Consider the following 72,089-nt stretch of genomic DNA (forward strand, 5'->3'; position numbering starts at 1 on the left):
TTTTTTTTCACATATACATAAACCAACAGCTATCGAAAAAGAAGCAGGGAGATAAAACATTAATTACACAGAAAATTATTTGATTTCCCAAAAGCTTAATAGTACTGAAAACCTAATGCAAAACCAAAGCTTTCTCTATCCACCAAGCCTTTTCATCAGGAAACAGACAATTTTTTAAGTATGATGAACAACTAAAAACTGTGAAACAAATATTTCCTGCACACCTCAGCAAGTTTTCAAAATGCTTGAACTCAAGAAAAGAAATCCTACACAAATTAAGCAATCTTACTTGAATCCCCAATTTCAAGGTCAGACAAATCATTGCCAACTGAAGATGACGAGCCATACAAACTTCTTCTCTCAGCTGCCCGATCTCTGTAGGTTGTTGTTTGAGATTGTTCCTTATGAGTTGAAGTAGAGAGTGGCATTTCTGAAAACCTTCTTCGTCCACTTCCAACAGACACTGATGGTGTATATGAACCCAGGGAAGATACATCTGTTTTAAAAGGAGTGGTCTGGGCATCAACATTTGCTGAAGAAGCGGACATAGATGGTGTGGCAGACGTAGAGCCAGAATAAGTATCTGATCTAACAACCCCTCGTCCTGAGCCCCTTATAACCCCCATCAGAGTGCCCCCGAGGCTATTACTGAAGGGCCGTGGCTGTGGTTGAGAGTCAATAGCAGCAACCTGTGCAGTTGTGTGACCACCCAGATTAGACACGTTAATTTCCCTTGGTGCTGTCTCAGTTTTTAATTTATTCTTTGCAGAATGTGCAGAAGAATATGACTTATCCTCAACAGAACCAGGTAACTGATTGTCCTCCAGTGCTACTCGAGTAGCCTGTCCCTCATGACTCCTCTGCTTCCACATTGTCAGGACATTGTTCATTTTTTTCTTGTTTGCTAGAATACTGCTTTTTGAAGCAAGTTTTATCTCCTTCGATTTTTCTTTCTCTTTCTTCTCTGCAGCTAAAGCAGCTGCTGCTGCAGCCTGAACAGCATCTGCCAGTGAAGCTGGCTTCTCATTTGAAGTAACAGTAGTAGCAGGTGCAGAAATCACTACTTTTTTAGTGCTTGAACCATCAGGAGCCTTTGAAGGTTCAGACTCGTTATTAGATGATTTATTCTGATTTTGATCAGTGCAAGGGATATACTGCTGAGTATGGTGGTCGTATGAATACCAGATCCCATTATTACCATCATAGTAAAGACCTAGGTCACAAAGAATGTAGAAAATGAAAAAATAATAAGAGAAAGAGAGAACAAAATAACATTTTAACAAGTATATCAGTGTTTCAAGTATGCAGGTAAAACAATTTGGCCCAATATGCAAACTTTTCCAGAGAACTGCACATACAGGGAGTTCTGCAAAATTTTGCAGGCTCGTGCTTTCTAACAGAACCCAATTATATGAGATAATAAAAAGGAGTGAATGAAGAAAAAAAAGAAACATGAAAAGTACTGGCACTCCTAGACCAACTATAAGTGAAGAATCAACATGAATGTTTTGGGTACCCTACAACTTGTTTTAGAGCTTTGGCTCATTCCAAAAAAAATATCTAAATAAAGAAAGAAGTCTTAAATATCTAAAATTAAATGGAACAACTTCAGAAATACAGGTCCTAAATGTGTTTTAGGAAAGTTTTAACAAGTTCCTCAATATAAGCTTTTTTTATCAATTCAACCAAGAAACATACCAGTATTCCCATCATAATAAAACCCAGAAGTGGCGTCATAGTAATAGCCAGATGCTTCATCCCAAACAAAGCCTGATTGCGGTGCACCAGCATCAGTACCAGTCTGCTCAGGACCATTAGATTGTTTGTCATCTGGATTGTATTCTTTGGGAGCCCATCCGACAGAATCATACTGAAGATAAGAGAAAAGCACAAGACATCTATTATCACATGTATGACAACTTAATGATCTATCAGAACTACAATTAAGAACTCCGCCTCATTAATAAATACATAATGATGTGGCATATTTAATTAGGATAGAAACAACCCTAGTGGGAATTTCAATATCGATTGTAAAAGTACAAATATGAAGAAACTCCAAGACAAGAAAAATAAATCACCTAGAGGCTGTATGTCATATTAGAAAACTATCTACGAATTATTTAGGGTAAATATATTTCCATTCACTTCTATTGATTAAAAAAGGTTTGCAATTATGCTAAGATTTTAGAAGATTATATTTTAACTAGTTTAATACTATATTGTTTCAGATATCACCTTTTTCCTCCCTCAAACAAAATAGCAAAAGAAAATAACAAAAGCATTGTTTTGCTTATAAACAGGAATTAATATTTTAGTCTTTTGTATAAACTTACTATCAAACTATTATCAATAATATTCAAGCTTTTATTATTTCTCTCATCTTTATATCTCAAATCCCATAACTGCAACAATTCGAAAAAAGAATAAAACACCTGTTGGGAAAATGTTGCAGCCTCAATAGCTGCAGCTGCAAGACTGCTTGACTGTGAAGTTCCTGACGCTCCTGATCCAGGGCCCAGTATGCTTTTTGCATATGCTACTCTTAGAATCTGTCCATTCTTCTCAAGGGCGGTTCCATTTGTTGAGTCAAGAGCTTTGGTAGCATCCTCTACCTACACATAAGTACATAGCACGTAAATAGTGATGAAACAGACAGCGTCACCCCCAAATGACTTTGTCTGGCAACAGAAAGATATTTGAAATGAATAGATATAGAGAAATATAACTATCAAAGTATTATCTAAGCAGCAAAATTGGAAGAATTTCTTTAAATACGGGTCATGTTAGATTTTCCATCAAATAGATAAATAATATCTACAAAAACTGAGTATGCATTCACCCTTCAAACCCTTTCTCAAGTACAAATACACTAGATAATATTAGAAACAAGATATCGCCAAATGATTTATCGCATGCCCTTCCGTTAATTAAACAATGAAGTAAGATAGGAAAAACACGGACGTTATAATTATGTACATAAGACCAAAAAACCAAAAGGAGAACAAATGTATGCAATATGCCAATAACAACTGCTCAAACATTAGAATAAGATGTACCTACCGAATAAAAATGTACAAATGCGAATCCCCTCGAGACATGAGTAAACTTGTCTCTCACAAGCCGAAGATCCTGAAATTGATAAGACAACATTTTTAAGCACATAAATGGAAAAACAATTGAGAATAACCCCCACTCCAAGAAAAAAGATAAATTAGTTTGCAAAAATATTTTATTAAACCTTGATTGGAGCATGTTTGGAAAACTCATAGCGGAGCATTTCCTCATCCGCATTTTCATCCAATCCACGGACAACCAATACATGAGTTGGACCTAATTACAAACAAACTTATTAACTGTAGAACATAAACATACAATCTGTCAGATAAAGCAGTTATACTAACCTGCCTCCAAACCTTTCTTTCCTAAGGCTGAGGAATTTGATAAAGAAATGTCTGCTGCAGGAGCATCATCAGTGCGTGGTTCATTACACTGCACGAGTGAGAACAAAATTGGAACCAGTTCATATACACTTGTAAATGGATAGAGTTAACTAGATTGAAAAATGCATACTGCCCCAACTAATGTAGACATGATAATTCATAAAAATAGGCATAGTTCATATACACTTGCAAATGGATAGTTAACTCAATTGAAAAATGCATACTGCCCCAACTAATGTAGACATGAGAATTCATAAAAATAGGCATAATGAAAGACTGGTACAACAATAGCAACACCGATGCAAAATTGCTGAAAGACTGATTCAACAATAGCAACACAGAAGCAAAATCGATGCAAGAATATGAACCTGATAGCAAGAAGTCCGGCGTGCAAAATTGATGTAGCTACATATAGTGCACATCCAATCAGATGGTATTGTAATGCTCTTATGACTATGACCTGATTTCATAGTTCCGTCTGGACCTGCACTTCCGGTTGGTTTGCTACTGCAACAATATATAGCACAGAAATGTAATCTAAAACTTGAAAGAACGGGTCTTAAAAGCATCGGAATATAACTAACCTAAAAATATTTAGTTAACAAAGCCCTAAAAATTAAAACTACCTATATTCGAAGAAAAGCTTCCTGCCATCCACAACAAGACCTTCATCTCCTAGCTTGTCCATCATTCCTTGTGCAGCTCCCTAATGCATAATATCAATCTTAGTATAACATTCTTGAAACCAAAATATACAATATTGGAAAATCAAAAGGGTTACTACCACAGAAGGAAAATCAATAAATGCAAATCCACGGGAGATGCCAGAATGTCTCTCCTTTATAACACGGACATGACGAAGGGGACCCCATTCCGCCTAAACATATATAAATGATTATGTCATAAGACAATTTAAATATGAAGGAGTAATTGAGATGCTTAACAAAAGAATTTATGTAGAGAACGTACAAGGATTTGGTATAGATCTTCTTCAGTCGTCTTCTGTGAAAGACCTTTCACAACAATAGTTGCAGATGGTGCCTGGAAAATAGCTTTCACGTCAAATTATCCAGCAGTGGTGAGGTAATTACCTAAAAAAGAAAAGCACCATCCAACACATACCACAGAATAATGTTCCCGCTGACGTTTATCATCACGGTCCCTGCGTCTTTCACTTCTATCATATCGGTTATCAACATAGCTGTCTTCCCGATAACTCCGACCATGGCTTCGACCTCGAGGAGACCTAGATTTTGGATTATCATCATAACCACGAGATTGGGAACGGGAGCGAGAGTGAGAATGAGAACGGGAGTGTGATCGGGACCGAGAATGGGATCGTGAACGCGATCGAGAACGCTCATGTTTCCTTTGGGGACTTGGATCTTTTTCCTTACTGAGACATCTCTTGTCTCGTTCTCGATCGTGTGATTCACGTCGCCTCCTATTACTATCTTTTTTTCCATCTCTTTCATAATCAGAATCATAACTATGCCGACCATGATCATAATTCCTCTCATGGCTATCCTCCCTTCGATGATGCGAAACACGGGACTTGTGGCCATAATCATCATACGCATAATCATCACGGTCATGCCCTGCAAGTCTAGCAGGTTTGTCATATCCTCGATCACCATAGTTGGTATAACCATCTCGAAACTTATCATACTCCGGGTAAATGTCAATCTCACGATCCCTGAAACCTTCCATTTGATTGTATGGTTCGTGGTAAGGTCTCTGAAAACGTCTAGATTCCCTTTCAAGGGGATAATCTTCATCATAACCCCTTCGCTTGGATTGACTCCATTGACCAACAGCAGGTCCTGGTGGCAAGTAGGCCTCCCGATCCAAAACATCTCGATGGAAATTATTTCTCTGGTATACAGCATCCCTGGGATATCTTTCATCTATAAACCTTCTTTCGTCATAAGAGTCGCCGACCCTGCCAAAAAATGGGTAAAGTGGGAAGAAAGAAAAACAAACACTGTGCATCAAAATGAATATCCTGTCCTCATAATTCTTAAACAAACATCATGGAAAAAGAAAGGTTTATCTTAATAGTCCAATCATGCACGAGTCAAGACATCCACAATACACTACCATCTAACTACAAACGTTTTTTATTAGAAAATGAAACATAAATACTTGAGAAAACAGTTTTTTACCCATGGTTTATTATTACCATAGGAATGATGATAAGTAAGCAACACAAGCAGCAGTTGCACTCACCGAAAATTTGGCTCATGGACCGCACCATAACCCTCCAGAGCCTGTGGATTCAAGACAATAAGTTATGTCAGCAACAAATAATGAATGATGAGACGAGGTTAGGCAAATGGAGTCCTTATCCTCACTGCCCCCACAGCTAGCTTTCTTTCATAATTCTCTAAGGATGGGCCCTAATAGTTTTCATCATCCCCACATCACATAGGTGAATTTATTTACTAAGTAGGAAACCACAATTACGCTGTTATTATCCCAGCCTTGATGCAGTGCATAGCGACCAGGATCCATTTCTTTGCCCAGCAATGTCCCAGCTCTAGATTCAGAATTCTGAAGCAAAATTGGTCTCAAAACCTTTCTCCCCTGTAATATATGCACAAACAGATAGAGTTATCTACCATAAACCAACAACCAATAACTCCCATGATTTTTGGACCTTCTTGGCCTCCCAATTCGAATGTAATCCTCAAATACAACATACATACCGTCTTCCAAATCCTCCCTTTACACACACAACAAATCCATTCGCAAATTAATGTAAAATTCCCAAATCAAGCGATTAATCAAAAACGATTTTAACCAGAAAATTATAATCCTAATAGGAAAATCAAATTTTCAATCAGCATGCAAAAGAGCGGTGAAAAACAAAGGACAAATACAACAGTTAGGGTTTTTACCGATGATTATGGAGATTGTGCTGTGTTGAATGTCGCGATTGAGAGATCTAGGGTTGTTGTTGTCGCTCTCAGAGAGAAGACACGAAGAGCGCGCCGCGTGAAAGAGAAAGGAATTGGAACAATTGAGGCAGAAAGAATGCAGTCTTTGAAGTTTATTTGGAACAACTTTTGACTCGAGATGAAATGTGTTTTATAGTTTAATTTTTAGAAAAGAGTTTAATTATGATGTACAGTAAGTTAATTTTAGGCTAAATTGTCTCACAATCCTTTAAGATATTTAATTATAACAATCTAGTTTATAAGTTTTTTTTTTTGTTTACATGTAAATTAACGTCTATACCGTTGACTTTTTTTCCCAATTTCTTTTTAAAATATTGAAGTGACACTAATGATACTGATATGTCACTTAACATAGATTAGAGACAATCGTTGAATCATACTCCCTTCGGCCTGAATTATAAACCAATATTCTCTTTTTAGCTTCATTGAGTAATGAATGTATCTGGTCTACATAGAAGACCAAATACATTTATTATTCAATGAACCTAAAAAGAGAATATTTGTTTATAATAATAGTCAGAGGGAGTATGATAAAATTTTCAAAATTTTTAATGCATAAAAGTATTTTTAAACTAATTAAAATGCACGCAAGAGAAAAAATTAAAGAAAATTAGTAAAACAGAAAATAAAATTCTCATAAAATTATACGAAGTGGATAATAAGAAAAAAAATTAAATTATTTTTTCATATTTTTTGGAAAAAACGGATTTAATATGAATTTTAGAAGTTAAAATAAAATTAATAAAATAAAATAAAGCAAAAAAAAATCAACGGTGCAGACGTTAGTTAACATAAAAGACTCACACGTAGCAAAAAAAAATATAAGAACTGATTTGTTACAATTAAATAACTCATAGGACCTCGGAGGTAATTTAGCCTTAATTTTACATCAAAGTCCAATTAAAACTTATTAAATTGCCAAATAAATTTTCTTCTATTTTTTAATTAAAAAATAAAAATTAAATAATGTGGTATTTACCATGAAGTTTATGGGCTAGGTAGTTCCATTGATTCATATTTTATTAGGGAGAGTTTCTTTATATATATATATATATATATATATATATATATATATATATATATATATATATATATATATATATATATATATATATATATATATATATATATATATATATATATATATATATATATATAGTATTTACCATGAATTTTATGGGCTAGGTAGTTTCATTGATTCATATTTTATTAGGGAGAGTTTCTTTATATATATATATATATATATATATATATATATATATATATATATATATATATATATATATATATATATATATATATATATATATATATGGTGAAAAACACTACTAAAAACTCATTACTAAAAACTCTAAAATGGTCTTCGGATATACATATTTGAACACATCATTTTCACATTTTTAAGTTGTTTCGAATATGCATATCCGAAATGACATTTTTTTTCAAATTATATTATTTAAACGTTTGAATTATAATATCAGAGATTTTCTCGCATATGCATCTCTGGAAGCACCTAAAAACACATTTCGAAGATGCACGTGCGAAATATGCTTTGAGTTTGTCATTTTTGAAAAAAACTCCATAATTACATTGTTAAAATCGGAGAAACGTACTAACTAAATTTGATATCTTTAATCTGATAAAATGATTAGGAAATAAAAAGTACGTAAAATAAAATAACATATTAAAGTACAATAGTTCTTATGGAAGTGCAAAACGTACAAATATTACAACACCAAATAAAAGTGATAAAACATAGGCTACTGTTACTACTGAGTATGCTTAATCCTAATCCCATACGACCTCCTCTGCCTCCTATCACTCGCCGCACAGGACGTCTCACTGACAATCCTCTCCATTATGGCAACTGCCTTTGCACCACGCTCCTGCATGATCCCTCTGTCCAATGCCTCATGCCCAATCAACTGTATCTGCTGGCGTATAGACAAGAGATCAATGGCATGGTCATCCGTGGCCTACTGATTCTCCAACAGCTCGTCATGGCCTGGCCTAGGTGGACACCCAGAAGCTTTGGGTGTCATGATAGGATGTGACACTTTAAAAAACTATGTCAAGTATCCATCTACACAATACCAGCTCTGGGTGGCCCGCGTACTCCGATACTCCTCTGGCACCAAATGATGCTCCTAATCCTAAAAGATAGCAGTGAGATCTCGGCGGGTAATGGTGTCGAGAGCAGACGCAAATGGAGACCTAGGTATCATCTACACGCGTCCAAACTCTTTGATGCACCATTGTGGCAGATACTTGACCATGGTGCTTGTCCCACATGCTAACCATCTAGAATATAGTGAGATGCGGTTGAAGGGGACAACATTCTGGTAATCGCTGAAGGGTGTCCAGTTGATTTAACATCCATTGAATGAAACAAATTTGAAAAAAAAATCAACTTAGGGAAGATTTCACAAGTCCATATCTGAAACTGGTTGAGGGGAATTTCATATTTGTTCCACCTCTTGCCCTAACTCATCCAAAATCCATTTTTTAACATCCAAACACCGACATTGAACTACAATAACATCAACCTACACATTATCCTAAATTCTAACAACACTAATAACAACTTTGAGCTTGAGGTAATGTGTTGTGAAAACTTACAAATTTTTTGAGCTTTGAGTTGAAGTTAAAATAAGCTTTGAGAATGCTTGAATGGAACTTTTAGAGTGTGAATATTCAATGCAACTTTTGGTAAAAATGTGTTTTTTTATTTATTTGGGGAGTATTTGGTGTTTGAAGAGAATGCAAAGAGTGGGGTGTCTGTTTGCGTTTTCTGAAATAACTCAAATTATTTCGGATATGCATATGCGGAAGCGTTTTTTTATAAAAAAGGTGTCTTCGCAAATGCATGTCCGAAATATAGGGCTATTTTGAGTTTTTCACCAGAGGTCCGTGAGAAGCAGCATGGGTGCATAGAGAAATTCTCTTTATTAGGGGATTGCTTATTGCATTCTTAATGATGCTCACACACTTCCGTGAAAAATCATAAATGTCTCTCAAATACGGAGATCCACTTCTGGATGCACCAAAATTCATATAACAATTCGTGAGTGAGTCACCCTCATTTTTCTATAAATTGGTATGGAAGTGTATTTTAGTAAAAGCTACGAAAATATACGTTCGGACAAATTTTTAGTGATATTATCGCATCATACCTTCCTTCTTCTTCAGAAACCTCATTTCCACTTATTGAAATATGAGAAGCTAAGAGACATTTGATAACCCATATGACTGAATAGCATTACGGGAATCGCATTATCTAGGGAACTATACAACTTATTGCATTAATTACAAAGGAAATATCTTATTAAATTCTATAACATATTAAGGAATATTCTATAGAATATTCTTTTTCTATATTTTTATATATACAAATATCAACACTTCCCCTCAAGCTTAAGCACATAAGTTAAATGCACCAAGCTTGCCACATAGATAATTAGTTCAGGGATTTTGTAAACACATGTATCAATTGATCATTATAGTTGATAAACTTTATGACAAAGTCGCATGATTCAATCTTCTCTCTGACAAAGTGACAGTCTATCTTAATATGTTTGGTCCTCTCATGGAAGACTGGATTTGAAGAAATGTGCAATGCATCTTAATTATCACACATCAGTGTCGTTGGTCTTGCTTCTTTAATCGGAAGTTCCTTGAGTAACAGTTTTAACCAAATAAGTTCATATGTTGAAATTGCCATGGCCCTATACTCTGCCTCGATGCTTGATCTTGCAACTACGCTTTGTTTCTTACTTTTTCAGGATATAAGGTTTCTTCCAACAAGTACACAATATTGATAAGTGCAATTTTGTTGTGTTTTGTATATATAGTTTTGTGACACTTATCGTGTTTTTGTGTAAATTTCGTTGAATAATTTCCCGTTTAGTGTATAAATATGTTTAGTTTGTTTATACTCATGTTTTGATTCATTTATGTATCGTTTGATAGTTTTCTATTCATTTTGTAGGTATTGATGCGCATCTGGAGCATGAGTAATAAAGTGTCGAAGACACCGCCTCAAACACGCGATTTTAAGCAATTCATCAACTAATAAGGCTAAAAAAATGATAAAAGTCATCAATTTTGTTGATATTTAATCATTGTTAGATAAGAAATTGAATAAGCTTTCCAATGCTTCAAACCAGGCGCAAATCGGAGTTACGTTTCTTAAGTTATTGTTAAAATAAGATTTCAAGTTCTGGTGTAGTTCGCCAGGTGAATCTGGATTCGCCGGGCGAAAATGTATGAGCATAAAAACGTTAAAAGGGGCAAAAATAATATTTTTAGGTTATGGATTAGGTATTTTTGAGTCTCAACATCATTTTTTGGTAGATTGAGGCTTAGAAACAATATTGGAGCTTGTATATGGATGATCTGGAATGGATTTGTCATTGATCAGCGTTGACATACCAGAAGATTTGTGGTTCATTTCTCTTCTTCTTTATGTATTTCTCTTTTGTTGGGTTTTGCATGTGTATTTACTTTGAACTCATGTATATTTGCTGTCCATGGCATTATATAAAATCTGCTTTACAAATATATGTTGATTATTGTTTTAGATTTTTGCTTTGTGCTTGGGATTTGGGTTGTTATAGACATATAATGCTTGAATCCTTATCTATGATGATTATCTATTAGTTTCTTGATTCTAGAGATAGATTTAGAGCTAACCATCTTCATGGGTGTCGAAGCTTAATGCTTTCGTGTTGGTTATGTCGATTAAGAGATCGTCGATACAATTGATATGGATGTCTGATGTGTTGTTGAGGTTGGCTGAGAGATCTTCGCCGAGATGATATAGTAGTTCTCTCTACTTTAGGTTATAAATGACTTAGGGTTTAAGCGATGCTAGATGATACTAACGAGTACTGTAAGTTGAGTATAACTGGTCGATAAGTTTAAGTTTGTGAGAAGTAGATTATATGCAACGATTGATAAGTTGCTTCTCTCCGAGGAATGAATTCTTTTTGTGTTAATATTTACTTTTCCGTTTTTATGCTTTAAACAATTTAACCCAAGCTCAAAAACATAGAAAGCGTTGAACGAATTTTTTTCCCTCGCACTGATCCCTATGGAGAGGATAAAACCCGGAATACTTTCAAAACTTTTAATGTTTGCCGCTTTACCACTTCAACAAATACCCAGAGGTGGACCATCTATCAATGGGTGATCCTGCCTAATCAGCATCAGAGTATCCAACTATTTGAGTATGTCATTTATCTTCATACACAAGACCTTTTCCTGGAACACATTTATTGTATCTCAAAATCCGGATAACAATATTCAAGTGTTATAGAAATTAGGAATTTAATAACTGACTTACCATACTGACTGCAAAAGAAATATTCAGACGAGTGATTGTAAGATAATTTAACTTTCCAACCAATCTCTTATATCTTCTTGGGTCAAATAGAGGCTCCCCCTGATTGGGTAGGAGATTGACACTTGGATCCATAAGAGTATCAGTCGGTTTAGCATTCAACAACCTTTTTTCTTCCAAAATACCCATAGCATATTTTTTGTTGGGAAATTACTAGACCATCTTTAGATTGGGCCACCTCAATACCCAAAAAATAACGGAGTTTACCAAGATATTTTGTTTGAAATTGATTTGAGAGATGTTGTTTCCACGGGAGTATTCCCTGCTGATCACTACCAGTTATGACAATATCATCAACATATACAATAAGATAGATACACCCTTGGGCTGAGTGACAATAAAAAACACAATGGTCAGCTTTGCTACTGACCATACCAAACAGTTGTACTACTATGCTGAATCTTCCAAACCAAGCTCTCTAAGATTGCTTAAGATCATAAAGAGACCTGTGTAGCCTACAAACCATATTTGATGACTTTCTCTGAGCAACAAACCCAGATAGTTGCTACATAAATACTTCCTCTTCAAGATCACTATGTAAAAAGGCATTTTTGATGTCGAGTTGACGAAGAGGCCAATATCGAATGGCTGCAATGGCTAGAAGAAGTCCAGCAGATGCCATCTTGGCTACAGGCGAGAAAGTATCACTATAATCCAACCCAAAAATCTGAGTGTGTCCTTTGGCTACCAAGCGAGCTTTAAAATGATCGATCTTCCCATCTGGATCAACCATAACTGTATAAATCCAACGACAACCAACTAAAGATTTGCTAGGGGATAGAGGAACCAACTCCTAGGTACCAATGCTTTGAAGAACACACATTTCATCAATGTTGTCTTTCTCTTTGGACTTTGGTTGTGGTGCTTTTTTTTCTTTGCATTTTATCTTTTTTTCATGAAAAACAAAGAACTCTTTATTAAAGAGAAAAAATCTATCAAAAAAATTGTACACTACTAGAAAAAAATCTATACAAAATTATGTTTTTCCTTCTTCAAACAGAATTAGGAGGCCAAAGTAAACCTTTTATATGAGCAGATTTTCAAGTATGGTAAAAAAATATTGAACCTATCCAAACTACATCAATTTGGTTTTATTTTTAAAAGTTAACTGAATCAAACCGAATCACATATTTTTCTCTTGCGGTTTGAACGACTTTTATCATAAAAATCGTCCAAACCGCACCGCGAACACCCCTAGTTCAGATCCATAAAGTTTACTCCTTGTACGACTGGTGGTGTAATGTTGATTACAACCATCATCGCCCTTCTTACTATCAATTTATCCCAAAAACATCGCCGGTAGGGCGCTTGGTCACTTTATATTACCCTAACACGCCCATCAGGTAATAGGTACTTCATGCATATATATATATATATATATATATATATATATATATATATATATATATATATATATATATATATATACACACACACAAGTTCGAAAGGGTGACATCCAATAAGACGTTGAAAGTATGCCTGACTATGGGTGACACCCCATGTTTTCCCTTAATTAATTTAAATTGAAATTAAATTATTTATTGAAATTATTTGGCATTTTATTGGATTTATTGGAGAATTATGGAAAATAAGGCTAATGGACCAGTGTTGCTTTTAGTAGAAGGGGGTGTCAATTGTGAAGCCCATTGCTAATAATAAACTTATTTTCATAAAATAGAAAAGAGAAGGATTTGTGAAAATAGAACCAAAAGAGAAGAGAAGTCTGAACGTGAAAGAGCAGAGAAGCGAGGAAATGCGAAGAGAGGAAGAACGAATAATCAACCTTCGGGTAAGGGGGGACTCTTCCGTTTAACTTCTATTATGGGATTATATATAGTAGGATAGATTGAGCATGTTGTTTGTATCAATTGGGTTATGTTAAGATTGTAGGATGTTAGGGTTGGGAGAATTGTTGAATTGTTTGTATTGATTATGTATGGTAGTAATTGGATGTTTGAAATGAGTTATAAACATGCCAAATTGTGTTTGTTGATGTTGTTTGATGTTTCAATACGTTATGGTACGTTCTGGTATGGTTTGGAAGTGATGCAGGTGTTGTAAAAATGGTGATTTTGGGTTGCAGACTCGAAGTAATCGGTTACCATAGGGTGGGTAATCGATTACCCATAGTAAAAACGACAAATTGGAGTTTTTGAGTCTCAGTAACCGATTACTGGTGTTTGGGTAATCGGTTACCGCTGTACGTTTTTGAAAAATACTTGTTTTTATAAAACTCATAACTTTTGATCCGTAAGTCCGTTTTGGTTGCCGTTCGAAGCGTTACGAAGCTAATGAAATGCTCTTTATGATTAAAATAAATTAATTAGCACTAGATAATTTAATTATTATGTGGTTTTGAAAATGACATGTAATTGTATCTGTGTATGTCGTTGATTAAGGTTATTTAAGAATATAATGTATGGGTATTGTGTATTATGTGCTAATTGTGATACATGGAATTGATGAATGATAATTTCTATGTATTGTTATGATTGTTACATGATGAATGTATGTTATACCAATGGTGGATAATTCAATATGTTGAATTATGATGGATGTGTTATACGTGGTATTATGATGATGTAAATCCCATATTATTGTTATGTTGATTTGATGTACTTGGTACATAATTGTGGAGTGTATTATTGTCGTATGCACTGTGTGGTGAGTCGAGATATGATAATGGTGTTCATATGATTGAAGTGGTGATGTTGTTACAACATGATTATAATGTTGATAATGTGATCATGTGGTGATTGTTTTGATCGAATGATGATGATTGCTTTTTATGAATAATGCATGATACATGTACATACTTGTTGGTGATAACTATGTTGAGTTATGTGAGACGATGTTGTTCATCGGATCGGTGGTGTTGTAAGTATGTGATATGTGTGCATCCATTCATATCATGTTGTGGGTTGTATCCCTTATGGTGGTGGGACAGCGGTAGCTAATTCCCATTGTGTGGAATTAGTGAGAGAAGTAGCCGAATCTTTATGGTGGTGGATCGGTGAGATGAGTTATCCCATGTTTGGTACCACATGCATGTAGTTGCATTGTGTAGCAACCTGCCTAAAAATTATAACTTAGAGAGTCGCCACCTATTCTGAAGGGCGAATAGGAAACCCTACGCAGTATAGAGATCGGGGTAAGATACTATATTCAGGTCGAGGGAAGGTGTTAGGCACCCTCAACCCTTTCCTAAGGTTTTATGTTCACAGTAAAGGTTAATGGCTAATTATTGAGGTTTATAGCTAAGGAAGTGAATAGAGGAAAAATTGAGATTTTTAGGGAGGGGGACTCGCCTTGTTGCCAAGTGCCTACGTACCTCCTTATGGAGGATCAGAGTCAACGTAGTTCGGGGTACGGGTTGTACGCCCTTAGAATTTGATTTGAATGGTTTGAAGTTGTTTTGAGGCTTTTTGAATGGCCTATCGTAGTTTGTGATTTGAAAGGCATTTTGAACTGCCTGATTGAAAAGGATGAAGATCCGTAGTTTGATTTGAAGTGTTTTGAATGTTTTTAGATTTGGGCGTACAACCCTGATTTTTAATATGTACTATTAACCGCAATGATCAATAGATTTGATCACCATAGTTAACAGATTAATAAAATCATTGCTAATTATTCTAATCGATTAATTCGATTATCACCGTTAGCAAATTGATGTGTTTTAATAATTAATTATTGATTTTATCGTTATCCCTCATAATCGATAGATTCGATTACAAATAATAACGAGTTTTAAAAGGTATGCTAATCATCGTAACCAATGGATTTGGTTAAAACCATTTAGCAAAATAAATATTATTTTAAATATTGATTAAATAATTAATTGATTATTACCCACCGCGATCAATTGATTTAATCGAAGCGAATAATAAATTAAATCCTATTATTCTTTGGCTAAAAACTAATGGGATTGGGCGAACCCTGATATCTTGGTAACAATCTTCTAGGGTTTTCTATGATTTTTATAATTAAAGGCTGATTAAAATTAATTAAATTGAATAATCGAAAAAATAATCAAGAGAACAATTCTAAACCCAAATTATAGCCTAATCCTGATTTAATTTCCTAATCCTAATTATATTCTGATATCAATTAAATAAGTTATTGAATTAAGCCTAATTAAAATAACAATTTAATCTCATCATAATAATTAAGTAAATAAATAAATATATATAGAAACCTGGATAGAAATCCTGTGTGATGCACCTATAAAGCTCCATGGTGGAACCTCAGCCATTGGTACGTTGGATTTTTGTTTGATGCGCATCTGATGGTCGCTGGTTGATGGTGCATGATGATTCTCCATGGAGCGCGCGTACGGAATCAAGAAACTAGTTAATTCATAAAATTAAACGCAAGAGCTGGGAGTCGAACCCCTTCCCTCGCGTTTGAAAGCCTTAAGGCGCTTCCCTTTGCCACTGCGCCATTTTCTGTTAGTTGATATCATGATGTTTCAGAACAAATATAATAAAAACAGAATTAAGAATTTTTAAAAGAGAAAAGCTGCGCGCCCCAGATGCTTCTTCTTCCTCGCGAAAAGCAAACACCTACAGCCACGGTTCTACTCCGTTGCTAAAAGCTCTATCCCATTTAAACCTGCAAATCAGCTCCGAAAACCACAATAAAATAGCACAGATCGAGTATATACAACCTCACGGATTCGATGAACCTATTAATTTGACGTGAAATTGATTCTAACCATTTATCCCCAAAATCAAGAATATAAACCCTAACTATGGTGAATTGTTCAAATCGCAACAAGAATCAAATTAACTGTGCAGAAACAATCTCATCATCAATCTAAACACAACTACATAACCAAAACCTGTTTACGATGCCCCTATGAGCGTGATTGAGCATAAGGCAGGAGAGCCAAACGTGAGCAAGCGTGGGTGCGATTCTGAATGCTTCGAGCGTGGGAGATGATTGTAATTGCTTTAGAATGTTCCTCTGAACGTGTTAGAATCGTCAAGGCCTCTTGAATCGCTCTACCACATGGAAACCGATTTGAGTTTTCCTCTCTGATTTTCCAAGTTCTGCATACGTGTTTTATGGCTGCAAACCCCTTTTTTCTTCCCCCTTGTCCACTGGCACGAATTGCTTATATATATTGTAGGGAATTAGGTCAAAAAAATTGATCCAAATCTCTTTGAATTAAGAGATTGAATCCTTGAAAAATCTCTTCCAAACTTTCCAAAATTGGTCTAATTTGTACCAATCTCTCTCCAATATCTCTTGAATGAATTTCAATCAAATATTAGCCTCTTGGATGATTGAACATGATTGGGATATATTCTTTAAATCAAATCTTTTAATTTTCCCTTGATTTAAATGATATTTTAAATGAATAAAATTCATAAAAAATATAATAAAAATCACATAATTATGGTATTGGTCTTGGAGGTCGTGGACCATAATAGGAACCTATTTCAAACATAAAAGTTTTGGCCCATTTGCAAAAATATCCATTTTGAACCTTATCTCCTTCACATTTTTCCTTCAAAAATCATCCAACTTTGATCAATCATATCTCACTCAATTTTTAAGCTATGAGGGAGTTATAAGACTTTTTGGAAACCTCAAGAGGTCCTCTATAAGCCACTTTAGAACATATTTTTCATTTGGAGCTTTTATCTTGATTATATCCTCTTTGGGAAAAAACTGCTTTTGGAGGATGCCTGAAAATGACCTGTAATCTTTTGCATTGTATCTCTCAAATGAATCATTTCTAGCCCTGGCTTGTGAGAGACAAAGTTGTAGGGAATCCAATTTCCTTCAAAATAGGCTTTGAGTGGGGAATTTTTGATGTTCCATGTGAAAGTTATGCCCAGTCAAAGTTGGGTTGACTTTCTCCTAAGAAACCCTAATTTGAACCTTTTTGTATTTGTTCATCTCTGAGTTTCTATTAATGGGATCATGATCAATCTTTGATCAAATGATGTTTATGCACCTCTACCTGATGTTTGACCAATGATCATAGGTTTGAATCATGCTTTGATTGTAGTTGGCCTTTAGGATTGGATCAGTTGACTGTGGATCTTGGGATTGTTTGGGCAAAGCTTTGGGATTGAATCTCGAACTTTGAATCATTGTGAATGGAATATGGAAGGCAAATTTTGGGGTATGACAGCTGCCCCTGTTCAATCTTCTTGAACCTGAAGAGGTAGAAGATGATTGGACACTGAAATGCCCCGAAATTTGCTTGCGTAGGAACAGAGTTCTGTGGGAGATGGGCTTATAGATGCCATCCATTTGATTGTATCTGAAGAGATATAAAGTAATGTCTTACATAAGACTACCTGAAGAGGTTTCTGGAATGGATATGAAAATTTGTCTTAGAGAAGACCACCTGGAAAGGTTTTTGAAAATGACGATGCTTGTCTCAGAAAAGACTACCTAGAAAGGTCCTTAGAAGAAGAATGTCTTGAAGAAGACTACCTGAAGAGGTTTTTTTAGAGAGGATTTGAGAACGTTTTGAGCAAGATTACCTATAAAGGTTATGATACGTCTTAAACAAGATTGTTCTAGAGAGGTTATTGGGAATGATATAATATGCCTTAAACAAGACTGACCTAGAAAGGCTCCTAAAGAGGATGAGGAGGGATTGGATACATGTCTTTAAGAAGATTACCTGGAACGGAATGATATGTCCTAAACAAGACTAACCTAGAACAATTTTTTTTGGAAATGGTGTGATACGTATTACACAAGACTCACCTGGAAAGGTTCTTAGACAGGATACGAGATAAACGCGGTAGGGCATGTTTGGGATTGGAATTGGAATTGAAATTGAAATGAGTTCTGGCTGCTGCCAAAGAACGTGGTGCCATATCACTACCAAGGGACTAACGTGATAAGACGTAACGCGAGGGTTACGATTTGGATTTGAAATTGAAGGTGCCATTATCACTGCCAAGGGACTAACATGATAAGACGTAACGCGAGGGTTACGATTTGGTTTGAAATTGCCGTTATCACTGCCGTGATAAGACGTAACGCGAGGGTCACGATTTTGGTTTGAAATTGCCGTTATCACTGCCGTGATAAGATGTAACGCGAGGGTCACGATTTGGTTTGAAATTGTCGTTATCACTGCCGTGATAAGACGTAACGCGAGGGTCACGATTTAGTTTGAAATTACCGTTATCACTGCCGTGATAAGACGTAACGCGAGGGTTACGATTTGGTTTGAAATTGCCGTTATCACTGCCGTGATAAGACGTAACGCGAGGGTCACGATTTGGTTTGAAATTGCCGTTATCACTTGCCGTGATAAGACGTAACGCGAGGGTTACGATTTGGTTTGAAATTGCCGTTATCACTGCCGTGATAAGACGTAACGCGAGGGTTACGATTTGGTTGGAAATTGCCGTTATCACTGCCGTGATAAGACGTAACGCGAGGGTTACGATTTGGTTGGAAATTGAAGGTGCCATTATCACTGCCGTGATAAGACGTAACGCGAGGGTTACGATTTGGTTGGAAATTGAAGGTGCCATTATCACTGCCGTGATAAGACGTAACGTGAGGGTTACGATTTTGTTTGAAATTGCCATTGAAATTGGAATAGGATTTGAAATTGGCATTGAAATGGGATTTGAAAGATGGGAGTTGGGAATAGGATGGGGAATAGTTTGGAATTGGAATAGGAATTGAAATAGGAATTGGAATAGGATTGGAAATAGGAATTGGACTAGGAACTTGAATAGGATTCGAGATAGGATTTGAAATAACGGTTAGACGGGAACTGACTACCAGACGGGAACTGGATTTGAGGTAACAGTCAGACGGGAACTGACTACTAGACGGGAACTGGATTTGAGGTAACAGTCAGGCGGGAACTGACTACCAAACGAGAATTGGATTTAATGTAACAGTCAGACGGGAACTGACTACCAAACGAGAATTGGATTTAATGGTTTTCCAGGACGAGAACTGGACTTTGTAAGGATTTGGATTTGCACATGAAAATTGGACCTCTGTGATATGTAGTATGTGAATACGCTAGATGATATGTATATGCTAATGCGTATGTATATGTTTTATGAAATGTTCAGCAGGGTTGCTATCATCGGTAAGGTTACCGGGAAGCGGGTGGACAATGTAGCTTAGCACCAGAGTTTTGAATTGGATGTTTCGATGCATGGGATAATGCTTATGCTTATGCATATGTTGATTGATGTAACGAGTGGAACGAAATAATGTCTTTTATAAGACTACCTAAAAAGGTTTTCAACAAGGAAAGAGGAATGTCTTAAGGGTGACTACCTGGAAAGGCTGGAAAAAAAGATGTCTTAAAAGACTACCTAAAGAGATTCTTGGAAACGGAATGTCTTAAAGAAGACTACCTAAAAAGGTTTGTAGAATGTCTTAAAGAAGACTACCTAAAAAGGTTCTTGGAAATAGAATGTCTAAAAAAGACTACCTAAAAAGGTTTGTAGAATGTCTTTAAGAAGACTACCTGAAGAGGTTCTTAGCAAATGGAATGTCTTAAAAAGGACTACCTAAAAAGGTTCTTGGAAAGGCAATGTCTTAAAGAAGACTATATAGAAAAGATCTTAGAATGTCTTAAAGAAGACTACCTGAAAAGGTTCCTAAAAAGGATCGTAGGATTTGTCTTAAAGAAGACTACCTATAAAAGGTGTGGTGTAATGTATCTGCCAATGTATGCAATGCATGACTTATATGTATTTGCATGATGCTTCAATGATAGGTTGTTGATAACCAAAGCGTGTATATTTTGCTAGTGTTGTAAGGTTGTTGGATGCTAGCGCGATTTCCCAATACCTGTTTTGTTTGAACTTTGAAGATCGTAGTTAGGAGAAAGATTGATTCGAGGTTGTAAAGCATGAAGGCGCCTTTTGTTGTGCCTTATGGGTTTGATATCCATTGCCCCAGTGTTTAGTGGAAAGATGCCTATGATCTCCAAGTCATGATGGTAGTGCCCCTGATCGAGATTGCTTCGAGATGTGACCCAAGTCAATTGAACCTTAGGAAGAATGCCCCTAGTTAATAGGATGTTTGGTTGTATGCCTCTGTTTAGGAAAACCCTCTGGACGTGGTTTCCCCATTCAAAAGTCTTTATCAGAAATGATCTCCTTTTGCTAAGTGTATATTTGTAGATGGTGCTGTACCCTTTGAGAAGTAACTTCAATGTAATACAAATGCAAGTTTTGAAATCGAGGTCCGTTATGAATTAAGACTGAATGATTAGAAATGAATGCTTGAAGAAGCGTAGTGATTAGAAATGGTTTTAACAAACTTTAGGAGTCAGTATAACAGAATCCTGCTTAATATGCTTTCGTAGTTAACCTTGCCTCAATTAGGACTTTTGAATGTTGTAACTTGGCTTGGTTTGTGGTTTTAGAAACAATGGATATAAGACTCAAAATTTATTTAGCCCACCCCTTTCTCCTTGATATTCTCCAAGTCCTAAAATTCGCTTAATCCAATGGATGTGCTTTGTTTGTAAGAGAATTGTTTCAGTCTTGATGTTGAGCAGAAGCCTTAGTAGAGATCCAAGCATTGATGGTAAGAGTGTTGTAAAGATCTAAGCATAGATGAGAAGCTTCGATGATTTAGCAGTCACAAGATTGTACTTTGTGTTTCGTATTTTGTTTTGTTTTTATCCCTTATTTTTGCATGAACCAATTCCTTCGGATTTGATCCATCGGGATGCCCTCAATTTTGCCTAAGTCATTTGGTTTGTTTTCATGGAAGTTTCCATTGTGACTTAGCGGGCGCTTTTCTTCTGAAATATTGATTCTTGGATATTGAATGTTGTGACTGCCATGTTGACTTCGATTTGCAAGCTTCGACTTTGATACTTCCTCGATCTTGAATGATGTATTGAGGAAGAATATTGTTGTGAATGTTATCTCCATTGCTTCCTCAATCTTGGATGAATGCGAGGAAGAAGATATGCTTGAACCTTATGCTTGAACCTTGCTTAAATTGAATGATTCTCTTGACAACCAAAGTACGCCATTGAATTAATTGAAATCTACCCTGCCCCTGGTTAAAATCTAGGTTTATTTGAAAAGTAGAAACAAGCTCAAACTCCTGGCTCGAGGGGGTGACGAGGGATTAACATCCTTATATCTCCACTGTTTGGGAATTGAAACAATGCCTGTACATCCTCGGCTCGGTCTTACCTCGAAAGCATATGTGTAGCTGGACTTAGTTATTTGTATTCGTCATTCTCCCTTAAGTTTGTTAATAATTGAAAGTCGAAATTGAAATAGAATAGGAGGGTGCGAGTGGAAAGTCGTAGTAGTGAGCGAATGAAGCGAATGAATTAATTTCAAAACATGCATGATTATTTTATTGAATTACTATTCGAAAGATACAACGTTCTACATCAGATAACACCCTGTGATCGTAGAGGTTACAACTAGAAAGATAAACCTATTAATCCTAAGGGCAATCTCCTTTGTGAGTCCGTTGACCTTGCTTTACTCCTTAGTTGATGAACTTGTAGAAGTGAAGGGTAACCTCGAGTTCTCCTTGGACATGTCAAACCTGTTGGGAATAAATCGTTAGCGGTGGGTTTTCGTCGTATCGGAACTTCATGAGTTTCCTTTGACTGAACCTCTTTTGCTTTTCCTAAGGATGGTGTCACACCGTTCGTAAACTCCAGAGTTTGTAGATTGATAGAGAAAACCTATGACCCTTTTGCCCCTTGGTGGGGAGTTAACATATGTCTCCTTTACTCCATCGTAGTGATGCATTTTTGTTCAGGGTATTGCCCCAGTTGGACTGACCCTTGCCCCCAGGTTATCGTAGAGTATCCTTGTAAGTTTGATATGTTCTAAGATGAACCCCTTTATGACTAGATACATCTTGAGTGTATCTATGAGGGAACTCTTTAATGAACTAATCCTTTCTCGATGACAACCTTTATTGTATTTATAATCCTGTTATGACAAGGCATGGACATGCGGCTGGCATGGCGAAAGGCATCCCTTTTTTTGTTTCTTAGTAAGACTAAGATCCTTCTTAATAATTTATCCTCCTTTCTCCATAGTCTACGATCCTTTGATTTTCTTCGGGAATTTTGGGAAACCTGATAGCGCGGTAAGTGTAGATGCGGGTGAAGATAGAAATGCAAATGTAGATGCAAATGTATGACTGCACGAAAATGCGAATGCATGGATATGCGGGACTCCTTGTATTGTAACTCCGTGTATGCAATGCAGACGTGTGACACGTAATCCTAGGGATAGCCTTAGAGGCGACATTAGACCCTATTGAAATTCTTGCGAGATAGACGTTATGACATGCCAATGGAAATCCCTTAGATTCGGGAGTATGTAGAAGGTAGCGGCTGGTGACCGTTCAAGACAGTCACCAAGTCTCATGGTCATCGAGAGGCCATTCGACGTGTACCAATGAAGTTGTCCCTCGTGGGAAGGTTCTCTATGTGGAACACAACCTATCTAAGGACGATATTTGACACAGTGAAATCCCTATAGGCTAGGGACGAAATATGCACAGATGGAAATCCAAAACCCTACCAGTTAGAGGGTACGCGGGAATAAATACAGGGTGAGCGTTCAAGACAGTCATTAGATCTCATGGCCATCGAGAGGCCAATTGACATGCGTAAATGGAAATGTCCTTTGTGGTAAGGACACGTAGTTGTAAGATATAAGAAGGAACATCCCTACAGGCTAGGGAGTACTTAGATGTAATCACGGGGTAACCGTTCAAGACAGTCACTCGGTCTCATGGCCATTGAGAGGCCAATCGACGTGCGTAAACGAAGATGTCCTTCGTAGGAAGGACGCGTAGTTGTAAAAATACAAGGATATAAGAATAAAATCCCTACAGGCTAGGGAGGGCATAGATGGTGATGCCTTTCGTGGGAAAGACGTGGTCTTAGAAATCACAGTCCCTACAGGCTAGGGACTACGTAGGGATACCTGCAAAATTGAAACGCATAGATATTTGCAAACATATAATGAGCACAGAAGCACAAAAGTCCTAAGTTCATAGGTCCGACGTAGCGGCTCTTGGGAGCCAACCTTTTTATAGGGGGTTCTAGAAGGTCTCATGGGGTCGTTCGTAGCCTCCGAGACTTTTTGTCTCTTCGGATTTTAGAACAACTCATTTTATCCATGAGGTTCGAATTTTTGGGGTAGGTTCTCGGTGAGATCAGCCAAGTATCCAGTCCTGCCCTCAACAAAGTCAAGCCTCGTTTTGGACATTTCCGAATACTCAACCCACTCCGAGTGGAGTTATCAATGAGATTCGTAGGAGATTCGTACTCCCCTATTGATCTCAAAGTTAACTCCCACACTTAGGATTTAATATTACATAATATGTCAGCAGTGCATATAAAAATATGACAATTAGGCAATTAAATATAAATATATTAACATAAACAATTAAATATAAACATATTACAAACAATTAAATATTTTTAGATAAAAAACAAATAAACAAATTTCTTTAAAAAAATAAAAATAAAAAAAATAATTACGAATCCTAAAAAAGGCGAATTAGCCAAACCCTAAAAAGTTGTCAAACCTAAACCCTGCCAAAACCTAAAACCTATAGGAGCATAGTATTCACTATTAAGATATCCCCAGCAGAGTCGCCAGCTGTAGCAACCTGCCTAAAAATTATAACTTAGAGAGTCGCCGCCTATTCTGAAGGGCGAATAGGAAACCCTACGCAGTATAGAGATCGGGGTAAGATACTATATTCAGGTCGAGGGAAGGTGTTATGCACCCTCAACCCTTTCCTAAGGTTTTATGTTCACAGTAAAGGTTAATGGCTAATTATTGAGGTTTATAGCTAAGGAAGTGAATAGGGGAAAAATTGAGATTTTTAGGGAGGGGGACTCGCCTTGTTGCCAAATGCCTACGTACCTCCTTATGGAGGATCAGAGTCAACGTAGTTCGGGGTACGGGTTGTACGCCCTTAGAATTTGATTTGAATGGTTTGAAGTTGTTTTGAGGCTTTTTGAATGGCCTATCGTAGTTTGTGATTTGAAAGGCATTTTGAACTGCCTGATTGAAAAGGATGAAGATCCGTAGTTTGATTTGAAGTGTTTTGAATGTTTTTAGATTTGGGCGTACAACCCTGATTTTTAATATGTACTATTAACCGCAATGATCAATAGATTTGATCACCATAGTTAACAGATTAATAAAATCATTGCTAATTATTCTAATCGATTAATTCGATTATCACCGTTAGCAAATTGATGTGTTTTAATAATTAATTATTGATTTTATCGTTATCCCTTATAATCGATAGATTCGATTACAAATAATAACGAGTTTTAAAAGGTATGCTAATCATCGTAACCAATGGATTTGGTTAAAACCATTTAGCAAAATAAATATTATTTTAAATATTGATTAAATAATTAATTGATTATTACCCACCGCGATCAATTGATTTAATCGAAGCGAATAATAAATTAAATCCTATTATTCTTTGGCTAAAAACTAATGGGATTGGGCGAACCCTGATATCTTGGTAACAATCTTCTAGGGTTTTCTATGATTTTTATAATTAAAGGCTGATTAAAATTAATTAAATTGAATAATCGAAAAAATAATCAAGAGAACAATTCTAAACCCAAATTATAGCCTAATCCTGATTTAATTTCCTAATCCTAATTATATTCTGATATCAATTAAATAAGTTATTGAATTAAGCCTAATTAAAATAACAATTTAATCTCATAATAATAATTAAGTAAATAAATAAATATATATAGAAACCTGGATGCGCATCTGATGGTCGCTGGTTGATGGTGCATGATGATTCTCCATGGAGCGCGCGTACGGAATCAAGAAACTAGTTAATTCATAAAATTAAACGCAAGAGCTGGGAGTCGAACCCCTTCCCTCGCGTTTGAAAGCCTTAAGGCGCTTCCCTTTGCCACTGCGCCATTTTCTGTTAGTTGATATCATGATGTTTCAGAACAAATATAATAAAAACAGAATTAAGAATTTTTAAAAGAGAAAAGCTGCGCGCCCCAGATGCTTCTTCTTCCTCGCGAAAAGCAAACACCTACAGCCACGGTTCTACTCCGTTGCTAAAAGCTCTATCCCATTTAAACCTGCAAATCAGCTCCGAAAACCACAATAAAATAGCACAGATCGAGTATATACAACCTCACAGATTCGATGAACCTATTAATTTGACGTGAAATTGATTCTAACCATTTATCCCCAAAATCAAGAATATAAACCCTAACTATGGTGAATTGTTCAAATCGCAACAAGAATCAAATTAACTGTGCAGAAACAATCTCATCATCAATCTAAACACAACTACATAACCAAAACCTGTTTACGATGCCCCTATGAGCGTGATTGAGCATAAGGCAGGAGAGCCAAACGTGAGCAAGCGTGGGTGCGATTCTGAATGCTTCGAGCGTGGGAGATGATTGTAATTGCTTTAGAATGTTCCTCTGAACGTGTTAGAATCGTCAAGGCCTCTTGAATCGCTCTACCACATGGAAACCGATTTGAGCTTTCCTCTCTGATTTTCCAAGTTCTGCACACGTGCTTTATGGCTGCAAACCCCTTTTTTCTTCCCCCTTGTCCACTGGCACGAATTGCTTATATATATTGTAGGGAATTAGGTCAAAAAAATTGATCCAAATCTCTTTGAATTAAGAGATTGAATCCTTGAAAAATCTCTTCCAAACTTTCCAAAATTGGTCTAATTTGTACCAATCTCTCTCCAATATCTCTTGAATGAATTTCAATCAAATATTAGCCTCTTGGATGATTGAACATGATTGGGATATATTCTTTAAATCAAATCTTTTAATTTTCCCTTGATTTAATTGATTTAAATGATATTTTAAATGAATAAAATTCATAAAAAATATAATAAAAATCACATAATTATGGGTTTGGTCTTGGAGGTCGTGGACCATAATAGGAACCTATTTCAAACATAAAAGTTTAGGCCCATTTGCAAAAATATCCATTTTGAACCTTATCTCCTTCACATTTTTCCTTCAAAAATCATCCAACTTTGATCAATTATATCTCACTCAATTTTCAAGCTATGAGGGAGTTCTAAGACTTTTTGGAAACCTCAAGAGGTCCTCTATAAGCCACTTTAGAACATATTTTTCATTTGGAGCTTTTATCTTGATCATATCCTCTTTGGGAAAAAACTGCTTTTGGAGGATGCCTGAAAATGACCTGTAATCTTTTGCACTGTATCTCTCAAATGAATCATTTCTAGCCCTGGCTTGTGAGAGACAAAGTTGTAGGGAATCCAATTTCCTTCAAAATAGGCTTTGAGTGGGGAATTTTTGATGTTCCATGTGAAAGTTATGCCCAGTAAAAGTTGGGTTGACTTTCTCCTAAGAAACCCTAATTTGAACCTTTTTGTATTTGTTCATTTCTGAGTTTCTATTAATGGGATCATTATCAATCTTTGATCAAATGATGGTTATGCACCTCTATACCTGATGTTTGACCAATGATCATAGGTTTGAATCATGCTTTGATTGTAGTTGGCCTTTAGGATTGGATCAGTTGACTGTGGATCTTGGGATTGTTTGGGCAAAGCTTTGGGATTGAATCTCGAACTTTGAATCATTGTGAATGGAATATGGAAGGCAAATTTTGGGGTATGACACATTGCATTAGGCTACTTGTGATATTATAACATGAATGGAAGATTGTCCAATGTTATAATACGTATTGATTGTGTAATTGTTGTGACTGATTGTGTTGTTGTGAATCTGATCGTAACTGTAATTGGGTGAATAATATGTGATTGAATATTTTATTATTTATATCTTATAACATTGCTTAAATGTGAATGAGACTGACTCTTACTGTTGATTGTTTTTCAGATTAAAGATTAGCGGCTTGTGCTGGGTGAGGATAACTCGTAGAGTTACTTCGTTAGTATGATTGTGTCGGTGTCATGCTCTGGTCTTGTAACACTGGGGGAACGTCTGTTTTAGTATTTGATTGATGGATTATTTCTTATGTGGAATAATGTTTTGTTGGTTTGGACTGGTGAATTTGCATGTGAATCCCGATGTTTTATATTTATTCAGTTTGAGATAAATTCCGCTGTGTTAACATAATTACTGAATATGTGTTTTGAAGTTCCTCATAAGGCATGACATGGCTTAATGTTTTAAATATTTTGAAGTTGTAATATTCTTTTCATGTTTTACTCTGAATTTTAATTGATATTCCGTGGGGTTTTAGAAGGGTGTTACAATAGTGGTATCAGAGCAGGTTGGTCCGTCCGGCCAATTGTCGAGTTAGTTGAGTTGCGCAACAATTGTATACTGTCGGCGTTTTATCCCTTGGTACACGACATGTGAGTGAATCACTGTCGGTACTTGTCTGTTTTGTTGCAGGTGTTGGATTGAAACAAGTGGGGGAGAAGCTTCGCTTCTCGTTTATGTTTCAGTTGTAAGATGGTGGTTCAGTAGACCGTTATTGGCAACAGTACAAGTGTTGTTGGAGTTGGTTGTTTCCCGAATCGAAGGTGACTTGGAATTAAGACTTGACTAGTAATTAAGTTGGAGCATCTTGACAGGAGGATGATGAGATGTAATTGATGATTATTTGTAGGAGAGGGAAATTAGAAAGTTGCAGTGTATCAGCTCTGCTGGTGGATTGCGAAGTTGTCAGTTGAGTAGCCTTGCATCTTGGAAGAGGTTCAGTTGCAAGTTTGCAAAGAAGATTACGGTCGTAATGTTTCAGAAATCGCACTTCGGCGATGGGATGTGTTGCTCAAGTTATAAGAATGTTTGGAAGTGAAAAGATATAATAAGAGGATGTTTAGAACGTGATTGATTTGAAGAGGATGAGTTTCGAAGTGGAATTTCCGCAAGCAAAACGCAGGAAAGTTGCCAAATCGTTATGAAACTTCGAAAATTCATAACTGGAGTTCTGGACATCCGATTTGAGTTCCGTTTGAAGCGTCAGAAAGCTAACAAGATGAAATTTGTTATAAAAATGGTTGCAGCAGCTGTAACATATTTAATTGTGACAGGATGACGTTGGAAAGAGGTGAAGTTACGGTTACACTTGTCCTTAGAACTAGACTTGTTAGCGGGTACTGCACGGGATGTCAGTGTCAGAGTTGAACGGATTGAAGGAATAATTAAAGGCTTGTTGAGAAGTGATTTTATAAATTAAGTGTACCAATTGAGGAGTTTTGGAAATATCATTTAAAGTGTCGCTGCATGGCGTCGGTGTTGCATTTTCGGATAACGATTGGAAAATTCATATCTTGAGTTCCGAGTGTCGGAATTATGTGCCGTTTGAACCTACGAAGAAGAGAGATTATGTTCTACATTATGGGAGGGTTATAAATACAGTAGAGTGATCCTATAAGGAAAGGTTCTGAAGTCGGTTATGGAAGCGTGAAACTTGTTGAATAAGAATGCCTACTACCGCGATTGTTTAAAACAAAATTGAGTAGAACATGTTGTTGATGAATAAGTTGATGAGATGTTCGGTCATAAATATGATTTGAGTACTGATGGATTTTAGTGAGAAGTGAATTAGTAGTAAAGGTGGAATAAACTTTAGAACTCTTGGAGTCGTATTTGTGATGACAAAGTAACGATAGGTATAAAAGAAGAATTGTAGAGAATTTCTAACACCTGTTGATGTGAGGAAGACTTTGTTGAGATGTCGAGTGGAATGATATTTGGGCGCGAAAGATGTCATGGAATTTAGAGTAAAACCACGAGTTATGAATGTTGTCGCGGTCTTTTGCTAAGATGAGGATTTGATTTGGAACGAGATGAATAGTAATGTTCGAGTATATTAGTGATTATGAAGTTTGAAAGTACTTAACAAGTGTGTGATGCTAAGTGACTATGAAGCGGATTGCGTAAAATGTTTGGATGTTGGTGTCTCACCGACAAGATCCAATGAGAAGGAAGTGTGGGAGTTGTAAAGACTCAAAGTGAATTATTGGATTATGATGATATTAATGAGTTTGAGTGCAAACTCGGGAAGGACACTATTATGTAGTAACAACAGTTTATGCTTAAATATGGTTGTCGGCTAACTATTGACAAATTGAGGACTTGATCACCCTTAATCTCTTGTTGATAGTAGACGGAATCATATAAATGGGATGAGCTTGTTTTGTTACCTTAATGGTATAAGATGTGATGAACACTAAGCCGTGAGAATAATCACTCATCATGTTGTGTGAACTTATGAAGAGATGAATATGAAAGAGTGCAACATAATTGACGGTGACTTAAGACGGGTAATCGGAGTCGCACAGCGAAAGTGTGATGTGGAGTAATGTTACGAGTACTACTCGTGGGCAGTGAGGAAGTAATATGTTGGAAGCCTACGTAGAGAAAATGTATTGATCTATATGTTGGATTTGGGATCTAGTGGATGTAAGGATGTTGTACCAGAGAATTAGAACCCTTTTGAATAATTGCCGAGATGATGAATATGTTATTGTGGTTGTACGTAGTTAACGAGTATGTATTCGACAAAGTTAAGACGATGAGTTAATACTATGTGATGCTATAATAATTTTGTGTTGTTGTAAGATGTTATTGTAGATTCAAGATATAATGAGGAATTATACTCTAAGAAAGACGAAGTTGATGTAATTCTTAGAGAAGAGCGGGACTCAGTTTGAGCTATTTTGTAAGCAATGGTATATTGAGGTTGATGAGTGTGATTATAACTACTTGTGTGTACTCGTTCTGATGGTTAGAATTTTTTTTATAGATAAAGTAAAGCATGAATTTGTTTTTGAGTACGAGTAAGTATTGCTAAGTGGTAGATTGGTACCATGTATGGTAAAGAATGATTCTTGAACGAATGAGTAAAGAGGGCCAGAATTGGGTAAAAACTCAAAAATCTAATTGGTAATGATGATTGTAATGAGTAATCAGAGCAGTGCAGCGGGAATGAAATGTAACGTGTTGGATGATTGCTGGTCTGGCTTGAGAGGAGTCATATAGTTGAAATTTAATGATATGAGGAATACGATTATTGAGTTTTCTTGAAGGAAGTAGTTGGTGAAAAGTGTTAGTATTATGTTATCGCTCAAATGGAAAAGTATGTTTAAGGTTGGCACGTTCGTTAGATGGAATGTATTACTACAGTGTTGATCAGGTGTGATCATACTATGGGTAAGGAATTATTTTGCACAATGTGTGCAGCGGAAATCTATATAAGTGTCGAATGACAACCTTGTTCACAGATGCAGATAAGTTAATGTCCTAATGAAAGTGATATTAAGTAGTAGAATATTGAGAAGGGCGGATAGGATTGTGGGAAGATCCTTGTCCTAAATAAGGTTGTGATCTCGCTTTCTAGGATGGGATCCTAGTGCGTATGTATAACCTTCTAAGATGGAGAGGTTAGAGCAATGCTATACATCTTGCTGACGTGGGTGGAGTTCTCTTTCAGTTTGAGGATGAATTTGATTCTAAGGTAGTACGATGAAGAATAGTGTACAACTGTGATTATGTGTTGGGTGACCATTCATGTCTTATTCAGTCATTGGGTGCATTGTATGGGTTGTACCTCAATGTCCCATTGTTGTTAAATTTTGGAGGTATAACGAGTGGTACATCTTTGGATGGTCAAATATGACGTAAGAGTTGAAATTTGAAGGCATGAGACATGCTTTCTGTTGGCTATATCAGATAAATTTTGAGGATCATGAATAGGAAGTTGAAGAAATTACGTAGCAAAGGGATAGCATTGGTCAGGGTAGTTTGGGAAGGACCGGCAGATGGAAATGTAACTTGGGAACTAGAGAGTCAAGTGGAGGACTCCTATCCGGAACTCTTCACTTGAGGTATGTTTTCGAGGACGAAAACTCTTTTAGTGGGGGAGAGTTGTAACACCCCATGTTTTCCCTTAATTAATTTAAATTGAAATTAAATTATTTATTGGAATTATTTGGCATTTTATTGAATTTATTGGAGAATTATGGAAAATAAGGCTAATGGGCCAGTGTTGCTTTTAGTAGAAGGGGGTGTCAATTGTGAAGCCCATGGCTAATAATAAACTTATTTTCATAAAATAGAAAAGAGAAGAATTTGTGAAAATAGAACCAAAAGAGACGAGAAGTCTGAACGTGAAAAAGCAGAGAAGCGAGGAAGTGCAAAGAGAGGATGAATGAAGAAATCAACCTTCAGGTTAGGGGGGACTCTTCCGTTTAACTTCTATTATGGGGTTATAGATAGTAGGATAGATTGAGCATGTTGTTTGTATCAATTGGGTTATGTTTAGATTGTAGGATGTTAGGGTTGGGAGAATTGTTGAATTGTTTGTATTGATTGTGTATGGTAGTAATTGGATGTTTGAAATGAGTTATAAACATGCCAAATTGTGTTTGTTGATGCTGTTTGATGTTGCAATACGTTATGGTACGTTCTGGTATGGTTTGGAAGTGATGCAGGTGCTGTAAAAATGGTGATTTTGGGTTGCAGACTCGAAGTAATCGGTTACCATAGGGTGGGTAATCGATTACCCATAGTAAAAACAACAAATTGGAGTTTTTTAGTCTCAGTAACCGATTACTAGTGTTTGGGTAATCGGTTACCGCTGTACATTTTTGAAAATACTTGTTTTTATAAAACTCATAACTTTTGATCCGTAAGTCCGTTTTGGGTGCCGTTCGACGCGTTACGAAGCTAATGAAATGCTCTTTATGATTAAAATAAATTAATTAGAACTAGATAATTTAATTATTATGTGGTTTTGAAAATGACATGTAATTGTATCTGTGTATGTCGTTGATTAAGGTTATTTAAGAATATAATGTATGGGTATTGAGTATTATGTGCTAATTGTGATACATGGAATTGATGAATGATAATTTCTATGTATTGTTATGATTGTTACATGATGAATGTATGTTATACCAATGGTGGATAATTCAATATGTTGATTTGTGATGGATGTGTTATACGTGGTATTATGATGATGTAAATCCCATATTATTGTTGTGTTGATTTGATGTACTTGGTACATAATTGTGGAGTGTATTATTATCGTATGCACTGTGTGGTGAGTCGAGATATGATAATGGTGTTCATATGATTGAAGTGGTGATGTTGTGACAACATGATTATAATGTTGATAATGTGATCATGTGGTGATTGTTTTGATCATATGATGATGATTGCTTTTTATGAGTAATGCATGATACATGTACATACTTGTTGGTGATAACTATGTTGAGTTATGTGAGACGATGTTGTTCATCAGATCGGTGGTGTTGTAAGTATGTGATATGTGTGCATCCATTCATATCATGTTGTGGGCTGTATCCCTTATGGTGGTGGGACAGCGGTAGCTAATTCCCATTGTGTGGAATTAGTGAGAGAAGTAGCCGAATCTTTATGGTGGTGGATCGGTGAGATGGTTTATCCCATGTTTGATACCACATGCATGTAGTTGCATTGCATTAGGCTACTTGTGATATTATAACATGAATGGAAGATTGTCCAATGTTATAATACGTATTGATTGTGTAATTGTTGTGACTGATTATGTTATTGTGAATCTGATTGTAACTGTAATTGGGTGAATAATATGTGATTGAATATTTTATTATTTATATCTTATAACATTTGTTAAATGTGAATGAGACTCACCCTTACTGTTGATTGTTTTTCAGATTAAAGATTAACGGCTTGTGCTGGGTGAGGATAACTCGTAGAGTTACTTCGTTAGTACGGTTGTGTCGGTGTCATGCTCTGGTCTTGTAACACTGGGGGAACGTCTGTTTTAGTATTTTATTGATGGATTATTTCTTATGTGGAATAATGTTTGTTGGTTTGGATCGGTGAATTTGGATGTGAATCCCGATGTTTTATATTTATTCAGTTTGAGATAAATTCCGCTGTGTTAACATAATTACTGATTAATGTGTTTTGAAGTTCCTCATAAGGCATGACATGGCTTAATGTTTTAAATATTTTGAAGTTGTAGTACCCTTTTCATGTTTTACTCTGAATTTTAATTGATATTCCGCGGGGTTTTAGAAGGGTGTTAGAAGGCATATACCACGAAGTATCGGATCTGGATCATTTTAACATTTTCATTTAGCTCGAACATTACATTGAGGGTGATGTAGCCCTTCACCTACACCTGTTTGCCAGAGAAACCGACTATTTAGAATAAGTCACAATAAATGATATCACCAAAATTCCCCTAGTCTATCAATACACGCTTGGTTTCTGTTGAAGCAGGCATAGCGGCAAGAAACAAAAGATTTGGAAATATTGATCCGGGAATTATCATCCTCAGAGATGGAGAGATGCCATTCAACAGTTTCTACGGTTTCGAACTTTGGATTGAATGAGCAAAAAGTAAACAAAGATATAGACAGGAAAAGAATAAACACATTCTTAGAAGAGAAATACCTTATCATGAATGTAAATATATCCACTCTTCACAAACATACACTTATCAACCCGTTATACTCAACCTACGATACTCATCTATGTCATCACGTATCTCTCACATAAGCGTCTCTGGAGCACAAACGAGATCATCTCACAACTAAGGTTATCTCTAACGCGAAGTCGCGAGAACATTCATATTCTCGCGTCAGAGATCTTTCGCGCGCCGCTCAAACACGAAAGCATTAAGTACAGATACCCACAGTGAATGCTAGCTCTAAATCTATCTCTAGAGTTCAGAACCAACAAATTATCATCCTAGATAAGGATTCAAGAAGTTTATCTCTAAAGCAACCCAAATCCCCAGCATAGAGCAAAAATCCAGAACAACATCAACACAGATTTGTAAAGCAAGTTAAACATAACATTATAATCGGTAAATATACATAAGATTCGAGTAACTATACAAACAAATCCAACACAAATAAATACACAGAGAATAGAAGAGATAAACCAAATATCTCGCGGGTTGTCAGCTCCGGTTGATAAGAAATCCACCTCCGATCTTCCAAGTGCATGACTCGGTGTTGTTTTCTAAGTCAATCCTACTCTAAGAATGAAGTTGATGGTGTTGGGACTCAAAAATACCCAACCCATAACTTAAAAATGTGATTTTCCCCCTTTTTAACAAGTCTGAAAATTCGTCAGCTCGCTTAGCGGCATTGAGTCCGCTTAGCGGACTCTGCTAAAAATCAGATTTTGTTTTCGCCATAACTCGAGAACCGTAACTCTGAATTGCGCCCGGTTCGAAGCGTTGGAAATATTATTCAATGCTCTATTCAATGCTCTATTCAATGCTCTATCCTTATTTTGAGCCTAAGGAAGTCCGCTTGACGGTGGCTAAGCGGGCTTGCACCAAAACTACGAAAATCGAAGCCGTGCCTTTGACACTTTATTCCTCAAGGCTCCAATAAGCATGAATACCTATAAAAACAAAGGAAAAACTATCAAATGATATAAAAGTATATGAAAATACAACTATTCACAAAGTATACGTATTTATACACAAAACGGGGAATTATTCAAACGGTATTAACAAAAGTATCGATAAGTGCCACTATTTACATACTCAAAATATCGACATTTTTGCACTTATCAGTTTCCCAGTTGCTACACCATATTATAATGGCAATGTGATCATTGTCATTGGGATGGGTTTTGGCGGCGCCTTTGATGGAGAAGGTGATTTAGGGTTCCGGGGAATTTCCTAAACTCAGTTTGGAACTGACGAATGAACATTTTGCCGTCATAATTTGTCAATTTGGATATATGCCCTTACATGTATGAAGGCTGGAACAACCTGTTTTGATTTGATTATGATGTTGACAACGCTCTTAAGAGAAGTCTTCATTAGTCTTGTTTATCAAGGCTATGATGTTTAAGTGATAGTTTTAGACAAGTTGTTGTTCAATTGATGGTATTTGACAAGTTGTTGATCAAGTGATGATGCTTTATAAGTTGTTCAAGTTACGGTGCTTGACAATCAAGATATGTTGATCTAGATGAATCATGAAGATCATCTGATGTAGTGATCAATTGGGTGTGGCTTGACTATCAAAGTTATAATTGATCAAATTTGGGCTAATCAAATTGTGTTGATCAACATTTTGGTGATTAAGATTGTTGTGCTTGGAGATCAAGTTATATGTGCCTAATTGTGAAGACAACACTTTAAATGAAGCGGTGTTTAGTGAATTCGACGATTTTTTTTTTATTAAACTGTTTGTTTGATAATGGAGATTATTATGAAAAGTCATCTCAAGCATCATCAAAAGAAGATTCAAAGTTTTAGATAAATGTCAAATTCAAAGATAATGTGGCAAAGAATCAAAAGCTTTAGAGGTATGAAAGAAAATAAGTGTGAAAGTTTGTTTGTCTTAGTCGAGTGGTCAGTGTCTATGAAAATAAAAGACGAACTCTCGATTTTACTAAGACAAATCACACACTATTAAACCTTTTGAGAAAACATTGGTTGGTCCAATGTGTTACATTCAGATATCAAACTTTGATAGCAAATTGCGCTGGCAAACAAAATTTATAAAGATTATATGTTGTTCTGATTTTTTTTCATATCCTAAACTCCTCGAGATCACCACTATGCTAGAAATTATTAAAGATTATATGAAAAAAAATTGTAATTTTGTTTTGAAGCATATTTTCAGTTAAGGATATGTTTAGACTCATATTCTTGGAAGGAGAGAGAGCTATCTTAAACTCTTGTAATGAATTTCTTATTGGTTTGTCCTTGGTGCTTAAAGAATATCATTTATTAGGATTTTTATTTTTAATTTAGCTCTTTTTACTTTTTTTTTCTCTTTATTTTTTTCCTCATATAACCAAATTGTTTTTATGAATATACAGTATTTTACTATTAATTAATTTTTAAATAATACTAACATAAATTGCCATGATACTTTCACTTTTTTCTTACAAGTCCTTTCACTTATTTTATAGAGTAAACAAGTTCCTTATATTATGTACAAAGACAGCACAATTTCTAAAACTTCTAATATAACTGCTTTTATTGAGCCAATATTACAAAGAATGAGTTATAGAAGTGCAAAAAATGGTATGAAAACAATATGGTACATGGACGCCCTCTTTCCTAACCTATAGAAAGAAATGTCACTGTGGGATGAAAATGAAATTTTACATCATGTATGAGTGAAGAAACTTCTGTGAATGTACAAAGAGAGCACAATTTTGCAGATTTATCATGTAGGCACAACCCCCTCAGAATTAGGCACTAACTTTGACACAAGCCAAAGAACCAACATTAAAAACATGATGAGCTGAAAGAAAAAGTAACATGTCAGCTTGCATAATCTGCTCTGAATCATAAAAGTCTCCTCTGTTCTGTTTGTCATTATTGGATCCTCATTACCTGCCACTTCAAGCTTATTTGGAATCTGCACTTTACTGTTATACATTGTTTCTTGTTTTTCTACTAAAGCTGATGCAACCTTCAACTTCTGCATTGTGTTTTTGATGGTCACATATTTGACCTCGGCTTCGATCTTTTCCTGAAAAAGACTCTCAAACTCAGACTCCAGCTCTTTAAATTTTTCATCTAATAAACATATGGTGCAACTAGATTCATCCTTAGGAAACTCGTCACAAGTAAGGGCTAACTCAAGTTCAGCAATCCTGGAATTCTTAAGGGCAAGCTCACCCTGCAATTCTTCTAACTGGCTTTCCAAAATGTTTAGTTTTTCTGTGAGGCTCAGTACCTGAAGTTCCATGAAACTTGATGAAATTTGTTTACCAGATTGGCTAGATGACGAGCATGAGTCATGGAATCTTAGATCAACAGAACTTGTTTCAACAACACTTGCTTCAGCAGCACTTCTAAACTTGGTTGAGTCATCTGGTGAGAAAGATTCATTCCCAATCTCCCTGAATTTTTTAATTTCTGCAAGAGACACAGATTGGTTACTAAGAGTTCACATAATACAATGACACACACCACACCATTGAAGATACTAGTTTCAGGGGTCATAAATTTATTTCACCCTTCTTTTCATAAGCCTGTGAATCAATTGCTTACAACAATGATAAAAATCAAGCTTACAAAAAAGGGAAAAAAAACACCATCATAAAAATCATCTTCAGCTCATTTTGGTAAGTTATTTTAGTAGAAAATAACATTCTTTTCATATGAAATTCACTACTAACCTTCTAACAAAAACAGTCATGTTCCGGTACCATTTGTAACATCTCCAACAAGACCTATTTTTTCACAATCATAAACCTCTCACTAAGAGCATTCCAATATGCTATCACACTATTGCGCATCCAAACAGGGTTAGGCTACTAGATATTAACTTAAAACAACAATCAATCTTCCATCACATGTTCCTATAGCTAACTATATCATGCTCTAAAGTATCATAATTTAAATTGTATATCAGTTACAACAAGGGTTTCATAAAAAGATACACAACCTCGATATAGGCTACGCCACATCTGTTCTTTATTCTACCAAAACAGCAAAACCACAACACAAATGAGGCCGCAACCGCGATATCAAGAATAATGACGCAACCGTAACCGCAAATGCTATTTAAAATCTTGTTACAAAATTCCCCTAACCTAAGCAACCAAATAAACTAGCTACATAACATCTTCACATTATTATACCAAACAATTATTAATATGAAAACCCAAAGTTATCATGAGAAGTAAAATATATAAACCTTGTTGAAGCTCTCCCTCCAAAACCTTAAGAGTATGAACATACTCAGTCAAAGGATCCTCTCCTACAGCATCTTCATCCTCATCTCCCGTCACGTGGCTAACCTCCATGTCACGTGCGTCACTATTCAAATCTTCATCACCACAGTTCTCTAATTCAGGCACACTCAAATCCCTAGAATCCGAATTGCAACTCCCAATGATTCTTTTCCCTACAGATTCATCACCGTCGCTACCGGAATCACCTCGCTTAGGATTCCTCTTCCATTTCTTTAACCTAGCGCCGCTTCTTGATTGATCCGACGGTGAGGTCTCGTCGGTGCAGGAACCACAGTCGTCGTCATTCTCGGTTCCGTTTCCTTGACGATTGTTTGCTTCGGATTTAGCTGAATCCATAACGGAAAGTATAACGAACTCAGATCTTGATCGGAAAAAACGGTTAATTAAAGAGAGGAATGAATGTAGTGTGAGAGTTCAATTGAATTGGGATTTTAATTTGGAAAGTAAAAGCGGTTTATTGTTATATGTTTGATGAAAACTGGAATGAATAAACGAAACAAAAGAGAATTGAAGTCTTTTTACTTTTAAAATATTTATACTGTTGAGATAATTTTTTTTTGTCTATCAACTACCTACCTATCAATACAACATGCTACCAAACACCCTAAACTGCCCTTCTTGCAAATAATATTTTCCCTTTCAAATGCCCTTTTTTGTAATTTGCTAATTCAAATTTTTATTCCAACCAATCAGTTTTCTCTATTAGTCCAAGTGGCACTCTCTTTTTATAAAATTGATGTTGCATCTTAATATCTACTGAGTTTTCCCTCCCCATTTAATCCTATGAACAATTGCTAACATCCGCTATACCCTTTCATTCCACAATTTCTTCCTCACTTTTCATTTCTATCTTTTTCATCTCTCTGCAGACCTCGTCTCCCTTCACATTCAAAACCCTAACCCTCTCTTTCCACATTCAAAACCCAAACCACCCCACCCAGTCACCTTGTCTCCCTTTCACCGTTCATTCTCGTAGTTCCTCGTCTCCCGTTCACCTTCTCTGCTTTTCGGGTAAGATTTCTTACTTCGTTTTCGAAGATTCCGTTTTTGTAGGTAACACCTGCTCTGGTTGCGTTTTTTGGATTTTGTTTCAACTTCTCCAACATTAAAGCTTTCGTATTCGTCGTGTTATTCTTTGCAACACATAAAAGTTTCGTGAAATCATGTTTCAGTTTTGTAGGTAGACAAACTTTTGAGTTTTTTTTTTACGTTTTGGGTTTTTGTTTCAACTTCTCCGATATTTAAATTTTGTATAACCTATGTTCTTCTTCACAACACATATAAAGTTTGGTTCTGGGTGTGATTTCTTTTAACCATAACAATTTCATTTTTGTAGGTAAACAATTTTTTGAGGTTTTGGTAATTTTCCCTACAACTATTTAAATGTGTGCTTTGTAGATTCGGTTTTGGTGCTCACTTTAAAGATTTGGTTTTTTTTGTTCCTTCTGTTTAAGTTTTGTAACAGATCCTTCTTTGGTAATCGTTCCGACTCCAGATAAGAAAGTTGCACAATGGATACAATTATTACATCAAATTGGTAAGTATATGTTGCTGCATAAATAGCAATGTATTCATAATGGCAATTGATTATTTTTGCATTGTAGGTTAGGATGTTGTTCGAACAGACCGATCACTTGTCTTTTACGAAGATGAAGGTAATCAAGCAAAACTTTGGGATGTTCTGTCGATTTATGCTTGGTTGGACAATAATATTGGTTATGTACAAGGTTGGTTACTATACCTTTCAATTTTTTAATCTTAAACTGAAAGAGCTTCATGAAGTTTCTTAATGGATTATTTTTTTGCAGGAATGAACGATTTTTGCTCACCTTTGGTTATTCTTATTGAGAATGAAGCAGATTTCTATTGGTGCTTTGACCGTGCGATGCGGAGAATGGCATAGTCATATCATGCAGGAGAAAATTTTCCTGTTCTGCTCTTTGTGTTCTCCCTTTATGTCATGTTATTGTGTTCTTCAGATCTTGGGCTACATAACCTCGAGTCTTGATGCTAAAAAGGCATGTGACGAAGCATTGAAGCTTCAAAAAACATTCCCATCGTGCTTTAATTTTTTGTTTGTTTGGTGTCAGGTTGATTTGAAAAGAGTTTGAAATGTCTGTTTTTACTCATGCAGACCACAAAGAAGGCATGACAGAACAACATTAGATTATTTGTAACTATTTGATGGCGGCTGTGGTTGCATGATCTTCCCAGGTTTCAGTTTCTCATGACAATCTATTGCTTTCATTATTTTGCTATAATTTTTTTAGCTTAAGAAGGATCTTTCAGTGCATGGTTGTGATGAAGAGATTGATGATCAATTAGAGGTGGGAAGCGGTGATGATTTTAGTGACGACGGTGATATTTTCAGAGTCAGATGTAAGTTCTGTACGATATTTTCATTATTTGGTTCACTCTTTTAATGACTGCGAGCTCATGTTTTCAATTATCCCTGTCAGCATCCTGGAATGCCTTTTATCCATCCCAAACATATTCACCAGCCCTTTGCATAGGTATAGGAATTTACATAAAACTTTCAAGTATGAGTAAGGTGGAATTTTCCATGATGTGCTTTCTAATTCTTATACACTTCCACATTTTCTGTGACTTTTTTCCAATTTTCTTTTCGTCCCGGTTACCGCCAATTTCACATTTAGAATGATGCAATTTCTCAATTGTTACCAAATCATACTCAACAATACACCACTTCACACGAGGGTATCACCGATGGAAATACACCAACTGTGACATGGGCAGATCCAAAGACCTCGCCATGACTGTTCTTTCCTTCTTGGTTTTATGTGTTGCTCTTAAATTGATTTTATTTTTCTTAATCTGGTTCAAGTTATAAATGTTCAAGTTATTGGAACAAGTTGTTAAGAGACTTATGAGAAATTTATTGTAGGTGGTGGCATGTTCAACAATGAAAATGATTTATTGTAGGTGGTGGCATGTTCAACAATGAAAATGATTCTTTTCCAGACAAAATTTGTAGATGGTGTTTCAATGGTTTAGCAAACTGTTACAAAGTAGAACAAGTGATATACTGTTCTTTACAGTCAACTGCAATTATGGGGATTTTATGAAGCTTGTCAAATCTGACAATGACAAAGATTTATGGTTGTAATTGTTATTTACATTTTTATGCCTCAAATTAATCAACAAGATTAGGTAAAGTCGAAGAAGAAATGCTAAGATTAATTTATGGTTCTGTATTTAATGAAAATATTGTTTTTGTGAACAAGGGGTGGAAGTAGAGGCAGATGACATTTTTAATATCAGTACTTATTTTTTTGTAATTTTTGTTGACTATTACGCAGGCCTTCATTCGGTATTGCATTCGACATCGACGTTATCTTTGATCTCTAACTTCATCCTTCACCTGAGGTTGATTCTACTGAGCACGTTAAAAAATGTAGCATCACATTTCCTACTGTATTTTTGTTCTGCTATCATGTGCTAGGTTTCAAGAAATCCCTAATATATAATATTAATGTTTTTGATTATGAGGCGTGATTCAATGTTGTGATTTGTTGAAATTGTTTCTATTTTGATTTTAATTTTAATTTATATTGATGATTTTTGTTGATATAGAGAATGTACTGATGAACTACAAGAAGCATCATTGGGAATACTGTTTGCTTCTTATAGTTCAAGAGATTCGAGAGATTCGTGCAATTCTTACTTCTAGATTTGGAAAAGAATTCAAGTGATTGAAATTTCGTAAAATAAACTCTCAGCATTATGTTGTTCTTCGTGATGAATGAGCTTTGTTTTGCGTATTGATATGTTGTATCGGTGACTTGACTCTCTGTATAGGTTGTTTCAACATAGGTTATTTTTCTTTGTGTTCTGCTAGGAAAACAACTCTGGCAAATATACCTTATGGTTATGCAAAATGAGGGATAAGGTGTGACCCTTCAAAATTAAGTATATCTGAATTAGAGAGACTTACATGAGTTTTTTCTCAGAAAATTCATGATCTAATTGAACTCACATGGATGTGACTGCAGTGCACCTGATATTGGAACAGGATCATAGGTTAGTAATGCAGACTTAGAAAGTTCGGAAACTTTTATGTTGTGATAAAACTTTAATTTGAACTTTTGGAAATCAAATTATCTTAATGTATGGTACGTATGCAGACCATGGCGTGTATACAAGATGAATATTCTAGATTTCGCATATACTCGCTGGTTGTGACAGGAAAACCTAGAGTAAGTAGTTGTTTGTTCGTGACTCTAGCTTCATTCCCATGGTAAATATGGTGAGCTTAAAGAAAACCATGCTTAAAGACTGTGATGTTTTAATCCCAACAGCTCTCGGGAGTGTCATCAATAGATGGTACTTTGCCTTTTTATTTACAAACAAATAAAGAAGCTATTTTGATATTCACTTTTCTATTCTTTTGGTATTGATGAAGGGAAAATGCAAATGATCTAAAGGCAACAATTTAGTAGAACCATCCAATCACCCAACTGATCCAGGGACTGATGAGGTTAGTTTCTTATTCTTTTCTCTTTCCTTCTCTTTCACAAACAAGTTTAGAATGAAGAAATTACAATACAACGTCTATACAAATATTAAGGAAGACATGCCTTTCTCTAAACATGTCTTGAACTTGTCATGTGCAGAGGAATATTGGATTAGGGAAACCAAAATCCGTTCATGATGATTATTCACAAGGTGAGGTCAATTTACACATAATTTATTTTAAAAAGTCCTTAATGTCGTGCTGTTGGTTTACTGTTTTCCCGATTACCAATCGAAAGAGAAATACAAGGCTTGTAGTCTCAAGAAAAGAAATTGATTGTAGAGATTAAGAATTATGGTCAACATGCATCTTTTGAATACACCTGCATCAACATGAACAAAACCACTCCCACATGAACCTTATCCTGTAGCAAATTAACAACTGTGATTCTGCTATGCTAATGACTCTGCAATGCTAATGACTTCACAATGATATACGACAGTGATTCATGACATATAATTACTTCTTTGATTGTAATCACTTCTATTATGACATGAGAAAGACTTTCAATGTTTTTCAATTGTTGTGTATGTGACTTATATACCAAACTTTGATCAATTATGGTTTAAAATTTATAAGTTCTATATTGTGTCTTTTTGAACATTATTTAAATATACATATACAATTTGTTTTCATTCCTAAAGTTAGATATTAGATTATAACAAAGTGTAATTATAGGATTCCTTATTGCATGTCTTAAAACATAAATAACTAAAGAGAATTACACTATAACTCAAGTTATTTTCTTTTGAAACAGTGTCTCTATTAATTAGTAATGGTTTTGCTTTATAGAAACTTTGTTGCGCATGTGTACTCACTTTTATTATTTCATCTCAGTTAAACTAATTTCAAATTTAAGGGTGATTACCATATGATATACAATAAAGAATTAATAATCTCCACGCTTAAGTTCAAAAAGCACTGTAACTTTCATGGGCTTAAAAATCAGCATTTCAAGGGCTAAGTAACATGAAGTAGAGATGATATGCTTGACACTAACAAATGAACTCATACAATCATTGGTTATTTATAATCTTAAAATGTAAAAAGTAGATAAAAAAGAGCATGTGTTAGATATAAATAAGAACTTATAAACCTGTGATGAAATATAAGTCAATATTTTAATTTTTTTATTATAAATTAAGTAGAAGATAGTAATGAATAAATTAAAAATTACTTTCATATTAATATTAATTAAAAACACTATAATAATGTAGAAACTTTTACATTTATTAAACTCTCTACTATACCTAGATTTCCTAGGTTCTGATTTGACTGGTTCTTGCTTTTTGGAAAAAAATACACTATATGGTCAACTCATCTTTAAATGCCAAGCCAATTTTGCACAAGGTATATTTGTGGTATTATTATTTAGTGAAAATCAGCAATTTTAATTCATATTTAATTTTTATTTGAGAGTAATGAATACATTAAGTGTGAGACCAGATAATTCGTGCATTTTAGTTAGCTCAAATATTAATTATCGAGCAATTACTAACGATCATTTTCGTTTCTATTATTACACTAATGTTTGTATGTATTTTACAAATATTTTATTTTTATTTGAGAAAATTTTAGACATAAGTGTAAAAAAATATCATTTCCAAATCACAATTCATAGTTTCTCATTTGTAATTTGTAATGCCTGTGAATTTTATCACTAAATTTATCAATTTATTATTGTATTCTAAGAAAACAATGATCGATATTCATAAATTTTATCAACTTCTATAAATTTTATCATTGAAATTTATTATTTTCACGGGTCATTATTACCACAATACCTTTTTTATTTTAATCAACATAAATATAATCTTATTAGTGATATTTATAAATATTTATAGTTATAAGATATATTAGATTTAACGTGTTGGTGATTTACAAAATATTTATTTTAAATATTTATAACTATTAGTGATTTTATAATAACAATTATATATTAGCAATAACCAAGTCTTATCGAATGATTTAAAAAAGAAATGAATTTATCTGTACGGAAGCGTGAGTCTTCTTGGGTTTATACATAAACACTCTTCACTATTTAATTTGTGGTTCATATACAAACATTCATCATAAATTTCTACTTCTTCTATTGCGTTACTAATACATTGTTCACCTTAAGAATGGTCTTACCCGTGCGAACGCACGGGTCATCTACTAGTTTTTATAATAAATAGTATGTAGACATGATCTTTGAATGTGTGTTATTGTTTACTATATTTTAAGTAAATAATCACGGATTTTAATTTATTTCTAAAACTAAAATCAGAAATGTTTGTACTACTTTGTGTTAAACCAAGCAATTGAGCTCGAGTGGTAAACGAACTCCTGCTAAAGACGAAGGTTCAGGGAATACCGAGTACGATTCCTGGTAGGAACATTACTTGGCCAGAGCCATGATCTCTCGGCATGAACTCTAGATTACTAGGGGCCCATTCCCCTAGGAACCAGAGTGCATAGAGCAAAAAAAAATTGAGAAGAAAATTATAATGCTAAAAATTGTCCGAATTAAAATGGAATGTAAGTTCTTACATTTCTCATAAATTACTTATCCATGTAACTTGGATGTGTGAATTTTATAGAGAACAATAATGAAAATCGTGAACCCTTGTCCCAGAGACGAAATCTGCTTATATAGTAGTATTATGTACACCAATATTTGTAGTACTATGTACACCAATATTTGTCAGAAAATAATTACTTCTCCCGGATTCGACATGTATCTTGCTACGTGGGCTTCTGTCCACTGTTGTGTTTCCATATGTCTTTTGTAACATCTTAAACCTCAAAACTTCACCAACGATATTTAGCAAACACGCGGCGGAAATAACGTCATACAACAACTGTCATCGCATACTCACCCTCACTTAGGGTATTTGTAACACCCCAAATTTGTTAAATTATTATGCGGTGATAGTTAAGTTAATTTGGGTCGTAGGGGCGTGCGACCTTAAGAAAAGAGTGTAGAGAGTAATTAGAAGTTGACAAATTTTATTTAAAATTATTTAATAATTAAAATAATAATAGTTTATTGTGATTTATTTAATTAAAATGAGAAATAGAGGAATTGAGCCAAATGTGAGAATTAAGGAAAGTTATGGGGAGGAAGAAGTAATAAGTGGGCATGTTTGGGCTAAGTGTGTAATTTTGAGAAGATTTACCCTAAGTATAAGATTAAGAAATAAACCTAGAATTGGGAGAATTCTATCATTACGTATAGAAAGTGAAAAGAGGCAAATGATAGGAGTAGAAGGTTGAAGCTTGAAGAAGAAGAAGAAGAACACCCAAGTTAGAGAATTAATTTGCTTTGTATGAATTAAGGTAATTGAAGACCAACCTTAATAATGGATATATGCATGAGAGGTATATTAGATGACTCCTTAACCTTTAATAGGATACTTTATATTAATTAAATATGAGTTTTTGTGTTTTTATGATATTAAACACCTTCAACATAATTCTCATTTGTGTTTTTATGATATTAATCCCAAGCTAGGAGAGGAGGCTTGGAGCTCGGAGAGGGGGCTCATAGGTTCGAAGATGAGACTCGGTTCATGAGAGGACCAAATATTGAGTTGGTATCACGTGTGTATGCATCGAGTTTCATAGTTAAGTTGCATTACATAACCGAGTTGTATGCATATATTTATTTGTGTGTGATTGTTGAGTTGGTTGTGAGAATGTATTGTGACATGTTGTATGTAATTATCTGTACAACATGAAAGTATTAATACTCTACCTTATAGTATGTAACTACTCAAGAAAATTGCTAAAATTGCTTTGGAGAACAATTTAGCAGAAGTGGTGGAATTTTCCATATTGAAAAGTTCATTATAAACACTTTAGTTAATCATTAAAGAGAAAATTCAAAGTTTCTATATTCTATAGTGAATTAATTGTAGATTAATGATAAAATACCCCTTTTGGTCCCTTAAGTATACCTTCTGGTTCATTTTGGTCCTTCAATTATTTTTCGTGCCATTTGGGTTCGTTAAGTTTCATAATGTTTCAAATAAGTCTCTTCCGTCATGTTGCCTCAAAGGTCCGTCTATTTTGTCTACCTGGCAAGTGAGCTGTCAAACTGACATTAATTGATAATGTTGAAAGACATAGGGATATTTCCACAAAGGTTCTAAAATGCATATGACATGTTACATAGACATGTTCAAAATGACTTCAAAATACAGTACAAAAACCATAAATCAAATCGTTACATAAACTGATCAAAAACCATAAACTAAACAAAGACTAATTAAGACTAGGTGGTTTTCTTTGATGGAATCCTCTTTGTTGGGGTAATCTTTCTAGTTGTATGACCAATCACATTCTTTGAAGCAAATAATCTTGTTGTTAGTCCTGATGCTACAAAGGGCCTTCTTACACTAAGCTTCTATGACTTTCTAGTTGCTTTTGCATTTTCCCTTAAGCGTTATCCTGATACAACCTTTCCTCTAGAAGACTGGGTTGCACTCATGTAAGTCTATGTTGCTGAGGATTGAGTTGCAACCACCTGATTTTCAGGAGCATTACCTTGTGTTGCATTGGACTGAGATGCTGCTACATGGGTAGATGTTTCCTGACTTGCATTGGCTTGAGATGCTGAAGCATTAGTAGCTGTGGCCTGACTTGGTTGAGATGCTGGTGTGACCTTGCAGGTTAATTTGTTATGGCCTACTTATTTGGACCTGGAGCACTTGATAATAAAACATGTCCTTCTAATTTTTTGTCACTCCCATCAATCTCTACTTGCTTAGGATTTCTCCTTTTATTGGGTCTACCAGGCATCTTCCTATACTTAGGTGGCTGCACATATGGATATGGAGTCTTGACCCACAAATTGGATCCATTCACAAGGTATAGAACATGCTTGTACACGGCCTTGTATATAGAGATCCTATAGTATTCAGAAATGTAATCATCAACTTTAAAATTCCTACTCTTCGTGGATGCAATTACATGGACACATGAAAGACCTGTTTGATCCCATCTTCTACAAGAGCAATGAAAATCCTTCAAATCACAGTGAATGTTTTAGCTGGGTTTTTCAAATGCCTTACTTCAAACATATGCTCATCTAACATTCTACAATGACAAGAAATGCCATTAATAACAGTACTGACCAATACTATATATAACAGTAAAATTGCTAACATGTTTACATACCTGACAAGCCATAAGTTAGTAAAATTGCTAGTTATCTCAAGTTTCTTTTTAATGTTGGGCAAAATATCATTACCAGATACATCTTGGAACCTCATTCTATTTTTTGCACATCTCTCTATAATGTAAGTTCTGATCTCCTCAAGCATTGTCACAAGTGGTTTTCGTCTAGAGTCAAGAATTACACTGTTAAAAGACTCAGACATGTTATTGAGCACAACATCACACTTATTGGTTGTTCTAAAATATGATCTACTCCAATATCTTGGTGGAGTTTTCATCATATGGAGATATGCTTCTTCATTGGTCAACCTCATTCTTTTCATCTCTCTTTCCCAAGCTTGAGCATATGTTGACTTTGCACAAGAACTTGTAACTTGGCACAATAGAGCTCCCAGTCACAACCATCCTTACATCTTACCTCACTCTTTTCTTGTCATTTTTTATGAACTTCAGGTCTCTACCATTTTGTACAGCATATGAGGTGACTGCATCCTTAATGTCACTTTTAGAAGTAAAGTACATACCAAGCTCCCATTTGTAGTTGGACATATCTTTCTTTTCTTTGAAAAATGGGTACTTCTTCCTATTAATTCTACTACTATCATCACTATCACAACCTCTTTGAAGATCATCGTTGTCATTATCACTCCCCTTACACTCTCCTGTATCTTTCATGCTCTTTTTTCCCCCTAGACTTTCCATCACTTTCATACGCAATGAGATCAACAAGTTCATCTTCATCCATCTCATCATACCCATCAAATTCATCATCAATTGATACCTCAAGGGCACTATCATAATGAAAGCTCTCATCCTCACTATCATCAGAATTAGATTCATCATGCACCTCACCCATATTGTTTGAGACAACTTCAACATTGTTTCAGGAAACACCAACAAAGCCATGATTCAACCCAATATCAACTTCCTCCATAACAACATTACCACCATTCAACTCAGCTTCTCCTTCTTCACAACAATATTTCCACCATTTAGCCCAGGTTCTCCTTCTTCCACAACAACATTTCCACCATTTTTCCTAAATTCTCCTTCTTCCACAACATTACCACCATTCAGCCCAACTTCTCCTTCTTCCACAACATTAACATCATTCATCTTATCCAATTTATCCTCTATTTCATCATGCAACTTATTAAGAAACTCTTCAACCTCATCTACAATGATCTCAGGCTCAACAACATTATCAATTGGTCCATCACAAAAATCAGGTTGAGACAGTATGTGTTGAATGTAAATGTCAACTGTTTGGTGCACCCTGTAAAGGTCTGCAATTTCTAAAGCACCTGTGTCATGAACTAGGGCATTCATCCCAAATTGTGGATCCTTGTAATACATTTTCTCAAAGTCCCTATAACCTAATTCCTTAAAAACACCTACTAACTCAAAATAACTTCACCTATCAGCATCTACTTTCAACTTTTCTACCATGCCCCCTTCATACACACTAAGTTCAACATCAACGAGTTCACCACTATTGTGAATTTTGAGCTCAAGAATTTCGTCCATTCTCACCTAACACATTTCATTAATAATATTTCAAATCCCTCAATCTACCAAAATTTAAACCTACAAAAAGCCCTAAAACTAACAAAACCTTAAATCTTGTTAAACCCTAAATCTAAACAAACCCTAATAACGAGCAGAAAATACTTACCTAGTATAGTGTCTTTGTCTTCAGTCGTCCCTTCTAACATAGTCGCTACGACAATCGCCTTCTTCTTCTTCGCAGTCACCTTTTCTTCTTCTTGTTTCAGACTTAGGTGTTTTTTTGTTTTGATAATACTGAATGGGGTTAACCCTTAAATTATGTTGTACACGTATGCCTTTCACTGCCAATCTGGAATCCACTTATCCACGTCATCATACAATATGGCATCTGGATGCTTTTTTTGAACTTTGACTAACAATTCACTAACGGAAGGACTAACGTGGATATGTTAAGAAACTTAAAGAACCCAAATGACACAAAAAATAATTGAGGGACCAAAGTGAACCAGGGAGTATAGTTAAGGGATCAAAAGGTGTATTATGCCTACATTAATAAAGAAAATAAAAACCATCCATATTTAAAGCTATTTTTCACAAATGTGACAAACAGCATTAACAAACATTCAATGTTACTTCTCTAACCTCTTTAGGTCTTTTATTTGATTGTTCAAGCATTAACAAACATTCAATGTTACTTCTCTAACCTCTTTAGGTCTTTTATTTGATTGTTTAAGCCTAAGTTTGGAATTCTAGAGAAATCACAATATGGACGCACTTTCTGTAAAAGCTACCAATAGGAGCTTCTAAAAATCACGGTGAAAGGGTGTGAAATGTGAGGTGGCAGTGGCCCACCATGTTTCCAAAGGCACTAAAATTCATTTGCCTGTACGTTTTAAATTCAATTAGATTGCTATCGTTATTTGTTCCACTTTTGTAGTCCACTTTCTCAACTTTATTCAAATACGTTCTTAAAACCAAATCAAACCCTAGACTAAACAAAAGAACTAATGATATTCAAATATAAGTATCAAGTTTAAGTAAGCAAATAGAAGATTGGCACGAAATGTAAGATAACATAAAAATATGATGTAGAATGTTCAAAAGAAAATCCATGCAGCTAATAGCATAAATTAAAACAACTCATCACAACAATTATCTTTTTACGCACTATAATTTCATGACATTGATAAGAATCATGTGAATCATGTATAGCAGCTTCACATCCATAATAATTTAATAATTCCATGACATTACGGAGTAGTGATATAATGCTTCACATGTAAAGTATGCTGCTAAATGAATAACAGACTAAATATATGTATAAAAAAAAAACTAAATATATTTATCAAGGAAGTTCAAACTCTAATTCACAACACCAACATGAACACACTAAAAGAAATTCCATTTTTCTTGACAGGGTATTCACTTAGTTTTAAGATAAAAATGATCCCAAATTAAGACACATGACCTTCAAATTCTGGCCATGTCGCTGGAGATAACATTGACACCTGTCACAAATCCTCTAGGTAAATTCATATTCAGGGCAGCTAGCTCTCTAGCATACCAAATAAATCAAATATTTTATAGTTCAGATGTGAAGAATCTGATGAAACTGATGAGAGGGCGACCACAAAGTACTTGTATGGGTCCCTAGCATAAAGAGTACAAACTAATAGGTGAAAGAGATCATTTTCTTAAGCCTCCAAGGCCTCTAATAGTACAATAAAAGACAGAAAATGGCATTGAATATTAGATAAATTAAGCATGCGACCAACTCTAGTGCCTTTGAATTACTAGATACCAATGCCCCACCCAGTAAATGATCAATGACATGCAAACTATAACCATAAATTATGTTCAAGCGCAAGCACAAGCACAACAAATGATCAAAGATAGAAGGGTTTGTTAGGAAAGGATTACTACTGGACTTTTTTTCTTTTTCCCCATACAACTCCCTTCTTTTCTCTGCTTCTACAAAGCATACTTGTCATGAACCAAAGTAATAATAATAAATAAAAAAAGCCGAGCCAATCAAGACTAGTGCTAGTCTATCCTTGCATAGTCTTTTCTTGAACGAGATGAGGGCGGTATGTTTGAGATAGGAGGAATGCTTGAGATAGGAGGATTCATTCTTCGCCCTAAAATATATACCAGCCAAGTTAGATTGATACAGATACATCATATATTACTATACATAAATTTTTACAAGCATCACAAATTAGACAATATGATACTGGATCAGAAAGAAAAAAACATAAAATCCTAATGCTTGGAGTAATATTGGAATTTAGAATGTAATGAAATCAAAACAAAATAACAAAATTAAATAAAAGGAAAACAAAGGATGTATGGATGGCAGTTAATAATATGTACCCCATGTCATACTGCCGGTGAATGAGGCATTCCTGGGAGAACGAGGGCCCACATTGCTGAAACCAGAAGGAGCCTGAATCTTAATTTGATTCCAGTCACTACCCTGAGGAGGTCTACCATGTGTAAATCTTGGAACAGATTGGTGTCCAAAACGGCTTGGAGAATTTTGTAAAACATGCGGCATGAGATGAAAAGGCTTTGAGATAGAAGGTATATATGCTGCTTGGTGATCATGTGTTGGGGGGCTACCCATCTCAACATTAGAAAATGTTTGACCAGGTCCATTTAGTCTGTATCACAGTAAAAGACAGAATAGGTGATCAATGACAGTAAAATAAGGATTTTCAGAATTTAACTAGAGAGAAAATATAAGGGAAGGGAAATATTCCATAAAATTTTATTTCCACCACGTGTTAATAAAAGAAAGCTCATAGATTGTAATAATATCCATGTCATAGTTATATACTATAAGTCAATTTTAATAAATAAGGAAAATGCCTTCACAAGTTCTGTATGCTAATAAAGGAAAATCAATTTTATTTTCCCCGATTTTAAAAACTAGTAATGCATTAGTATGAACTCAAGCCAAAAAGTAGTCATATTTGGTGGACCAAAATATAAGCAAAATTTATAACTAACTTCAACCTCTTTAACGCTGTGTTTCTCAAAATATCTTTCAATGAAACAAGTTCAAAAAAAAAAATTAAACAAAAAGAAAGGGCCGTTAAGCAAATTACTTCAAAAAACAAATGAATGAAGTTAATTGTTACTCTTAATCTGTTTAATTACTTATTTATCTTTGTTTATCATTGAGCTCGAAGGGAGTAATAAGGAGTCTAATTCATGGGAAAATGAATTATCAGCATATTAAACAAATAAGCAGGCTACGGTCAAGGAAGCGCAAACATGCATGTGGGTGGTTATCACAAGAAGCAAAGATAGAAGCTAAATGCAACAAAAAAAAAATCATCAGCAGACAGCCCACCTCTGCATGGTTATTGGAGAACTTGAGTTGGAGACATGGTCCCTCCTTCCGAATCCAGACCATGGTTCACTGGAACCAAGATTCATACTTCTGCCAAACTCAGTTGTCAAACTTTCATCTGAACCACCTTCTTGCAGAAGTAGTTCATCACTGGAATGAAATTACAATAATTGCAAAGAAAACTAATATCAAAATACATTATTAATTAACTTAAGGAAAATTTCAAAGGCAAAACAATGAGAACTAGAAGATTCAGTCCGGTTTGACTCTGTTCACAACAATCACGGACCAAAATTAAATGAATACTTGAATTCCTCCAGACATAAATTTTAGTTTCTTTCAATTCATTATAGAGAAACAGTATATTTTCTTAACTCTGCCTACTCGCCGTTTTTTACATCTTAACCGCTTATTTAATTCATTCTGCTTGTAGTTTTGTTTTCTTAGGGCATCTCTCTGATGCTAGCAATTTTATATTAATCACCTCCTCATTCTTTTTTAAAATAAAAATAAAGTCATCAGCATAATCAATTACTGTTTAGGAGCCAACTGTGTACCTATAATTAGGGTCCCAATCTCCGGGGTCAGGCAATGAAAAACCGGTCTCCATTTTGTCATGAATCAATTCAGTCGATTGTGAGTTCATATTAGAACCAGGCATAATCATGGATGGAATGTTCTGATTAGCAGATACACTTCCACGCTGCTTCCAGTTTCCAGGATTAATATTTGATTGTAGATATGAGGGTGAACTGCCAGGAGCTTGCGATGTTCCCTCACCTTGACTTAAGCTATCAGGATATTGACCATGCCAATGTGAAGAAAAGGTTGTTTCTTGAGTTTGTGGACTTCCAGAATGTCCCCAATTTTTCCTTCTATTAAACTGGCTAACTGCAGCCGACTTGCCTAAAGGGGATCCATGAGAGGTTCCTCTTGCAGGAGATGTAGGTCCAAAATGTCCCGGCGAACCAACTGAAATCTGACTATATGAACTTGGTGGAGTAAATTGAGATGGACTGGCACCAAGAGGCAAGGGAGCAAAATTCCCACCAGATGGACTTACACCCAGTCCATTCCCCGGTTGGTACTTAACTCTTCTTCGAGCATCAGGACTATTTCCAAGCATTGCCATACCGCCCTGACTGTGCATGTTCATACCAGATGGACCAATAGGTGAATAATAAGCAAACATGTTACTGCTCTCTCCATAACTTCCATAGCTGCTTCCAAGCCCAACATTATCATTATAGCTCCCATGGCTTCCAACACTACCATAACTATTTGCAGGTGGATGTTGCGCCATCTGAAAATGTGGACTACTATAGAGGGAAGCTCTGTTTTTTCCTGCAACCTGCAGGAACAAAATAGTCAACTAGCAAAAAATGGACATCATTATGAATATAGTCAACTAGCAAAAAATGGGTATCATTATTTCAAAAATGAAGGCCATATACGATTGGAACCCAAAAGTAGAGGCACAAATTAATGGAAGACAGGACAATTCGGTAATGAAGTTATTTCTTAGAATTTGGGTTGGACCTAATTTAACCTTACAAAAATGACCTGCAAGGTGAGGATTGCCCCCCACCCCACCCCGGACTTACAATTATATGTCAAGGTCATATCATATCTTATCCAATGTCGGACTCTTAACACACACTCCTCATGCCCAATACATGACATTTAGAGTGAGACCTGAGTGACCTGATTGCGAAAACGACATGTAAGGTGAGGATTGCCCTCACGTATAAACATATGTCTTTTGTAATATATCATCCAATGCCGAACTTTTAACACATACCCCTCACGCCCAGGACTTTTAACATCTAGATAGAGCCTGACCCAAGTATCCCAATAGCAAAAACCTGAAAGGAGGCCCAACGGATCTTGAATAGGTTCTAATACCATCTTAGAATTTGGGTTTGGTCTAACTCAATCACACAATACCGGCTTATAAGGTGAGGATTGCCTCCATTTATGAAGATATGTCCGGGTCATCTCTCATCCATTTACAGAGGAATTGATATTCTTACAGCCTAGTGCCAACCTCCTTCAGAGAAAAAAAATGCTCTCTTCCCATAACCAATTCAATAACTCTACAAGATACCCCATCACTGTATCCTCCACCCTACGTAACAATGTTACAGTATTATAAAACTTCATTTCTTTCACTCTCTCATAAAATCAAAGGTTATTAAAGACATACTTCTATGTGTTGAATAATTCACTGTCAGGAAAATATCGATGGTGATATGCAATGAAATATAGCTGGTGGATTTTAACTAAAATGTTTCTGAATTGAGTTGAATACAAAATGAATTTGTGTTACACGTCCCTCTAGTTTCTAATCTGATCTCAGGTTGAAATTTCAGCTAGGGAATCTAGCATCCTTCCAGAGGCAAGTCACTCACTTGAAAACCCTCAATATAATTAAAACCAACACAAGTTTAATATCTGAACTACTAACAAGGTTGCCTTGTAACATATGTTTGAAGTGCATTTCCAGTTAATAAAAAAACTGCATGTGTAATCCTTACTTTGTTGCCCTAGCTAACAGTATGTGGTAGAGAGCATGTAATTGTTGAACATATTCTCAAAATATGTGGCGCTTCAAAGGGAAACCCCTTTGCTGAGACAAAAGCTTGGAAACAACGGATCATCCCCTACAACATGTGCCAGAAGTCCATACCATTCTGGGAATCAAACTTGTGACAGGGTTTGATACCATATGTCGAATTGGATGCTTATCTAGACCTAAAGCTAATTTTAATGTTTAGGGCAACCACCTTAAAGTCTAAAGCTAATATTTAATGTTTAGGGCCCAACTTTTTTTATGTAAGCACATCAGCAAGCACTGTAGTTTGATCTAACTCAAACCCCATGTAGGCCTTGCCAAGTAGAATGTAGGCCCACACCCAGCATCTAGAGGCACGTTTTTCAAAAATCTGCTATTTGTTAGAATTTGGATTGCCTTCATCACATTCACAACTCTATTCATATTAGCGGCGGCATAACTGAGTATATGAAGCTACTCCTGCTTTAAGGGCATTAACTGTGTACTTATCTGGTTAGAGCATAAAATTTGAATATATCAACGAAAAATAAATTCTCTAAAGCCATCACAAGAATTTGTTAGCTCTTAACAAGGCTTTGTTGGTCTTCTTTCCTTATGAATCCAGTTTTAGGTTAGACTATGCGCCGGTTAGGACCGAACTAGAAAAGATTGGGTAGAACACAAATAATATTGAACTGAGGAAGAAGACTGATATATTGCTCAAGTTCGAAACAACAATCAGTACAATTCATTAAAATACATTGGATGGAGCTTAACTCTAAGGGATAATGGAAATGTAAATACTAATGAAAACAAAATAGGGAAGATCCCTCCAGCTAAACCCTGCACCACCAATCATACCGGTGAATTTTTGCCTGCCGCATTTTTTTATTTTCCTTCCCTTAGTCATTAACTTTTTTGTCCTACGATACCTGCATCTCCTCTCTCTCCAATCTTAGTTTTTCCATGCGTACAGTGAACTCTTGCCTGCCTCATTTTTTAATCTTCATTCCTTTAGTCTTTCATTTTTTTTTATCTTTCTTCCTTTATTGCCGTTTTTATTCCTTCTCCATTACCCTCTCACATTTCCTTTTTTGTCTCTTCTATTATATACTTGCAATATGGGTCTAGCAATGCCCATCTTAGGTACAAATGTCATTTTCTCTATGAAGTCCTTTAAATGTGTTCTTGTCCTTTTTAAGCTAAAAAAATCATCCCTATACTTGAGATGAAGACAGTAACAGTTACAGTCGTCGAAGACTCACATTTGGTGATAGGCCAGCAGCAAACCAGTGCCCTCCACCTTTATGATTATCAACCTTGATATTTTGAACTACAGGCTAAAAAGTCACAGAAAAATTTAGATGAATATTAGTAGGTCATGAAGAGAATAAAATCCATTGATGGATCAAATAACTTAATGCAATAGCAGAAAAATAACACCAAAATAAAATAGACTGATTAAATAATATAAAAATGACATCCAAATAAAATAGACTGATTAAAAAACTAGAAGAGAACAAGAGAAGCATATGCGGACGGACTCGGTATTTACAAATATAATAAATACAGATGTAATTTTCCTAAATATCATATTTATATGATACATTGAACCTAAACATTCCCACTGAACCTAGACACATATAAATGTGTTTATTACACAGCCGATATATAGAAAATTATTCAAAAGCAGATTAGGCAGTAACAATAACAAATAACAAATTTTATACTTCTGAGACATGCAGCCTAAACATCACTTTTACTGGAGAAATGAAACATTTCCAATAACAATTTAAAGGACATTCAGTACTGAATAGAATCCATTGATTGATCAAATAACTTAATGGAATGGCTGAAAAATAACATCCAAATAAAAAAGACAGATAAAATTATAGAAAAATAGCATCCAAATAAAATATACAGATTAAATAAAATGAGAATAAGAGAATCATATGCTGATGGATTCAGTATTTACAAATATAATAAATACAGAGATGTAATCTTCCTAATTGTCATATTTTAACGATACATTGAACCTAAACATTCCTACTGAAACTACTAGACACACATACATGTTTCTTACACATCTGAGATACAGAAAATTATTCAAAAGCAGATTAGGCAACAACAGTAACAAATAACAAATCACAAATCACATACATCGGAGTGAATATGAAGCATTTCCAAAAAAAATTTAGGCAATATGAAGCATTTCCAATAACAATTTAGGCAAGAGTGATTATGAAGCATTTCCAATAACAATTTAAAGGACAGTCAATATTGAATAAATAGTTTAAGCTAATTACAAGAGTGAATATGCTTTAGAAATGAGATTTACTTACAATATGAGGGGTCTCGGGGGATGGTCTGTAAGGGTGAGTAAAAGGTTCCCCAGTTACAAAAGGGTGTTTGGAAGCCTGCAGGAAAACAAACAACAATTGGATAATTATTAAACTTTGAGTGAACACAAGCCAAACTTTAACTTGAAAGATGGGTCAGCGCAGACAAGACATAACCAACTACCTGGAAGGGAGACCAGCGTTTTGCAGGGTCAAATTCAACAAGCCCTCTCAAAAAGTCAATAAGAGCCAATCGTATTTGACTTTCTATAACACAAGTGCAATTCAAACAGCATTAATCAGTGACACATGAATTGAATATGGAAACGAACATGCAAACAAAACAAAATAGAATAACCCTGTTGAGGAGAAATTTCAATCCTTCACAGGAAGCTAACCTTTGGCAATATCTTCCTTAGCTAGGTTTTTCCTGTAGGGGTAGTTTGAAACAATTGCTTCAAGATTCATATGTTTAAAATACTCTTTTCCAATTGATGGCTTCTTCAAATCTCTCTGAACAGGAACCAGAAATATGATATTAATCATGTAATATTTATAAAGAAACCAAAAGGACAAAACAATATGTGGAGATGCAACAATTTTCATATGGGAGAAATATCCTAGAGCAAAATCTGTAACAAAAAACTTACAGCTTCATATTCTTCCTCTGTCAATGCTTGATAAACACTTCCATTTTTGGAACCCTCACTGATTTCTATGTTCTGGAGACTCCCGATACACTTAAAGAATTTACTAGTGTTTTTAGCGTCACGTAGTACATAATCAGGTGGTTGTCCTCTACAATATATTCACAACATATTTAGCATCATTAGTCAACTAATATGTAGATGATAGCTAGATCAAATATTTTAGTTTCATATTCAAAATCTGATAGCAATCCAATGTCAGAGAGAGAGAGAGAGAGAGAGGGGGGGGGGGGGGGGGGGGGGGGGGGGATTGAGAGGTCAAAAGTTTGGCGAGATAGAGAGAGGAAGTGAGAGCCAACTGCATGGCTTCGACAGAGTTTTCTAGTGTCTAGTTTGGGATTTCTTAATAACAGGCTAGATGGATGATCGCCAATTGTTAACCTAGTATGGAGATGGAAGTAGATGATAACATCTACATTATGATTACAAGGAAAGAGCTTCACAATTTACATAAATTACTTTATTGAGGAAAAGATAATTTGACTTAGCTATATGATCTCTGCCAAGCATTATTTTAATCAGGATTAAAAGAAAGAGCATGTCTCAAATTTACACTTCATTTAAGTGTCTGAGAAAAATGGAGTTCTCTTCTTCCTATCACAGCAGATGTTGAAGCTATAAATGCTTAACAAACCGCTCTGTTTAGACCGCTACTATCTGGCCCATAAGGTGAAGACAATCAAAGCCTACCCTAGATTCTATAGGCGACCTGTTATCGAGCCACCTAGATCACACTTCAGTGATCGCTATTGAGGAGGTATTGTGAGCCCCACACAATAAGCTGAAAGCAACTCTCACCATACAAATCGATTTTGTGGGGTTCAGTTAGTCCCTCCCAACCCAAAACATAAGACGGTGAGGGTAACCATTTTGAAAGAAAAACTTCGTTAAATAAAAATGAAACTTCAATTTATGTTCCATTTGACAATTATTCATCTGGCTGACTTATAAAGTATAATTTAGAATTTAAATTAGCCAGGGCTAAAATATCTTCAAGGTGGTATCATACTTTTGATATATAAAATGGACAGTCACATGAATAAAATATGTTTCTCCTTGAGAGATAGTAGCATACCCAATTATTTCAATCATCCTTTTCAAAAGATCGAATTCTGAAGCCCCGGGGAATAATGGTAATCCAAGAAATAATTCCGCCACTATGCACCCAAAGGACCACATATCAATAGCTGTTGTGTATCTAATTATGGGTTAAGGGCCAGTATAATTATGAAGCAAAATAACCTGAAAATCAGCTATTAACATCTTCCGAAGAATATATAACAAGAGCACTATGTGTGCCATCAACTTAGACAACAGCATGCTGCTACTTAAATATAGCATCTCTGTATATGCTTCAATTATTTCATTATAGCATACAGAGTATGAGGATAATGTATATCATGTTGTAATGTGAATATAACAAACCTGACACACAAGGTTATAGTAAAACTGGAGCATTAAAGAGTACTGAAGAAAGATTTGCTTTGGCAAATCAACAAATTCATTCCCCACCCCTGAGCAAAATGAAGAAAAACATGGCTCGAGGTGATGGACAGTAGCTCCAGTTGAACAAAAACTGTTCTTTAATGATGCTCCTTCTAAGTCATAGTAGTAAAATATCAAGCAAAAAGTAAATGTAGAAGATTTAATTGTCATAAGATGAAGCTTTGGCAAAATTATTCATTTTTTGACTGATATCATCAGCATAAACCCAAACTATGGCTCACATGCTATAGCACAAAGTTTATCTAAAGAGCACCTGAAAATACAATGCCAACTGCATGCAGCTTATAATGTAAAAAAATGATGAGGCAAGAAAATAAAAGCACTGAAAAATAGAAATAAAAAAGCCTGCAAAGGAAGGAATCAAGCTATCAGCTACTAATTTCATGGGTTAGGATACTGATATCCAAGAAGAACCTCAGGAGACCTATAGTATCGACTCTGCACAAAAAACAGGTAATACATATAATGTAAGTACCAGATAATTATAACTAAAACAGGAGTTTTCATAAAATTCTACTTTTGACAGTGAATGTATACCTGAATATAGGAATATACAGTGCGGTTTTCCATGCATGCGGATCCGAAGTCAATAATCTTTATTTCTGCTGGCTTCACACTGATGTGCACAAAACAAAGTTAAATAAAATCTCAAAATGAAATAGCTGCAGCATACATGGAAAGTTAACAAAAATAGCTGCAGCATACAGTTCTTTATGAGCATCTTCATGTAAGAAACCAACCTCGCACATAAAAGAATGTTTTCTGGCTTCAGATCACAATGAATAATGCCAGCATCTTTTAAGAGAGCCAGTCCACATAAAATCTTAAAACATAAGTTTAAGAAAATAGATTATGATGAGATAAGATATCAAAACCAACAAAAAAGGACTGAACAGCTTGGCCATACAGAACTGGCATACCTGCTTAGAGAACAGCTGAACAATACCAAGTGACAATCCCCTAAAATGATTCATTTTGATAAGCTCATACCTGTATACTATATAATGTCAATACCAAAATATGCAAGAGGGACAGACAACAATTCTAGGGTAGCATCATTGCATAATTCATCCAAGATTTTTAGTTCATTCGAACTTGAACGTTTTCCAAGTTTTGATACATTCACATTGATCAAAGTCAGACAAATATCAAACAGAAAAGAAGTTAACAACTTACAGGTTTGTGTCCAGCAGTTCAAAGCATATGCACAAATGCCGTTGATATACAAAATAATCAAATATACGAACAATGTGATGCTTATCCTCAGGATCGTACTTCTTATTTAACTACAGGAAAAGAAAGGGAAAAAAAGTGTGTCTTCCTGAGAACCTTCTCATAGTTGCATCTTAATAATGATAATAATATTAATAATAACAACAAAAGCTTACCGTTGTTAAAATAGTTACTTCAACCAGCGCCTGTTGATAGTATGCAGGTTGATTTTTAATGATCTTCACAGCAACAAAACTGTTGGTATCTGAATCCCAGCATTTGGCCACTTGTCCAAATGTCCCGTGACCAAGGAGATCTTTGACAGTATATCTAAATCATAACAGAATGTAAATTATATGAAGACGTAGAGATTTTTCCGTTATTGCGACACATTTGGTGTCCCCATAAAATCAACAGGTGTTGATATTCTTTAAGCATATATAATTATTACATAGAATGAAGAAACAAAACATGAATGACTAACCTTCTACTTTTCTCTACATGGATCAAGACCAAATTCACTGTCAGAATAAGATCTGAGTTTAGATTATCATAGCCATCATTAAGCACTCCAGTAGATGGGCTGGTCAAAAATCTCTTTGGATTTAGATCTTCGGAATATTTAAACTGTGGATTGCATATTTGGTATGTTTCAACTATTTCCTTGGTCAATCTTGCCACCAACTGCAAATTAGAAGTTGAGCACCAGTTGAAACTTGTCAGTACTCTAAGCTCCAAACAGTCACATAAATGAGAACAGCAAAACTAGCCATCTCATATTAAAGTTATGCTAGTTACATGTTCATGTATTTAGAAATAAAAATTAGAGATAGCAGTGATCTATCTATCTGTCTACCTATATTTGTGTGTGCGCGTGCGCATATCAGCATTTACTTAGTTCCTAGAAAGACTATTCTAGCGAGTATATCTTCTAATTGAGATCCAGTTAGAGCATGCTTTAGTTGCCAACAGAGCTTTCAAGTAAATCACATCATCAGCACATCAACACGCAAAGAAAGTAAAACCTACAAATAACTCCGCCCAACTGTATGTATCTCATCCTCCACATCAACGCACAAACCAAAAGGTGAGCCAGAGCTTTAAAGAAAAGTCTGGGAACTAAAACAGAGCTCAGACAGGTAACAGAGGACTTGGAAGAAAGTGCCAATTCAATATAGGAATGAATGGTAGAAAAGGGATAAGTACAAATGTATTTCTTTGCAGAGTCCAAACATGTTTTGTTTTAAAATTTGCATTTGATGGTCATTACCCAAAGTAAAGGTTGATTCTACGTATGTTGTCAATAGCGCGCTAGAGGAATATTGTAGCAGTAGTAGGGTTCGGCGGATGCTTTTGGCATGTGAGTCGCCGTCAGCAATAGCAGTTGTAGCTACCGCTAATTTTTTGTATTTTAGATTCTATTCTATAACTATTAAGTATGATGGTCTCTTTAAATTTGTGTATTTTCTATTTTGATGTATTTACATTTTTACTTTGTACACGAAGTTATTAACTTATTAGTCTTTGCAATCGCGGCTATCCTGCCAGAGCATTTTAGGGGGTTGGTGCCTTGGTGGTATGCAGCACTGTCTGAGATAAACAACATAGCATTCTGCTTAGATAGCTTCTTTATCCCTCTATCACTGATTCAGTACTTCAACGTCTGCAATGAAACTACCAAGTCTTCATAAATAATCCTGCTTAAGTCCATCCATTTTCACAGCATTCAACACAGTTATGACAATCAGATTGATTTAAACTCCGATCCCAGTGTGAAGCCTCCTAAAAAAGAAAAAGTACCAACCTAGGTAACCCTGAGCTAGAGCACCTACAGGACTTTTGTTTCTCAATAAACCTTCTTACACTTGCTTTCTAGCCAAATTAATAACATCAATTCCTTATGCATGAATGGTTCTACTATACTATCTAAGGTATCATGGGTTATTGGCTCCGGTACTTTTACTAATAATATGAGATTCCATTCCCTGTGTCACTTTGTTGTATTACCCCACTTTAGGTAGAACATTACTTGAGCAACCGTGCCTTACATGATAATTTGGGTACCTCCCGACAACATTAAACTACAAATTGGCCATTAGCCTCTAATCCAATTCAACCAGATAAGACAACATCAAAATCAAATAAACCAGAACATCACGAAAGAGAGACTGAATAGTTAATTGACATATGGATTGATTACAACGTCAAATGCTTCTCTGAGACATCAACTGAAAAAGCATTGACTAAGGCTATGTTTGGGAGTTTGGAGGGGAAGGGAGGGGAGGACTTTGAAAAATAGGAGAAATTGGGTGAAAATGATAAAAAGATTTTGGGTAGGAGGGTTTTGGAGGGTTTGAGTTTATTCATAACACCAAAAACCCCATAAAATGGGGGAACTAAAAAATTGTATTGAAGGAGGGTTTTGGAGGGTTTTGAAGGGCTTACATAAATTTTCCAAATATCTTTTAGGTTGTTATACACTTTTGAAAATTAAAAATTTAGTAATTATAATAACTCTTTTATCATTCTAAACAAATTCATTTTTTCAAAAAATGTCAAATATTTTCCTACATTTTTTTTAAATTTTGATTTTGAAAGCCTTCCCCTCCCCTCCCCTCCAAACTCCCAAACATAGCCTAAGGGGATACGAAAAAGTGTTTGATGGATCTTATAAATATCAACCTAGGAATGATAGACATTCATAGATAGGAGTTTTAACTCAATATTGGGATTATTATTTACCACGGATAGTAGTTTTTACTTTTATATTTTTTGGCCATCCAACATTGACAACATTCATTTGAAGAAATCTCTCCGACCAAGTCCTCAAACCGGATTACCTCCAAGAGAACTCTCATCTCACACACAAAAATAAAAAAGAACACCTTTTGAAGCAAAAAAATCCTTCACAATACACAGAAGCATTTCCTAAAACACAAACTAATTCCAAATAACACACTAATTCAATAACAACACAAAAAAAAAATAAACTTACAGGCTTCCTAGCAACAGCACGATACTTTGAGGACTTTCCAGCAGCATTAACTCGTTTATCTTCTTTCTGTTGCTGGTCTTCAACCAGCGGCACAAAAGGAGCAAAAGCAAACTCCCTGGGACACCATCCTGAGGAAGAGGAAGACGACGCCGTTTCAACAATCGTATCTCTGGACTGAGTCTGCTCCGCTTCACTACTACAACTACTACTACCTCCAGGTCTAACCTCATCCATCACCCAAACAGCAAAAGAAACAGACCCAACCAGACCCTAATTTTCAATTCCAACAACTCACAAAATTCCCTGTTCAAATTCCAATTCAACTTCCATTACTATTACTCATAACATAAATTAAACAAAAAAATATATATATAGTGAAGAAACTAACCCCGATTTTTGCAAAAACTACGCTACGATTCTGAGGTATTCACCGACGGATTTTAATCCCATCGTGAAATTGAACCTCCAGAATCATCGTACGGTCAGGAAAAACCTGAGATCCATCGATGACCGGAGATTGAATTGATGGCGATGACGATGATGATGACGGTGGTGTTGGTGGTGGTAAATTTTTTTTATTTTTTATTTCTTTTTTTCTTTGGGAATGAGTTGAATCGGAGGGAGGAAAATGGAAGGAAAAGAAAGATGAATTTTCGAGGGGATTAGTGAGAGAAAAAAAAAAGAACGGAAAGCGATTGGGATATTTGATTTTTTTCTATAAATAAAATAAAAATGAAAAGAAAATATTTATTTATTACTATACCGTTGGTTTTTGCTTAGAGAGAAAAAGAGGAGACAGTGAATGCAATGAGTTTGGTCTTTGACGGATGGTCTGGGAGGTTGGCACGGCCCGTCACGCCGTCTTCGTTCGCAGTTTGGTCAAGATGGAATAATTCCAATATATGTTTATATTTATATTTGTATGCATTAGATAAAAAAATGTACTACAGTATCTATTTATTTTTTTAACGAAAAAGTGTATGTATTTGGTCAAAAATTCCAATCAAATGCATCTATTTATAATATTAAAAAGAGAAATATAAAAAAAATAAATGTTTTTGGAAAAACTTATGGTCCAACGTCAGAGTCTGATTCTGGTCCGTTTCCTTTTTCCAACGTAAGAGTCTGGGTTCTTGGTCCATTTTCCTTTTTCCAACAGCTAACAACTCATGACAGAGTCTGGGTTCTTGGTCTCATTTTCCTTTTCTCAATATCTAAAGTCAGAGCCTGACTTCAGTCGTTAAATGGTTCTTGGTCCCATTTTCCTTTTTCCAATATTTAAAGACAGAGTCTGACTTCAGTCGTTAAATACTTTGGCACACATAACAACTCTTTCTTCTTCCTCAATTGAATTGTCTTTTTCAAATGGAACCCAAGTATCAATCCAATTAGTCATTCCTATCACACATTTCCATTTTCAATTTTCTTTTGTAGAATGGTCATTCTCCTTTTCCAACCTATCTAATTCATTGGATTGGATTCTTCAGCAAACCTCATTCTTCTCATTCTTGCAAAGCATCTTTATTTACACGAACTTTAATTTGTAGCTTCAATTTTTCATAAATTTACATCTCAATAGTTTAACCATTGATAGTTTTTTTTTTTCTTAAAAAATTTGTAGTGTGGATATAAGGTATAACATGTAAAAGAAGAATTAGATGATGTTGATTTTGACACTTCACTACAAAACTTAGTTGTTCAAAGATATAAATAAATTAACAAACAAAAATTTGTATATCAGTATTTATATATACTTTTTATTTTTTAGACTTGTGCTTATTGTTTTATTGGTTTTGATTTACTTTTAACTTGTGTTCAAAAACTATGACTTGGGTTGAAAAAATTGATATTGGTTACAAATTTGTGTAACAATGAAGAGTTTTACAACTATGAGATGGGTTGAGAAACTTGAAGCTACAAATATGATATTGGTTACAAATATGTGTAATAATTAAGAGTTTTACTAAACATAATTATTTTTTCTTTTTCAATAGTTATTATTCCTATGTTGTCAGAATTATGCGATTAACATTCATTTAGACTCGCTATATTTTGTATTTATTATTCAATGTGCTATTATTTTTCATACAATGATGAATCACTACTATTTTAATTATCATCTTCAAACTTTTTTAAATTGAACACGTTAATATTAACTTTTAGTTTCAATTATTATAAGAAAATAAAATAGCAATTATATATTTTTTTTAAATATCACATTAAACTTTTTAAATGGAATACGTTAATGTTAACCTTTGCTTTTAAAAAATAGTTAATGTCAGATGACAACATCTTTATTTCTAATAATTCATATTTTATGTGCATTTAAAATATTTATGGAGTTATTATGTTAATTAAACCATTGTTATTAATGTGAAATATTTAACCTATTAATTAAAGTTTGAATATAAAATTTTTAGGATAAAAATAAATTTAATAAAGAATTTAAATATTTTTAACATTCACAAACATGTTATATATATTTACTTTTAAATGATATTAAGACAGGATACAAGTAGAAAAGAGAAGAGATGATTCTTTATATAAGAATTTAAAATAAGTTTATATTAAATCAAATAAATAATTATACATATTTATTTAATTTTTAATTCAAATTATTTTAAAATAATTGATATAGTATAAATTTGACTATTTAAAATTTACTATGATTATAAAGTATTTATCACATGGATTTAGAGTCTTACAAATGTTAACCAAAATCATTACTTTTCATTTTTGTACGAAACATCAAATTAATGACAATTATTTTTGTTCACATTTTCTTTGTCTATTTAATTAGTACACACAAAGTATTTCACCGCATCAAAATAACTAATAAAAGTATGGAATTGGTCTACATAATTAGGTGAAGATGGAAAAAAACAATTCACCTAAAATTCTAAGTAGTAAATTTGTATTCTATCTAAAAATAAATGGTAAGAAATAATATACAAATAACTACATGCATTCATAGTTGTTTATTTAATTTATTATTATTATTATTGTGATATATATATATATATATATATATATATATATATATATATATATATATATATATATATATATATATATATATATATATATATATATATATATATATATATATATAATGTGTATTACTAATTCTAATTTATATAATTTAAATATGGATATTGTTTAAAATATTATTTTCATATGATTTTTCAAAATATTCAGTTTATATTTTAGTTTTAAATTTTTAATGTATGAAATGTAATACAAATTCAAAAGTATGTGTGCATTAATCTAAAATAATATTATCACTTTTGAACCCGAGAGAGTTAGTCTAGTGGGAGGGTGCTTGGGCCTCAAGGATATGCAAATATATTACTATTTTTAAAATATATGGTTAAATATATAAAATCTCGGTAATGTTAGCAAGTTTTGATTTTAGTCCCTGTAAAAAAAAATTTTGCAATCATCCCTTGTAATTTTTAGATTCCCTCAAGGACCCCTTGACTGCCACATAGCAGATAAGATTCTCTCTGGCTCCCTACGTGGCAGTCTATGTGGAATTTTCATTTTAATTTTAAATGATTTTTAAATTCCACGTGGAATAAAAATTTTATTTTTTTTTAAAATTTTTTTAAAATTTTTTTTAAACAATTTTATGGGTTAATACCTATTTTGCCCCTTGTCATATGGGGTGTAGTTGAAAAACCCTCTGGTCAAGATGAAATAATTTCGATTTTTTTACTACTATGCCACACAAACCAAAAATATATACCATATTGCCACATCATGAAAAAATATGTCCATAATGCCACACTTTCACTTATGGTTCGTCCACCTGTTGGACGAGAAAAAGAAAAAAAATTCACCAGTTGGCCGACCCTGTACAGTGTCTTTTTTTTTTTGAAAAATTTAATGTTTTTTTATTTTATAATACAATTTTTTTTATACATTTATATAAGGTGAAAAATATCCCTGAAAATTCCAAAATATCATTCAGATATGCATATTCGAAGACACCCCAAAATAATTTAGGATTTTGGTTAATTTCGATATGCATATCCAACCAAAGACACCCTAAAAAAATTGTCAGAGATTTTTTCTGATATGCATATCCGAAAAAATTCCTAAAAAATTTGGAATATACATATCTGAATTAACCAAAATCTCAAATTTCTTTTGGTTTTATTTTAAATATTTATTCCTTAAATTATATATTTTCTTTAATTAATTTTATAAATTTTAATTTTGTTCGTCTTAATTATTATTTAAAATTGTTGTGATAATATATACTATCTTTGTCTGTTTTAATTAAATGGTTTCGATTTAAAAGTTGAGGAATTAATATTGAAAAAATAAATAGAAAATTGTATGTAGAAATAATTTATTTAATTTTTTAAGAATTTAAAAATTCAATGCAATTTTTTTTTGAAAAATACAATATTATATATTTAATTTTATAAAAATAATATATATTAATATCTAAAATTTAGAAGAACCATAATAATATGCATATCCGAAAAAATCTCTAACAATTTTTTTGGGTGTCTTCGGATATGTATATTCGAATTTATCAAAATTTTAAATTTTTTGGGTGTCTAAATAATAATATGCATATCCGAAAAAATCGTTGACAATTTTTTTGAGGTGTCTTCGGATATGCATATCTGAATTAACCAAAATTCTTTAAAAAAAATTAGGTGTCTAAATAATAATATACATATCCGAAAAAATCTCTGACAATTTTTTAGGGTGTCTTCAGATATGCATATCCGAATTAATCAAAATCTCAATTTTTTTTATATATCTTCGAATATGCATATTCAAAATATATTTTGATATTTTTATGGGTGCTTTTCACTCTATACAAATGTATAAAAAAAATTCTATTATAAAATTAAAAAAAAAAAAAATCTGTACAGGGTCGGCCAACCCCAACTGAGAATTTTTTTTTTCTCTTTCACGGCCAATAGCTGGACGAACCACAAAGAAAAGTATGGCATTGTGGTATTTTTCTTTCATGATGTGGCAATGTGGTATATAATTTTGGTTTGTGTGGTATAGTAGTAAAAAAATCAATAATTTCAATATATGTTTATATTTATATGCATGAGATAAAAAATGTACTACAGTATGTATTTATCTTTTTTTAAAGAAAAAGTGTATGTATTTGATCAAAAATTCCAATCAAATACATCTATTTATAATATTTAAAAGAAAAATATAAATAAAAACCACTAATGTCCGAGTCTGGGTTTTGGGTCAGTTTTTCTTTTTTTCTTTTTCCAACGACTAACAACTCATGGCAGAGTCTGGTTCTTGGTCCCATTTTCCTTTTCCCAATAACTAAATGCAGAGTCTGACTTCAGTCGTTAAATACTCCTTTGGCACACATAACAACTCCCTCTTTTTCCTCAATTGAATTGTCTTTTCCAAATGGAACCCAATTATCAGTCCAATCAGTCATTCAAACGTCTATCACACATTTACATTTTCAATTTTCTTCTGTAGAATGGTCATTCTCCTTTTCCAACCTATCTAATTTATTAGATTTTTCAGCAAACCCCGTTCTTCTCATCCTTGCAAAGCAAATACAGATATTTTACTTTATTAAAACAAGTGTTTTAAATACTGATAATTTATTTTCATAAAAAAAATTCTATTATAAAATATAAAAAAATCAAAAAAAAAAATTGTACAGGGACGGCCAACCCCAACTGAGATTTTTTTTTTCTCTTTCATGAACCACTAAGAAAAGTATGGCATTGTGATATTTTTCTTTCATGATGTGGCAATGTGGTATATAATTTTGGTTTGTGTGGCATAGTAGTAAAAAAATCAATAATTTCAATATATAATTATATTTATATGCATGAGATAAAAAATGTACTACAGTATGTATTTATCTTTTTTTTTAAGAAAAAGTGTATGTATTTGGTCAAAAATTCCAATCAAATACATCTATTTATAATATTTAAAAGAAAAATATAAATAAAAACCACTAATGTCAGAGTCTGGGTTCTGGGTCAGTTTTCCTTTTTCCAATGACTAACAACTCATGGCAGAGTCTGGATTCTTGGTCCATTTTCCTTTGTCGTTAAATACTCCTTTGGCTAGAATGGTCATTCTCCTTTTCCAACCTATCTAATTTATTAGATTCTTCAGCACACCCCATTCTTCTCATCCTTGCAAAGCAAATACAGATATTTTACTTTAGTAAAACAAGTGTTTTAAATTCTGATAATTTATTTTCATAAAAAAAATTCTATTATAAAATAAAAAAAAATCAAATAAAAAAAATCTGTACAGGGTCGGCCAACCCCAGCTGAGAATTTTTTTTTCTCTTTCACGGCCAATAGCTGGACGAACCACAAAGAAAAGTATGACATTGTGGTATTTTTCTTTCATGATGTGGCAATGTGGTATATAATTTTGGTTTGTGTGGCATAGTAGTAAAAAAATCAATAATTTCAATATATGTTTATATTTATATGCATGAGATAAAAAATATACTACAGTATGTATTTATCTTTTTTTTAAAAAAAAGTGTATGTATTTGGTGAAAAATTTCAATCAAATACATTTATTTATAATACTTAAAAGAAAAATATAAATAAAAACCACTAATGTCAGAGTCTGGGTTCTGGGTCAGTTTTCCTTTTTCCAACGACCAACAACTCATGGCAGAGTCAGGGTTCTTTGGTCCCATTTTCCTTTTCCCAATAACTAAATGCAGAGTCTGACTTCAGTCGTTAAATACTCCTTTGGCACACATAACAACTCCTTCTTCTTCCTCAATTGAATTGTCTTTTCCAAATGGAACCCAACTATCAGTCCAATCAGTCATTCAAACTTCTATCACACATTTACATTTTCAATTTTCTTCGATAGAATGGTCATTCTCCTTTTACAACCTATCTAATTTATTGGATTTTTCAGCAAACCTCATTCTTCTCATCCTTGCAAAACAAATACAGATATTTTACTTTATTAAAACAAGTGTTTTAAATACTGATAATTTATTTTCATAAAAAAAATTCTATTATAAAGTATAAAAAAATTAAAAAAAAAATTTGTACAGGGTCGGCCAACCCCAACTGAGAATTTTTTTTTTCTCTTTCATGAACCACAAAGAAAAGTATGGCATTGTGGTATTTTTCTTTCATGAGTGGCAATGTGGTATATAATTTTGGTTTGTGTGGCAAAGTAGTAAAAAAATCAATAATATTTCAATATATGTTTATATTTATATGCATGAGATAAAAAAATGTAGTACAGTATGTATTTATTTTTTTTAAAGAAAAAGTGTATGTATTTGGTCAAAAATTCCAATCAAATACATCTATTTATAATATTTAAAAGAAAAATATAAATAAAAACCACTAATGTCAGAGTCTAGGTTCTGATTTCCGATTTCCTTTTTCCAACTACTAACGACTCATGGCAGAGTCTGGGTTCTTGATCCCATTTTCCTTTTCCCAATAACTAAATGCAGAGTCTGACTTCAGTCGTTAAATACTCTTTTGGCACACATAACAACTCTTTCTTCTTCCTCAATTGAATTGTCTTTTCCAAATGGAACCCAACTATCAGTCCAATTAGTCATTCAAACGTCTATCACACAATTACATTTTCAATTTTCTTCTGTAGAATGGTTATTCTCCTTTTCCAACCTATCTAATTTATGAGATTCTTCAGCAAACCCCATTCTTCTCATCCTTGCAAAGCAAATACAGATATTTT

At 34.5% G+C, this 72,089-nt stretch overlaps 3 protein-coding genes and 2 long non-coding RNA genes across 22 annotated transcripts in view; 2 read left to right on the forward strand and 3 right to left on the reverse strand.

The window, feature by feature from the left end:
• LOC131641760 (SUPPRESSOR OF ABI3-5-like) overlaps positions 1-6,527 on the reverse strand; it is a 7,807-nt gene extending 1,280 nt beyond the window's left edge. Inside the window, exons 1-15 of one of the 3 annotated variants that reach the window (XM_058912073.1) lie at positions 6,344-6,527; positions 6,152-6,168; positions 5,910-6,029; positions 5,673-5,713; positions 4,566-5,385; positions 4,413-4,484; positions 4,228-4,320; positions 4,070-4,149; positions 3,812-3,950; positions 3,405-3,492; positions 3,242-3,333; positions 3,060-3,132; positions 2,436-2,611; positions 1,699-1,870; positions 290-1,213 (exon numbers count right to left, since the gene is read on the reverse strand). In XM_058912073.1, the coding sequence (XP_058768056.1) occupies positions 290-1,213; positions 1,699-1,870; positions 2,436-2,611; positions 3,060-3,132; positions 3,242-3,333; positions 3,405-3,492; positions 3,812-3,950; positions 4,070-4,149; positions 4,228-4,320; positions 4,413-4,484; positions 4,566-5,385; positions 5,673-5,713; positions 5,910-5,957 (2,818 nt within the window). In that variant the 5' untranslated portion in view covers positions 5,958-6,029; positions 6,152-6,168; positions 6,344-6,527. Of the gene's footprint in view, positions 1,214-1,698; positions 1,871-2,435; positions 2,612-3,059; positions 3,133-3,241; positions 3,334-3,404; positions 3,493-3,811; positions 3,951-4,069; positions 4,150-4,227; positions 4,321-4,412; positions 4,485-4,565; positions 5,386-5,672; positions 5,714-5,909; positions 6,030-6,151; positions 6,169-6,343 lie in introns of all 3 variants that reach the window. The other 2 variants (XM_058912066.1, XM_058912082.1) reach the window with 2 other exon arrangements.
• A 30,209-nt stretch (positions 6,528-36,736) lies between these two features.
• LOC131609394 (WPP domain-interacting protein 1-like) lies at positions 36,737-39,023 on the reverse strand. 2 transcript variants are annotated; one of them, XM_058881101.1, is made up of 3 exons: positions 38,439-39,023; positions 37,127-37,654; positions 36,737-37,034 (listed from the first exon to the last, which is right to left on the reverse strand). In XM_058881101.1, the coding sequence occupies exons 1-3, from the start codon at positions 38,830-38,832 to the stop codon at positions 36,982-36,984; spliced, it is 975 nt and encodes a 324-aa protein (XP_058737084.1). In that variant the 5' UTR covers positions 38,833-39,023; the 3' UTR covers positions 36,737-36,981. The 2 variants fall into 2 exon arrangements, with proteins under 2 accessions (XP_058737084.1, XP_058737077.1); XM_058881094.1 differs by having other exon boundaries at positions 36,737-37,654; positions 38,439-39,022.
• Positions 39,024-39,267: 244 nt separating this feature from the next.
• Positions 39,268-40,512, forward strand: LOC131641811 (uncharacterized). The gene is made up of 4 exons (XR_009295647.1): positions 39,268-39,507; positions 39,951-40,033; positions 40,101-40,223; positions 40,305-40,512. It is a non-coding gene; the product is annotated as an uncharacterized LOC131641811 (long non-coding RNA).
• Positions 40,513-40,628: 116 nt separating this feature from the next.
• LOC131641777 (uncharacterized) lies at positions 40,629-44,149 on the forward strand. 15 transcript variants are annotated; one of them, XR_009295634.1, is made up of 5 exons: positions 40,629-40,710; positions 40,786-40,875; positions 40,956-42,537; positions 42,642-42,994; positions 43,131-44,145. It is a non-coding gene; the product is annotated as an uncharacterized LOC131641777 (long non-coding RNA). The 15 variants fall into 15 exon arrangements; XR_009295635.1 differs by having other exon boundaries at positions 41,402-42,537; positions 43,131-44,144; XR_009295629.1 differs by having other exon boundaries at positions 40,634-40,875; positions 40,956-41,009; positions 41,402-42,537.
• A 7,380-nt stretch (positions 44,150-51,529) lies between these two features.
• LOC131641818 (dual specificity protein kinase YAK1 homolog) lies at positions 51,530-65,207 on the reverse strand. Its single transcript, XM_058912123.1, has 19 exons — positions 64,762-65,207; positions 64,374-64,676; positions 61,863-62,062; positions 61,555-61,708; positions 61,343-61,452; positions 61,087-61,156; positions 60,907-60,989; positions 60,704-60,782; positions 60,564-60,604; positions 59,736-59,858; positions 58,604-58,751; positions 58,352-58,466; positions 58,138-58,220; positions 57,957-58,031; positions 56,880-56,954; positions 53,618-54,411; positions 53,061-53,210; positions 52,076-52,365; positions 51,530-51,840 (listed from the first exon to the last, which is right to left on the reverse strand). Exons 2-19 carry the CDS (start codon positions 64,605-64,607, stop codon positions 51,746-51,748), a joined length of 2,919 nt encoding a protein of 972 aa, XP_058768106.1. The 5' UTR covers positions 64,608-64,676; positions 64,762-65,207; the 3' UTR covers positions 51,530-51,745.
• Positions 65,208-72,089: the final 6,882 nt, after the last annotated feature.

The sequence above is a fragment of the Vicia villosa genome, linkage group LG1 (assembly GCF_029867415.1).
Source record: "Vicia villosa cultivar HV-30 ecotype Madison, WI linkage group LG1, Vvil1.0, whole genome shotgun sequence".
NCBI classification, from domain to species: Eukaryota; Viridiplantae; Streptophyta; class Magnoliopsida; order Fabales; family Fabaceae; genus Vicia; species Vicia villosa.

Coding starts and splice junctions, on each gene's coding strand:
- LOC131609394 (XM_058881094.1), bottom strand. CDS start 38,832: ATGGATTCAGCTAAATCCGAAGCAAACAATCGTCAAGGAAACGGAACC. Junction 37,655..38,438: donor GGAGGGAGAGCTTCAACAAG/GTTTATATATTT, acceptor TGTCTCTTGCAG/AAATTAAAAAATTCAGGGAG.
- LOC131641818 (XM_058912123.1), bottom strand. CDS start 64,607: ATGGATGAGGTTAGACCTGGAGGTAGTAGTAGTTGTAGTAGTGAAGCG. Junction 60,605..60,703: donor CTGTATATTCCTATATTCAG/GTATACATTCAC, acceptor TTTTTTGTGCAG/AGTCGATACTATAGGTCTCC. Junction 58,221..58,351: donor TAAGGAAGATATTGCCAAAG/GTTAGCTTCCTG, acceptor CTTGTGTTATAG/AAAGTCAAATACGATTGGCT.